Here is a 72089-nt window from a genome sequence, read left to right as displayed (position 1 = left end):
CAGGCTGCGCTCAGCGAAGCATTTTATTTTTCTTTAAAATTTTCCATTTTAAATTGGTTATTTCTGATTTATATATAAAAGCAAATAATAATGATATGGTTTGAATAGGTAAATTAAAATTTTTTAAGTTCTTAGACCACATTCATTCTGTGTCAGAAACCTATGCTGTGTTAAATATTTAATTACAATCCAAATTCAGTGCTGTATCCAGCTTGAATGTTGTGTCCATACTTGCCCCAACTGTTCAGGGTTCGACCTCTGCGGTCGTATCAAGCTGCGCACAGCGGAGCATTTTATTGTCATCATGCTTGAAGATATTGACTTGATATTTGTTATATAGTTTACACCATGACAAGTTATAGATCAAGTTAGCATACTGTTCCAGTACAATTAATTTTTAACTGGTAGGGGACTATGTATTGCCATGCAATACTCTCAGAATGCTTGTTTATGATCAAAAGACAGTATCCAGGGCAAATTTCGAAAAAATTTGTTTTCATTTTTCCATATTTTGTTGATAAAGAGACTTATTTTTTTTTGCAGTTAACATTTAGATACAGTCTGAGGTCAAAGATTTTAAGACATCAATAGCTTTATCAAAACTTCATTGAATTTTATGAAACTTTGCCAGAAGCTTTTTTATTAGTAATAGATAATGTCTGATGCAAAATTTTGAAAGTACTGTTTTTTTATTTTCCTGTGTTTTACTGATAAAATTAGATACAGTCTTGGATTATATGTGAAACTTGAAGCACATGCTTAAATCAGCAATGTCTCGGACAAGTTCGAAAATTAGAGCAGATCAATTATTCTTTAAAGAGTTACGCCCCTTTGAAATATTAATCATACTGAAAATTGCATTGTAAGTGCTCTCATGTGTACAATTCTTGACAGATTATTATGAAATTTATATCAAAGGTTTAAATCAGCAATATCTCAGACATTTTTTAAAATCAGTTCCGATTAATTTTTTGATTCAGCCATGCTGGATCTATTTGATCACTCTGGATTTGGAGATGGTGCAGAATTAGAAGTTGAAGACATCATGAAACTAATTATGTGTTTTAATGACTTGCAGAAACTTTTGACATGTTATTTATCCTTAAATTAAGAAAAGATTGGTCGAATAGCTCCTTTATTTTAGATATACACTTGCATATAGTTCTTTTGTAAATCAAAATTTGTAATAGATTACTATTTACTGAGACTACTATAACATATAGTAGTCTCAGCTATTTATTAATTAATGTGAAAAAGTAATATATCAAATTTCAGCAGTTGATGAGAATTATGAAAGTATTTTATCAGTATCTAAGTCTTGTGTAAGTAATGGAATAGATAGATCGTTTATTCTCATAAAACCATGAAGTACATAGGTTACATAGAAGTTAAAAACATGCATAAAAAATATTAGATGAGATAACATAATATTTAAAAAAATAAATAATACATAAATACATAAATAAATAAATAAATAAATAAATAAATACATAAATATAGTTAAATAAATAAATAAATAAATATAGTTAAATAAATAAAAATATGAGAACACAAAAAAATGAAATAAACATGTTTAAAGAAATAATGTTAGTGTTTAAATATGTTGAAGTTATGGTTGAGAAGAAGGAGTAATTTTACTGTTGGTACATCTTATGAAATTTCAAAGCTGTCTGAGTGTCTTTGGTTTTTTGGAGTTAAACAGTGTCTTGAATTTTAAAAACAGTATGTCTGCTTATTAGTTCGTTTGGTATCAATCTTTTCCTTTCATCTTCTAAAGCTGGGCAAACATAAATAGAGTGATATTCGTCTCCAATATCTCCATTCTGGCATATAGAACACTTTCTTTCACTTCTGTCAATATGATACCATTTCCCCTTTTCTATTGGGAGTGGATGATTTGAAGTTCGGAATTTGCAAAGTGTATATATATCTCGGTCATTGATAATATTAAAATAATTTTCTAATTCTAAATTTTCCTTGAAAAGTATATATGTAGGAGTGTTCTGGATAGACGAGTTCCAAATATGTTTAAACTGGTCAATCAGTAGAAGTTTGAGACTTTTTGGTAATCATTTTGTTAGGTCGGTATTTTGCACATGAAATAGGTTTGAGAATCCAGCATTGTCCAATATAGTTTTGATGTACTTTATCCATACAATATCATCCTTGCATGTATGATATCGAAAATATGCAAATTTGTATAAAATGGATGATAACTTATTTTCAACTACCAGCAACCACCTGCACCAATATGATATTCTACAATTAATGCTAATTTCTAATGGATATCGTCCGGTTTCCCCGTACACCATCATGCTTTTGGTAGATCTTTTAAGATGTAATAAATGCTTCAGGAATTTAAGGTGAACTTGTTCGATAATTTTATTGTTTCCAAATCCTCAAACTTCACGTCCGTAAAGAAGAATTGGTTTCACCAGTTTATCAAATAAATCTATCTGACATTCTATAGATAAATTGCAATGTCTTCCATTTTTAAGTACACTGTATACAGCTTTCGTTGCTTTTTCTGATTGCTTTTTCTTTGCTTTATTGAAAGATCCAGATCTGGTTAGCAACAGTCCAAGGTAGTTGAATTCTTTCACAATTTCAATTTCCTTATAAATGAAGTGTATATTATTAGGCTGTCTTCCTTTTGAGAAAATTAAAACTTTAGTTTTAGATGCATTCACTTTTAGTTTCCATGTATCACAATATTCACTGAAGCAATTCAGTTGCATTTGAAGGTCCTCCCGTGTTTCTGACATAAGAACAGTATCATCTGCGTATATTAGGATGAAAAGCTTTAAGTAAATATTAAGATCATTTTCAAAGCAATTTGATATCGATGACAAACCTTTCACATTCATTGATAATAAAAAATCTGTAAGGTCATTTATACACAAAGAGAACAATAGAGGGGAAAGATTTTCACCTTGTCTTACTCGAGTGTTACACGGAAAAAAATCAGACTTTTGATTATTATAGATAACTCGTGATTTAATATTGTTGTACATACTATGTATAACTTTGTGCATTTTTCCATTGATATTATTCAACTCCATCTTAAACCATAGTCCGTTTCTCCATACTGTGTCGAAAGCCTTTGCAAAATCAATAAAAACGCAGAACCGCTTTTTCTGTTGGGATCTGGCTACATCGAAAAGACATTGTAATATAAATATGTTATCTGCTGTTGAATATTTTTTTCTAAAACCGCTTTGATTTTTGTGGATTATTGAAAAGTTCTCGAAGTATTTTGTTAATCGTTCATTCAGTACGGAAGTAAACAGTTTTCCAAAGCAGCTCAGGATAGTTATAGGTCTATAATTTTGCAGATCTTGATTATTTCCTTTGTTTTTAAATATCGGATGTACATTTTCAGATAACCAATTATCTGGTATGATTCCTGTGTCAAAGATTAAATTAAATTATTTGACATAGATGTTTATAATTTCGGTTTTGAAGAATTCATTTATAACATGTGGTACAAGATGTGTCTGCTGGAATGATTGAATGATGCGTACAGTGTGTGTGTTGTGGTGTTTGTGCTTGCCACTTTCGCTTTCTGCCTCACCACTGGATAGCAGCTGCTTTGAAAAGGAAACCGAGTGTGTAAGTCTTCCCTGCCAGTTATAGCCTCTCATGCAGTAAGACCAATGTGGCCAGATATGGAATCCTTCTCGAGGTGGCAGATGTAAACTGGGTATCATACGATCCCAGGCAGAACCATAATGTCTCGGAGACTAGGCCCCTAGATGCACGGCATTCAGGCCCACCGGTGTGTGGACACGCCCTGATGCCTGCAAACCTAGCCCCAGCTATGGGATAAATAGCTTCACTGCCTTGTGGATGACTTAGTAAAAGTCAAAGGCTACGGAAATAGATCCAGACAGAAAATCCGGGTAGATGGAGCTCGTTAGCTCAGTTACAGCAATCGTCTAAAGGAAGCAACATCCTGACAGGATAGTTTCAGGATAATAACTTGTGTATAAGTATTTCGATTGCTCTGAAATTGTACCACAATGTTTAATACCACAAGTTAAAGGTTTTTGATTCATTTTAGGGGTTATGGAGCCAACAGTTTAGGAATTAAGGGCCAAAAAGGGGCCAAAAACAAGCATTTTTCTAGTTTCCAGACAATAACTTGTGTGTAAGTGTATGGATCTCTCTGACATTGTACCACAAGGTTCCATATAACAAAGGAAAGGCTGTGATTAAGTTTGGGGTTAATTGCCCCAAACATGTAGGAATTAGGAGCCAAAAAAGGGCCAAAAACAAGCATTTTTCTAGTTTCCAGACAATAACTTGTGTGTAAGTGTATGGATCTCTCTGACATTGTACCACAAGGTTCCATATAACAAAGGGAAGGCTGTGATTGAGTTTGGGGTTAATTGCCCCAAACATGTAGGAATTAGGAGCCAAAAAAGGGCCAAAAACAAGCATTTTTCTAGTTTTCAGACAATAACTTGTGTGTAAGTGTATGGATCTCTCTGAAATTGTACAAATTGTTCCATACTACAAAGGAAAGGCTGGGATTGAGTTTTGGGGTTATTGCTCCAAGGGGGGTTTCAAAAAGTGGGGGGAGGGGGGATTTTTTTTTCTAATTTTAAGGGATTCATATTTTTTTTTCAAAATTTTTCAAATTTCGAATTTTTGAAAAGTTTCAAGAAGAAATCTTCAATTGCACAGTATTGCGCAATAGATTTGTAAGATCTTTGACCACATTTATTTTGTGTCAGAAACCTATATTATGTCAAAAATTTGATCACAATCCAAATTCAGACAGTATCAAAATTGAATATTGTGTCCAAATTTGCCCAAACTGTTCAGGGTTCGACCTCTGCGGTCGTATCAGGCTGCGCTCAGCGAAGCATTTTATTTTTCTTTAAAATTTTCCATTTTAAATTGGTTATTTCTGATTTATATATAAAAGCAAATAATAATGATATGGTTTGAATAGGTAAATTAAAATTTTTTAAGTTCTTAGACCACATTCATTCTGTGTCAGAAACCTATGCTGTGTTAAATATTTAATTACAATCCAAATTCAGTGCTGTATCCAGCTTGAATGTTGTGTCCATACTTGCCCCAACTGTTCAGGGTTCGACCTCTGCGGTCGTATCAAGCTGCGCACAGCGGAGCATTTTATTGTCATCATGCTTGAAGATATTGACTTGATATTTGTTATATAGTTTACACCATGACAAGTTATAGATCAAGTTAGCATACTGTTCCAGTACAATTAATTTTTAACTGGTAGGGGACTATGTATTGCCATGCAATACTCTCAGAATGCTTGTTTATGATCAAAAGACAGTATCCAGGGCAAATTTCGAAAAAATTTGTTTTCATTTTTCCATATTTTGTTGATAAAGAGACTTATTTTTTTTTTGCAGTTAACATTTAGATACAGTCTGAGGTCAAAGATTTTAAGACATCAATAGCTTTATCAAAACTTCATTGAATTTTATGAAACTTTGCCAGAAGCTTTTTTATTAGTAATAGATAATGTCTGATGCAAAATTTTGAAAGTACTGTTTTTTTATTTTCCTGTGTTTTACTGATAAAATTAGATACAGTCTTGGATTATATGTGAAACTTGAAGCACATGCTTAAATCAGCAATGTCTCGGACAAGTTCGAAAATTAGAGCAGATCAATTATTCTTTAAAGAGTTACGCCCCTTTGAAATATTAATCATACTGAAAATTGCATTGTAAGTGCTCTCATGTGTACAATTCTTGACAGATTATTATGAAATTTATATCAAAGGTTTAAATCAGCAATATCTCAGACATTTTCTAAAATCAGTTCCGATTAATTTTTTGATTCAGCCATGCTGGATCTATTTGATCACTCTGGATTTGGAGATGGTGCAGAATTAGAAGTTGAAGACATCATGAAACTAATTATGTGTTTTAATGACTTGCAGAAACTTTTGACATGTTATTTATCCTTAAATTAAGAAAAGATTGGTCGAATAGCTCCTTTATTTTAGATATACACTTGCATATAGTTCTTTTGTAAATCAAAATTTGTAATAGATTACTATTTACTGAGACTACTATAACATATAGTAGTCTCAGCTATTTATTAATTAATGTGAAAAAGTAATATATCAAATTTCAGCAGTTGATGAGAATTATGAAAGTATTTTATCAGTATCTAAGTCTTGTGTAAGTAATGGAATAGATAGATCGTTTATTCTCATAAAACCATGAAGTACATAGGTTACATAGAAGTTAAAAACATGCATAAAAAATATTAGATGAGATAACATAATATTTAAAAAAATAAATAATACATAAATACATAAATAAATAAATAAATAAATAAATACATAAATATAGTTAAATAAATAAATAAATAAATATAGTTAAATAAATAAAAATATGAGAACACAAAAAAATGAAATAAACATGTTTAAAGAAATAATGTTAGTGTTTAAATATGTTGAAGTTATGGTTGAGAAGAAGGAGTAATTTTACTGTTGGTACATCTTATGAAATTTCAAAGCTGTCTGAGTGTCTTTGGTTTTTTGGAGTTAAACAGTGTCTTGAATTTTAAAAACAGTATGTCTGCTTATTAGTTCGTTTGGTATCAATCTTTTCCTTTCATCTTCTAAAGCTGGGCAAACATAAATAGAGTGATATTCGTCTCCAATATCTCCATTCTGGCATATAGAACACTTTCTTTCACTTCTGTCAATATGATACCATTTCCCCTTTTCTATTGGGAGTGGATGATTTGAAGTTCGGAATTTGCAAAGTGTATATATATCTCGGTCATTGATAATATTAAAATAATTTTCTAATTCTAAATTTTCCTTGAAAAGTATATATGTAGGAGTGTTCTGGATAGACGAGTTCCAAATATGTTTAAACTGGTCAATCAGTAGAAGTTTGAGACTTTTTGGTAATCATTTTGTTAGGTCGGTATTTTGCACATGAAATAGGTTTGAGAATCCAGCATTGTCCAATATAGTTTTGATGTACTTTATCCATACAATATCATCCTTGCATGTATGATATCGAAAATATGCAAATTTGTATAAAATGGATGATAACTTATTTTCAACTACCAGCAACCACCTGCACCAATATGATATTCTACAATTAATGCTAATTTCTAATGGATATCGTCCGGTTTCCCCGTACACCATCATGCTTTTGGTAGATCTTTTAAGATGTAATAAATGCTTCAGGAATTTAAGGTGAACTTGTTCGATAATGTTATTGTTTCCAAATCCTCAAACTTCACGTCCGTAAAGAAGAATTGGTTTCACCAGTTTATCAAATAAATCTATCTGACATTCTATAGATAAATTGCAATGTCTTCCATTTTTAAGTACACTGTATACAGCTTTCGTTGCTTTTTCTGATTGCTTTTTCTTTGCTTTATTGAAAGATCCAGATCTGGTTAGCAACAGTCCAAGGTAGTTGAATTCTTTCACAATTTCAATTTCCTTATAAATGAAGTGTATATTATTAGGCTGTCTTCCTTTTGAGAAAATTAAAACTTTAGTTTTAGATGCATTCACTTTTAGTTTCCATGTATCACAATATTCACTGAAGCATTTCAGTTGCATTTGAAGGTCCTCCCGTGTTTCTGACATAAGAACAGTATCATCTGCGTATATTAGGATGAAAAGCTTTAAGTAAATATTAAGATCATTTTCAAAGCAATTTGATATCGATGACAAACCTTTCACATTCATTGATAATAAAAAATCTGTAAGGTCATTTATACACAAAGAGAACAATAGAGGGGAAAGATTTTCACCTTGTCTTACTCGAGTGTTACACGGAAAAAAATCAGACTTTTGATTATTATAGATAACTCGTGATTTAATATTGTTGTACATACTATGTATAACTTTGTGCATTTTTCCATTGATATTATTCAACTCCATCTTAAACCATAGTCCGTTTCTCCATACTGTGTCGAAAGCCTTTGCAAAATCAATAAAAACGCAGAACCGCTTTTTCTGTTGGGATCTGGCTACATCGAAAAGACATTGTAATATAAATATGTTATCTGCTGTTGAATATTTTTTTCTAAAACCGCTTTGATTTTTGTGGATTATTGAAAAGTTCTCGAAGTATTTTGTTAATCGTTCATTCAGTACGGAAGTAAACAGTTTTCCAAAGCAGCTCAGGATAGTTATAGGTCTATAATTTTGCAGATCTTGATTATTTCCTTTGTTTTTAAATATCGGATGTACATTTTCAGATAACCAATTATCTGGTATGATTCCTGTGTCAAAGATTAAATTAAATTATTTGACATAGATGTTTATAATTTCGGTTTTGAAGAATTCATTTATAACATGTGGTACAAGATGTGTCTGCTGGAATGATTGAATGATGCGTACAGTGTGTGTGTTGTGGTGTTTGTGCTTGCCACTTTCGCTTTCTGCCTCACCACTGGATAGCAGCTGCTTTGAAAAGGAAACCGAGTGTGTAAGTCTTCCCTGCCAGTTATAGCCTCTCATGCAGTAAGACCAATGTGGCCAGATATGGAATCCTTCTCGAGGTGGCAGATGTAAACTGGGTATCATACGATCCCAGGCAGAACCATAATGTCTCGGAGACTAGGCCCCTAGATGCACGGCATTCAGGCCCACCGGTGTGTGGACACGCCCTGATGCCTGCAAACCTAGCCCCAGCTATGGGATAAATAGCTTCACTGCCTTGTGGATGACTTAGTAAAAGTCAAAGGCTACGGAAATAGATCCAGACAGAAAATCCGGGTAGATGGAGCTCGTTAGCTCAGTTACAGCAATCGTCTAAAGGAAGCAACATCCTGACAGGATAGTTTCAGGATAATAACTTGTGTATAAGTATTTCGATTGCTCTGAAATTGTACCACAATGTTTAATACCACAAGTTAAAGGTTTTTGATTCATTTTAGGGGTTATGGAGCCAACAGTTTAGGAATTAAGGGCCAAAAAGGGGCCAAAAACAAGCATTTTTCTAGTTTCCAGACAATAACTTGTTTGTAAGTGTATGGATCTCTCTGACATTGTACCACAAGGTTCCATATAACAAAGGAAAGGCTGTGATTAAGTTTGGGGTTAATTGCCCCAAACATGTAGGAATTAGGAGCCAAAAAAGGGCCAAAAACAAGCATTTTTCTAGTTTCCAGACAATAACTTGTGTGTAAGTGTATGGATCTCTCTGACATTGTACCACAAGGTTCCATATAACAAAGGGAAGGCTGTGATTGAGTTTGGGGTTAATTGCCCCAAACATGTAGGAATTAGGAGCCAAAAAAGGGCCAAAAACAAGCATTTTTCTAGTTTTCAGACAATAACTTGTGTGTAAGTGTATGGATCTCTCTGAAATTGTACAAATTGTTCCATACTACAAAGGAAAGGCTGGGATTGAGTTTTGGGGTTATTGCTCCAAGGGGGGTTTCAAAAAGTGGGGGGAGGGGGGATTTTTTTTTCTAATTTTAAGGGATTCATATTTTTTTTTCAAAATTTTTCAAATTTCGAATTTTTGAAAAGTTTCAAGAAGAAATCTTCAATTGCACAGTATTGCGCAATAGATTTGTAAGATCTTTGACCACATTTATTTTGTGTCAGAAACCTATATTATGTCAAAAATTTGATCACAATCCAAATTCAGACAGTATCAAAATTGAATATTGTGTCCAAATTTGCCCAAACTGTTCAGGGTTCGACCTCTGCGGTCGTATCAGGCTGCGCTCAGCGAAGCATTTTATTTTTCTTTAAAATTTTCCATTTTAAATTGGTTATTTCTGATTTATATATAAAAGCAAATAATAATGATATGGTTTGAATAGGTAAATTAAAATTTTTTAAGTTCTTAGACCACATTCATTCTGTGTCAGAAACCTATGCTGTGTTAAATATTTAATTACAATCCAAATTCAGTGCTGTATCCAGCTTGAATGTTGTGTCCATACTTGCCCCAACTGTTCAGGGTTCGACCTCTGCGGTCGTATCAAGCTGCGCACAGCGGAGCATTTTATTGTCATCATGCTTGAAGATATTGACTTGATATTTGTTATATAGTTTACACCATGACAAGTTATAGATCAAGTTAGCATACTGTTCCAGTACAATTAATTTTTAACTGGTAGGGGACTATGTATTGCCATGCAATACTCTCAGAATGCTTGTTTATGATCAAAAGACAGTATCCAGGGCAAATTTCGAAAAAATTTGTTTTCATTTTTCCATATTTTGTTGATAAAGAGACTTATTTTTTTTTTGCAGTTAACATTTAGATACAGTCTGAGGTCAAAGATTTTAAGACATCAATAGCTTTATCAAAACTTCATTGAATTTTATGAAACTTTGCCAGAAGCTTTTTTATTAGTAATAGATAATGTCTGATGCAAAATTTTGAAAGTACTGTTTTTTTATTTTCCTGTGTTTTACTGATAAAATTAGATACAGTCTTGGATTATATGTGAAACTTGAAGCACATGCTTAAATCAGCAATGTCTCGGACAAGTTCGAAAATTAGAGCAGATCAATTATTCTTTAAAGAGTTACGCCCCTTTGAAATATTAATCATACTGAAAATTGCATTGTAAGTGCTCTCATGTGTACAATTCTTGACAGATTATTATGAAATTTATATCAAAGGTTTAAATCAGCAATATCTCAGACATTTTCTAAAATCAGTTCCGATTAATTTTTTGATTCAGCCATGCTGGATCTATTTGATCACTCTGGATTTGGAGATGGTGCAGAATTAGAAGTTGAAGACATCATGAAACTAATTATGTGTTTTAATGACTTGCAGAAACTTTTGACATGTTATTTATCCTTAAATTAAGAAAAGATTGGTCGAATAGCTCCTTTATTTTAGATATACACTTGCATATAGTTCTTTTGTAAATCAAAATTTGTAATAGATTACTATTTACTGAGACTACTATAACATATAGTAGTCTCAGCTATTTATTAATTAATGTGAAAAAGTAATATATCAAATTTCAGCAGTTGATGAGAATTATGAAAGTATTTTATCAGTATCTAAGTCTTGTGTAAGTAATGGAATAGATAGATCGTTTATTCTCATAAAACCATGAAGTACATAGGTTACATAGAAGTTAAAAACATGCATAAAAAATATTAGATGAGATAACATAATATTTAAAAAAATAAATAATACATAAATACATAAATAAATAAATAAATAAATAAATACATAAATATAGTTAAATAAATAAATAAATAAATATAGTTAAATAAATAAAAATATGAGAACACAAAAAAATGAAATAAACATGTTTAAAGAAATAATGTTAGTGTTTAAATATGTTGAAGTTATGGTTGAGAAGAAGGAGTAATTTTACTGTTGGTACATCTTATGAAATTTCAAAGCTGTCTGAGTGTCTTTGGTTTTTTGGAGTTAAACAGTGTCTTGAATTTTAAAAACAGTATGTCTGCTTATTAGTTCGTTTGGTATCAATCTTTTCCTTTCATCTTCTAAAGCTGGGCAAACATAAATAGAGTGATATTCGTCTCCAATATCTCCATTCTGGCATATAGAACACTTTCTTTCACTTCTGTCAATATGATACCATTTCCCCTTTTCTATTGGGAGTGGATGATTTGAAGTTCGGAATTTGCAAAGTGTATATATATCTCGGTCATTGATAATATTAAAATAATTTTCTAATTCTAAATTTTCCTTGAAAAGTATATATGTAGGAGTGTTCTGGATAGACGAGTTCCAAATATGTTTAAACTGGTCAATCAGTAGAAGTTTGAGACTTTTTGGTAATCATTTTGTTAGGTCGGTATTTTGCACATGAAATAGGTTTGAGAATCCAGCATTGTCCAATATAGTTTTGATGTACTTTATCCATACAATATCATCCTTGCATGTATGATATCGAAAATATGCAAATTTGTATAAAATGGATGATAACTTATTTTCAACTACCAGCAACCACCTGCACCAATATGATATTCTACAATTAATGCTAATTTCTAATGGATATCGTCCGGTTTCCCCGTACACCATCATGCTTTTGGTAGATCTTTTAAGATGTAATAAATGCTTCAGGAATTTAAGGTGAACTTGTTCGATAATGTTATTGTTTCCAAATCCTCAAACTTCACGTCCGTAAAGAAGAATTGGTTTCACCAGTTTATCAAATAAATCTATCTGACATTCTATAGATAAATTGCAATGTCTTCCATTTTTAAGTACACTGTATACAGCTTTCGTTGCTTTTTCTGATTGCTTTTTCTTTGCTTTATTGAAAGATCCAGATCTGGTTAGCAACAGTCCAAGGTAGTTGAATTCTTTCACAATTTCAATTTCCTTATAAATGAAGTGTATATTATTAGGCTGTCTTCCTTTTGAGAAAATTAAAACTTTAGTTTTAGATGCATTCACTTTTAGTTTCCATGTATCACAATATTCACTGAAGCAATTCAGTTGCATTTGAAGGTCCTCCCGTGTTTCTGACATAAGAACAGTATCATCTGCGTATATTAGGATGAAAAGCTTTAAGTAAATATTAAGATCATTTTCAAAGCAATTTGATATCGATGACAAACCTTTCACATTCATTGATAATAAAAAATCTGTAAGGTCATTTATACACAAAGAGAACAATAGAGGGGAAAGATTTTCACCTTGTCTTACTCGAGTGTTACACGGAAAAAAATCAGACTTTTGATTATTATAGATAACTCGTGATTTAATATTGTTGTACATACTATGTATAACTTTGTGCATTTTTCCATTGATATTATTCAACTCCATCTTAAACCATAGTCCGTTTCTCCATACTGTGTCGAAAGCCTTTGCAAAATCAATAAAAACGCAGAACCGCTTTTTCTGTTGGGATCTGGCTACATCGAAAAGACATTGTAATATAAATATGTTATCTGCTGTTGAATATTTTTTTCTAAAACCGCTTTGATTTTTGTGGATTATTGAAAAGTTCTCGAAGTATTTTGTTAATCGTTCATTCAGTACGGAAGTAAACAGTTTTCCAAAGCAGCTCAGGATAGTTATAGGTCTATAATTTTGCAGGTCTTGATTATTTCCTTTGTTTTTAAATATCGGATGTACATTTTCAGATAACCAATTATCTGGTATGATTCCTGTGTCAAAGATTAAATTAAATTATTTGACATAGATGTTTATAATTTCGGTTTTGAAGAATTCATTTATAACATGTGGTACAAGATGTGTCTGCTGGAATGATTGAATGATGCGTACAGTGTGTGTGTTGTGGTGTTTGTGCTTGCCACTTTCGCTTTCTGCCTCACCACTGGATAGCAGCTGCTTTGAAAAGGAAACCGAGTGTGTAAGTCTTCCCTGCCAGTTATAGCCTCTCATGCAGTAAGACCAATGTGGCCAGATATGGAATCCTTCTCGAGGTGGCAGATGTAAACTGGGTATCATACGATCCCAGGCAGAACCATAATGTCTCGGAGACTAGGCCCCTAGATGCACGGCATTCAGGCCCACCGGTGTGTGGACACGCCCTGATGCCTGCAAACCTAGCCCCAGCTATGGGATAAATAGCTTCACTGCCTTGTGGATGACTTAGTAAAAGTCAAAGGCTACGGAAATAGATCCAGACAGAAAATCCGGGTAGATGGAGCTCGTTAGCTCAGTTACAGCAATCGTCTAAAGGAAGCAACATCCTGACAGGATAGTTTCAGGATAATAACTTGTGTATAAGTATTTCGATTGCTCTGAAATTGTACCACAATGTTTAATACCACAAGTTAAAGGTTTTTGATTCATTTTAGGGGTTATGGAGCCAACAGTTTAGGAATTAAGGGCCAAAAAGGGGCCAAAAACAAGCATTTTTCTAGTTTCCAGACAATAACTTGTGTGTAAGTGTATGGATCTCTCTGACATTGTACCACAAGGTTCCATATAACAAAGGAAAGGCTGTGATTAAGTTTGGGGTTAATTGCCCCAAACATGTAGGAATTAGGAGCCAAAAAAGGGCCAAAAACAAGCATTTTTCTAGTTTCCAGACAATAACTTGTGTGTAAGTGTATGGATCTCTCTGACATTGTACCACAAGGTTCCATATAACAAAGGGAAGGCTGTGATTGAGTTTGGGGTTAATTGCCCCAAACATGTAGGAATTAGGAGCCAAAAAAGGGCCAAAAACAAGCATTTTTCTAGTTTTCAGACAATAACTTGTGTGTAAGTGTATGGATCTCTCTGAAATTGTACAAATTGTTCCATACTACAAAGGAAAGGCTGGGATTGAGTTTTGGGGTTATTGCTCCAAGGGGGGTTTCAAAAAGTGGGGGGAGGGGGGATTTTTTTTTCTAATTTTAAGGGATTCATATTTTTTTTTCAAAATTTTTCAAATTTCGAATTTTTGAAAAGTTTCAAGAAGAAATCTTCAATTGCACAGTATTGCGCAATAGATTTGTAAGATCTTTGACCACATTTATTTTGTGTCAGAAACCTATATTATGTCAAAAATTTGATCACAATCCAAATTCAGACAGTATCAAAATTGAATATTGTGTCCAAATTTGCCCAAACTGTTCAGGGTTCGACCTCTGCGGTCGTATCAGGCTGCGCTCAGCGAAGCATTTTATTTTTCTTTAAAATTTTCCATTTTAAATTGGTTATTTCTGATTTATATATAAAAGCAAATAATAATGATATGGTTTGAATAGGTAAATTAAAATTTTTTAAGTTCTTAGACCACATTCATTCTGTGTCAGAAACCTATGCTGTGTTAAATATTTAATTACAATCCAAATTCAGTGCTGTATCCAGCTTGAATGTTGTGTCCATACTTGCCCCAACTGTTCAGGGTTCGACCTCTGCGGTCGTATCAAGCTGCGCACAGCGGAGCATTTTATTGTCATCATGCTTGAAGATATTGACTTGATATTTGTTATATAGTTTACACCATGACAAGTTATAGATCAAGTTAGCATACTGTTCCAGTACAATTAATTTTTAACTGGTAGGGGACTATGTATTGCCATGCAATACTCTCAGAATGCTTGTTTATGATCAAAAGACAGTATCCAGGGCAAATTTCGAAAAAATTTGTTTTCATTTTTCCATATTTTGTTGATAAAGAGACTTATTTTTTTTTTGCAGTTAACATTTAGATACAGTCTGAGGTCAAAGATTTTAAGACATCAATAGCTTTATCAAAACTTCATTGAATTTTATGAAACTTTGCCAGAAGCTTTTTTATTAGTAATAGATAATGTCTGATGCAAAATTTTGAAAGTACTGTTTTTTTATTTTCCTGTGTTTTACTGATAAAATTAGATACAGTCTTGGATTATATGTGAAACTTGAAGCACATGCTTAAATCAGCAATGTCTCGGACAAGTTCGAAAATTAGAGCAGATCAATTATTCTTTAAAGAGTTACGCCCCTTTGAAATATTAATCATACTGAAAATTGCATTGTAAGTGCTCTCATGTGTACAATTCTTGACAGATTATTATGAAATTTATATCAAAGGTTTAAATCAGCAATATCTCAGACATTTTCTAAAATCAGTTCCGATTAATTTTTTGATTCAGCCATGCTGGATCTATTTGATCACTCTGGATTTGGAGATGGTGCAGAATTAGAAGTTGAAGACATCATGAAACTAATTATGTGTTTTAATGACTTGCAGAAACTTTTGACATGTTATTTATCCTTAAATTAAGAAAAGATTGGTCGAATAGCTCCTTTATTTTAGATATACACTTGCATATAGTTCTTTTGTAAATCAAAATTTGTAATAGATTACTATTTACTGAGACTACTATAACATATAGTAGTCTCAGCTATTTATTAATTAATGTGAAAAAGTAATATATCAAATTTCAGCAGTTGATGAGAATTATGAAAGTATTTTATCAGTATCTAAGTCTTGTGTAAGTAATGGAATAGATAGATCGTTTATTCTCATAAAACCATGAAGTACATAGGTTACATAGAAGTTAAAAACATGCATAAAAAATATTAGATGAGATAACATAATATTTAAAAAAATAAATAATACATAAATACATAAATAAATAAATAAATAAATAAATACATAAATATAGTTAAATAAATAAATAAATAAATATAGTTAAATAAATAAAAATATGAGAACACAAAAAAATGAAATAAACATGTTTAAAGAAATAATGTTAGTGTTTAAATATGTTGAAGTTATGGTTGAGAAGAAGGAGTAATTTTACTGTTGGTACATCTTATGAAATTTCAAAGCTGTCTGAGTGTCTTTGGTTTTTTGGAGTTAAACAGTGTCTTGAATTTTAAAAACAGTATGTCTGCTTATTAGTTCGTTTGGTATCAATCTTTTCCTTTCATCTTCTAAAGCTGGGCAAACATAAATAGAGTGATATTCGTCTCCAATATCTCCATTCTGGCATATAGAACACTTTCTTTCACTTCTGTCAATATGATACCATTTCCCCTTTTCTATTGGGAGTGGATGATTTGAAGTTCGGAATTTGCAAAGTGTATATATATCTCGGTCATTGATAATATTAAAATAATTTTCTAATTCTAAATTTTCCTTGAAAAGTATATATGTAGGAGTGTTCTGGATAGACGAGTTCCAAATATGTTTAAACTGGTCAATCAGTAGAAGTTTGAGACTTTTTGGTAATCATTTTGTTAGGTCGGTATTTTGCACATGAAATAGGTTTGAGAATCCAGCATTGTCCAATATAGTTTTGATGTACTTTATCCATACAATATCATCCTTGCATGTATGATATCGAAAATATGCAAATTTGTATAAAATGGATGATAACTTATTTTCAACTACCAGCAACCACCTGCACCAATATGATATTCTACAATTAATGCTAATTTCTAATGGATATCGTCCGGTTTCCCCGTACACCATCATGCTTTTGGTAGATCTTTTAAGATGTAATAAATGCTTCAGGAATTTAAGGTGAACTTGTTCGATAATTTTATTGTTTCCAAATCCTCAAACTTCACGTCCGTAAAGAAGAATTGGTTTCACCAGTTTATCAAATAAATCTATCTGACATTCTATAGATAAATTGCAATGTCTTCCATTTTTAAGTACACTGTATACAGCTTTCGTTGCTTTTTCTGATTGCTTTTTCTTTGCTTTATTGAAAGATCCAGATCTGGTTAGCAACAGTCCAAGGTAGTTGAATTCTTTCACAATTTCAATTTCCTTATAAATGAAGTGTATATTATTAGGCTGTCTTCCTTTTGAGAAAATTAAAACTTTAGTTTTAGATGCATTCACTTTTAGTTTCCATGTATCACAATATTCACTGAAGCAATTCAGTTGCATTTGAAGGTCCTCCCGTGTTTCTGACATAAGAACAGTATCATCTGCGTATATTAGGATGAAAAGCTTTAAGTAAATATTAAGATCATTTTCAAAGCAATTTGATATCGATGACAAACCTTTCACATTCATTGATAATAAAAAATCTGTAAGGTCATTTATACACAAAGAGAACAATAGAGGGGAAAGATTTTCACCTTGTCTTACTCGAGTGTTACACGGAAAAAAATCAGACTTTTGATTATTATAGATAACTCGTGATTTAATATTGTTGTACATACTATGTATAACTTTGTGCATTTTTCCATTGATATTATTCAACTCCATCTTAAACCATAGTCCGTTTCTCCATACTGTGTCGAAAGCCTTTGCAAAATCAATAAAAACGCAGAACCGCTTTTTCTGTTGGGATCTGGCTACATCGAAAAGACATTGTAATATAAATATGTTATCTGCTGTTGAATATTTTTTTCTAAAACCGCTTTGATTTTTGTGGATTATTGAAAAGTTCTCGAAGTATTTTGTTAATCGTTCATTCAGTACGGAAGTAAACAGTTTTCCAAAGCAGCTCAGGATAGTTATAGGTCTATAATTTTGCAGATCTTGATTATTTCCTTTGTTTTTAAATATCGGATGTACATTTTCAGATAACCAATTATCTGGTATGATTCCTGTGTCAAAGATTAAATTAAATTATTTGACATAGATGTTTATAATTTCGGTTTTGAAGAATTCATTTATAACATGTGGTACAAGATGTGTCTGCTGGAATGATTGAATGATGCGTACAGTGTGTGTGTTGTGGTGTTTGTGCTTGCCACTTTCGCTTTCTGCCTCACCACTGGATAGCAGCTGCTTTGAAAAGGAAACCGAGTGTGTAAGTCTTCCCTGCCAGTTATAGCCTCTCATGCAGTAAGACCAATGTGGCCAGATATGGAATCCTTCTCGAGGTGGCAGATGTAAACTGGGTATCATACGATCCCAGGCAGAACCATAATGTCTCGGAGACTAGGCCCCTAGATGCACGGCATTCAGGCCCACCGGTGTGTGGACACGCCCTGATGCCTGCAAACCTAGCCCCAGCTATGGGATAAATAGCTTCACTGCCTTGTGGATGACTTAGTAAAAGTCAAAGGCTACGGAAATAGATCCAGACAGAAAATCCGGGTAGATGGAGCTCGTTAGCTCAGTTACAGCAATCGTCTAAAGGAAGCAACATCCTGACAGGATAGTTTCAGGATAATAACTTGTGTATAAGTATTTCGATTGCTCTGAAATTGTACCACAATGTTTAATACCACAAGTTAAAGGTTTTTGATTCATTTTAGGGGTTATGGAGCCAACAGTTTAGGAATTAAGGGCCAAAAAGAAGCATTTTTCTAGTTTCCAGACAATAACTTGTGTGTAAGTGTATGGATCTCTCTGACATTGTACCACAAGGTTCCATATAACAAAGGAAAGGCTGTGATTAAGTTTGGGGTTAATTGCCCCAAACATGTAGGAATTAGGAGCCAAAAAAGGGCCAAAAACAAGCATTTTTCTAGTTTCCAGACAATAACTTGTGTGTAAGTGTATGGATCTCTCTGACATTGTACCACAAGGTTCCATATAACAAAGGGAAGGCTGTGATTGAGTTTGGGGTTAATTGCCCCAAACATGTAGGAATTAGGAGCCAAAAAAGGGCCAAAAACAAGCATTTTTCTAGTTTTCAGACAATAACTTGTGTGTAAGTGTATGGATCTCTCTGAAATTGTACAAATTGTTCCATACTACAAAGGAAAGGCTGGGATTGAGTTTTGGGGTTATTGCTCCAAGGGGGGTTTCAAAAAGTGGGGGGAGGGGGGATTTTTTTTTCTAATTTTAAGGGATTCATATTTTTTTTTCAAAATTTTTCAAATTTCGAATTTTTGAAAAGTTTCAAGAAGAAATCTTCAATTGCACAGTATTGCGCAATAGATTTGTAAGATCTTTGACCACATTTATTTTGTGTCAGAAACCTATATTATGTCAAAAATTTGATCACAATCCAAATTCAGACAGTATCAAAATTGAATATTGTGTCCAAATTTGCCCAAACTGTTCAGGGTTCGACCTCTGCGGTCGTATCAGGCTGCGCTCAGCGAAGCATTTTATTTTTCTTTAAAATTTTCCATTTTAAATTGGTTATTTCTGATTTATATATATAAAAGCAAATAATAATGATATGGTTTGAATAGGTAAATTAAAATTTTTTAAGTTCTTAGACCACATTCATTCTGTGTCAGAAACCTATGCTGTGTTAAATATTTAATTACAATCCAAATTCAGTGCTGTATCCAGCTTGAATGTTGTGTCCATACTTGCCCCAACTGTTCAGGGTTCGACCTCTGCGGTCGTATCAAGCTGCGCACAGCGGAGCATTTTATTGTCATCATGCTTGAAGATATTGACTTGATATTTGTTATATAGTTTACACCATGACAAGTTATAGATCAAGTTAGCATACTGTTCCAGTACAATTAATTTTTAACTGGTAGGGGACTATGTATTGCCATGCAATACTCTCAGAATGCTTGTTTATGATCAAAAGACAGTATCCAGGGCAAATTTCGAAAAAATTTGTTTTCATTTTTCCATATTTTGTTGATAAAGAGACTTATTTTTTTTTTGCAGTTAACATTTAGATACAGTCTGAGGTCAAAGATTTTAAGACATCAATAGCTTTATCAAAACTTCATTGAATTTTATGAAACTTTGCCAGAAGCTTTTTTATTAGTAATAGATAATGTCTGATGCAAAATTTTGAAAGTACTGTTTTTTTATTTTCCTGTGTTTTACTGATAAAATTAGATACAGTCTTGGATTATATGTGAAACTTGAAGCACATGCTTAAATCAGCAATGTCTCGGACAAGTTCGAAAATTAGAGCAGATCAATTATTCTTTAAAGAGTTACGCCCCTTTGAAATATTAATCATACTGAAAATTGCATTGTAAGTGCTCTCATGTGTACAATTCTTGACAGATTATTATGAAATTTATATCAAAGGTTTAAATCAGCAATATCTCAGACATTTTCTAAAATCAGTTCCGATTAATTTTTTGATTCAGCCATGCTGGATCTATTTGATCACTCTGGATTTGGAGATGGTGCAGAATTAGAAGTTGAAGACATCATGAAACTAATTATGTGTTTTAATGACTTGCAGAAACTTTTGACATGTTATTTATCCTTAAATTAAGAAAAGATTGGTCGAATAGCTCCTTTATTTTAGATATACACTTGCATATAGTTCTTTTGTAAATCAAAATTTGTAATAGATTACTATTTACTGAGACTACTATAACATATAGTAGTCTCAGCTATTTATTAATTAATGTGAAAAAGTAATATATCAAATTTCAGCAGTTGATGAGAATTATGAAAGTATTTTATCAGTATCTAAGTCTTGTGTAAGTAATGGAATAGATAGATCGTTTATTCTCATAAAACCATGAAGTACATAGGTTACATAGAAGTTAAAAACATGCATAAAAAATATTAGATGAGATAACATAATATTTAAAAAAATAAATAATACATAAATACATAAATAAATAAATAAATAAATAAATACATAAATATAGTTAAATAAATAAATAAATAAATATAGTTAAATAAATAAAAATATGAGAACACAAAAAAATGAAATAAACATGTTTAAAGAAATAATGTTAGTGTTTAAATATGTTGAAGTTATGGTTGAGAAGAAGGAGTAATTTTACTGTTGGTACATCTTATGAAATTTCAAAGCTGTCTGAGTGTCTTTGGTTTTTTGGAGTTAAACAGTGTCTTGAATTTTAAAAACAGTATGTCTGCTTATTAGTTCGTTTGGTATCAATCTTTTCCTTTCATCTTCTAAAGCTGGGCAAACATAAATAGAGTGATATTCGTCTCCAATATCTCCATTCTGGCATATAGAACACTTTCTTTCACTTCTGTCAATATGATACCATTTCCCCTTTTCTATTGGGAGTGGATGATTTGAAGTTCGGAATTTGCAAAGTGTATATATATCTCGGTCATTGATAATATTAAAATAATTTTCTAATTCTAAATTTTCCTTGAAAAGTATATATGTAGGAGTGTTCTGGATAGACGAGTTCCAAATATGTTTAAACTGGTCAATCAGTAGAAGTTTGAGACTTTTTGGTAATCATTTTGTTAGGTCGGTATTTTGCACATGAAATAGGTTTGAGAATCCAGCATTGTCCAATATAGTTTTGATGTACTTTATCCATACAATATCATCCTTGCATGTATGATATCGAAAATATGCAAATTTGTATAAAATGGATGATAACTTATTTTCAACTACCAGCAACCACCTGCACCAATATGATATTCTACAATTAATGCTAATTTCTAATGGATATCGTCCGGTTTCCCCGTACACCATCATGCTTTTGGTAGATCTTTTAAGATGTAATAAATGCTTCAGGAATTTAAGGTGAACTTGTTCGATAATGTTATTGTTTCCAAATCCTCAAACTTCACGTCCGTAAAGAAGAATTGGTTTCACCAGTTTATCAAATAAATCTATCTGACATTCTATAGATAAATTGCAATGTCTTCCATTTTTAAGTACACTGTATACAGCTTTCGTTGCTTTTTCTGATTGCTTTTTCTTTGCTTTATTGAAAGATCCAGATCTGGTTAGCAACAGTCCAAGGTAGTTGAATTCTTTCACAATTTCAATTTCCTTATAAATGAAGTGTATATTATTAGGCTGTCTTCCTTTTGAGAAAATTAAAACTTTAGTTTTAGATGCATTCACTTTTAGTTTCCATGTATCACAATATTCACTGAAGCAATTCAGTTGCATTTGAAGGTCCTCCCGTGTTTCTGACATAAGAACAGTATCATCTGCGTATATTAGGATGAAAAGCTTTAAGTAAATATTAAGATCATTTTCAAAGCAATTTGATATCGATGACAAACCTTTCACATTCATTGATAATAAAAAATCTGTAAGGTCATTTATACACAAAGAGAACAATAGAGGGGAAAGATTTTCACCTTGTCTTACTCGAGTGTTACACGGAAAAAAATCAGACTTTTGATTATTATAGATAACTCGTGATTTAATATTGTTGTACATACTATGTATAACTTTGTGCATTTTTCCATTGATATTATTCAACTCCATCTTAAACCATAGTCCGTTTCTCCATACTGTGTCGAAAGCCTTTGCAAAATCAATAAAAACGCAGAACCGCTTTTTCTGTTGGGATCTGGCTACATCGAAAAGACATTGTAATATAAATATGTTATCTGCTGTTGAATATTTTTTTCTAAAACCGCTTTGATTTTTGTGGATTATTGAAAAGTTCTCGAAGTATTTTGTTAATCGTTCATTCAGTACGGAAGTAAACAGTTTTCCAAAGCAGCTCAGGATAGTTATAGGTCTATAATTTTGCAGATCTTGATTATTTCCTTTGTTTTTAAATATCGGATGTACATTTTCAGATAACCAATTATCTGGTATGATTCCTGTGTCAAAGATTAAATTAAATTATTTGACATAGATGTTTATAATTTCGGTTTTGAAGAATTCATTTATAACATGTGGTACAAGATGTGTCTGCTGGAATGATTGAATGATGCGTACAGTGTGTGTGTTGTGGTGTTTGTGCTTGCCACTTTCGCTTTCTGCCTCACCACTGGATAGCAGCTGCTTTGAAAAGGAAACCGAGTGTGTAAGTCTTCCCTGCCAGTTATAGCCTCTCATGCAGTAAGACCAATGTGGCCAGATATGGAATCCTTCTCGAGGTGGCAGATGTAAACTGGGTATCATACGATCCCAGGCAGAACCATAATGTCTCGGAGACTAGGCCCCTAGATGCACGGCATTCAGGCCCACCGGTGTGTGGACACGCCCTGATGCCTGCAAACCTAGCCCCAGCTATGGGATAAATAGCTTCACTGCCTTGTGGATGACTTAGTAAAAGTCAAAGGCTACGGAAATAGATCCAGACAGAAAATCCGGGTAGATGGAGCTCGTTAGCTCAGTTACAGCAATCGTCTAAAGGAAGCAACATCCTGACAGGATAGTTTCAGGATAATAACTTGTGTATAAGTATTTCGATTGCTCTGAAATTGTACCACAATGTTTAATACCACAAGTTAAAGGTTTTTGATTCATTTTAGGGGTTATGGAGCCAACAGTTTAGGAATTAAGGGCCAAAAAGGGGCCAAAAACAAGCATTTTTCTAGTTTCCAGACAATAACTTGTGTGTAAGTGTATGGATCTCTCTGACATTGTACCACAAGGTTCCATATAACAAAGGGAAGGCTGTGATTAAGTTTGGGGTTAATTGCCCCAAACATGTAGGAATTAGGAGCCAAAAAAGGGCCAAAAACAAGCATTTTTCTAGTTTCCAGACAATAACTTGTGTGTAAGTGTATGGATCTCTCTGACATTGTACCACAAGGTTCCATATAACAAAGGGAAGGCTGTGATTGAGTTTGGGGTTAATTGCCCCAAACATGTAGGAATTAGGAGCCAAAAAAGGGCCAAAAACAAGCATTTTTCTAGTTTTCAGACAATAACTTGTGTGTAAGTGTATGGATCTCTCTGAAATTGTACAAATTGTTCCATACTACAAAGGAAAGGCTGGGATTGAGTTTTGGGGTTATTGCTCCAAGGGGGGTTTCAAAAAGTGGGGGGAGGGGGGATTTTTTTTTCTAATTTTAAGGGATTCATATTTTTTTTTCAAAATTTTTCAAATTTCGAATTTTTGAAAAGTTTCAAGAAGAAATCTTCAATTGCACAGTATTGCGCAATAGATTTGTAAGATCTTTGACCACATTTATTTTGTGTCAGAAACCTATAGGTTGCATTTCTGTAAATATTGACAATGCAATTTCCCATAGGAACTCCTTTTACGGCTAAAACTGTACCACTTTTACTATGAAGTTTTGAACAAAATCTTATCCTAGAATTGAAAGTTCATATGCACTACAATTTTTTTCAAAGGTCAAAATATAGGGCTGTGCGGCATATTTTCAACGTTTATATGCCCTGAACTTTTCAGAGTTTAAACTTACACTAATTTTCTTAACTACCCCTACCTCGAATGAAGGGTTACCACAGATTTCAATGTAAACAATATGCACATGTATATTTACTGGTAACATTCCCAAGTTATGTCTCTATGAGATGGAACACAGAGAGCATAACTGGGAACCAGTATGTAAACAAAATTAATTTTCTATGAATATTCTAAATCTCCCCAAAAGAGGCGTGGTTTGAGAAACAGCTGTATTTACAAAGTGCAACCTATACAAACATTTATTCAAATAGAAAACTCTCTAAAATCAGTTTTTCTCACATTGATACTCATTTATCAGAATTATAGCCTGAAAGAAATCACTGTGTATACTCTAAGTTTTTTTTTACTGAACATTTTATACCCCTCCCCTGTTTCAATTTTTAAAAGAATTTGAAAACAAGACTTTAATTATTGCCAGCTTACCCTATTTGCATATTTTCTGATATAAAATGCCTAGAACCTGTTTAAAACTGTTTTGATAACATATTGAAAGCATATCAGAATACTATAAATGTTATGTTTAGCAGTCAATCATTACAACATTCAAGATTATATAAAATATCTAATCCTGCCTCTGTCTCCAGTCCACATCTTACTGTATGCCTATTTGTCAATTAAAGTTCACATTTTCTACCTCAAATGGTCAATTTAGAATTCTTGTCACAACAGTATCATCTGTAACCATATATCTGACACAATTTACCTAATAAATATACTAGAAGTGTTCAAACAAAGCCATATTTGCAATAGTTGTATGTATGCAGATACCAGTCTGAGATATAAATTCACTTAAAATGTTATAGAGATGACTGCTAACATCTAATTTTTGCATAACTTCCAAGCATAGTTATTGTTTTCTATATCAAGAACTTAAAAATCATAAAATCATAGCATTTACAAGTTAAATTATCTGTTTTATGACCCAGGGGGTAGGCAATTTTCTCTGTTTTTTGCCCCTGGGGCCTCAAATTTCCTAAATTATTCTGCTGTTTCTAGCAATTTGGAATATTTAGTACATATTCAGGATAGAACACACTATTGTAAGTTTTGTTGAGATATTTTTGTATTTCTAGCTTGTATTTTTTATGCCGTGGTGACAAAAAAGCAGATTTAGGTGTTACGGCTTACTTTTGGGTTAATGACAGGACACAAACATCCCATAAATAATATTCAGGAAGGATCGATGAGTTTCAATGACTGCGAAGAGTAAATATAAGCACTTCTTAACAATTTAATTTACAAACATGCAAATATTATGAATTAATTTTGTATTCAGGACTTTAAGTAAACTATGCATACTGTAAACTGTGAATTTATGCTGAGTCATCATATCTAAGGCCCAGGATTCTATCAATCTTCATGAAATATTTATAAAACTTCATATTTGAGTTAATTTCTTTAAAATCTGTGAGATAAAGCAAATTTGGTTAAATTCTGGATGTTTTCTTTTTTCACCCTATATAGGTTGCATTTCTGTAAATATTGACAATGCAGTTTCCCATAGGAACTCCTTTTACGGCTAAAACTGTACCACTTTTACTATGAAGTTTTGAACAAAATCTTATCCTAGAATTGAAAGTTCATATGCACTACAATTTTTTTCAAAGGTCAAAATATAGGGCTGTGCGGCATATTTTCAACGTTTATATGCCCTGAACTTTTCAGAGTTTAAACTTACACTAATTTTCTTAACTACCCCTACCTCGAATGAAGGGTTACCACAGATTTCAATGTAAACAATATGCACATGTATATTTACTGGTAACATTCCCAAGTTATGTCTCTATGAGATGGAACACAGAGAGCATAACTGGGAACCAGTATGTAAACAAAATTAATTTTCTATGAATATTCTAAATCTCCCCAAAAGAGGCGTGGTTTGAGAAACAGCTGTATTTACAAAGTGCAACCTATATTATGTCAAAAATTTGATCACAATCCAAATTCAGACAGTATCAAAATTGAATATTGTGTCCAAATTTGCCCAAACTGTTCAGGGTTCGACCTCTGCGGTCGTATCAGGCTGCGCTCAGCGAAGCATTTTATTTTTCTTTAAAATTTTCCATTTTAAATTGGTTATTTCTGATTTATATATAAAAGCAAATAATAATGATATGGTTTGAATAGGTAAATTAAAATTTTTTAAGTTCTTAGACCACATTCATTCTGTGTCAGAAACCTATGCTGTGTTAAATATTTAATTACAATCCAAATTCAGTGCTGTATCCAGCTTGAATGTTGTGTCCATACTTGCCCCAACTGTTCAGGGTTCGACCTCTGCGGTCGTATCAAGCTGCGCCCAGCTCAGCATTTTATTGTCATCATGCTTGAAGATATTGACTTGATATTTGTTATATAGTTTACACCATGACAAGTTATAGATCAAGTTAGCATACTGTTCCAGTACAATTAATTTTTAACTGGTAGGGGACTATGTATTGCCATGCAATACTCTCAGAATGCTTGTTTATGATCAAAAGACAGTATCCAGGGCAAATTTCGAAAAAATTTGTTTTCATTTTTCCATATTTTGTTGATAAAGAGACTTATTTTTTTTGCAGTTAACATTTAGATACAGTCTGAGGTCAAAGATTTTAAGACATCAATAGCTTTATCAAAACTTCATTGAATTTTATGAAACTTTGCCAGAAGCTTTTTTATTAGTAATAGATAATGTCTGATGCAAAATTTTGAAAGTACTGTTTTTTTATTTTCCTGTGTTTTACTGATAAAATTAGATACAATCTTGGATTATATGTGAAACTTGAAGCACATGCTTAAATCAGCAATGTCTCGGACAAGTTCGAAAATTAGAGCAGATCAATTATTCTTTAAAGAGTTACGCCCCTTTGAAATATTAATCATACTGAAAATTGCATTGTAAGTGCTCTCATGTGTACAATTCTTGACAGATTATTATGAAATTTATATCAAAGGCTTAAATCAGCAATATCTCAGACATTTTCTAAAATCAGTTCCGATTAATTTTTTGATTCAGCCATGCTGGATCTATTTGATCACTCTGGATTTGGAGATGGTGCAGAATTAGAAGTTGAAGACATCATGAAACTAATTATGTGTTTTAATGACTTGCAGAAACTTTTGACATGTTATTTATCCTTAAATTAAGAAAAGATTGGTCGAATAGCTCCTTTATTTTAGATATACACTTGCATATAGTTCTTTTGTAAATCAAAATTTGTAATAGATTACTATTTACTGAGACTACTATAACATATAGTAGTCTCAGCTATTTATTAATTAATGTGAAAAAGTAATATATCAAATTTCAGCAGTTGATGAGAATTATGAAAGTATTTTATCAGTATCTAAGTCTTGTGTAAGTAATGGAATAGATAGATCGTTTATTCTCATAAAACCATGAAGTACATAGGTTACATAGAAGTTAAAAACATGCATAAAAAATATTAGATGAGATAACATAATATTTAAAAAAATAAATAATACATAAATACATAAATAAATAAATAAATAAATAAATAAATAAATAAATATAGTTAAATAAATAAATAAATAAATATAGTTAAATAAATAAAAATATGAGAACACAAAAAAATGAAATAAACATGTTTAAAGAAATAATGTTAGTGTTTAAATATGTTGAAGTTATGGTTGAGAAGAAGGAGTAATTTTACTGTTGGTACATCTTATGAAATTTCAAAGCTGTCTGAGTGTCTTTGGTTTTTTGGAGTTAAACAGTGTCTTGAATTTTAAAAACAGTATGTCTGCTTATTAGTTCGTTTGGTATCAATCTTTTCCTTTCATCTTCTAAAGCTGGGCAAACATAAATAGAGTGATATTCGTCTCCAATATCTCCATTCTGGCATATAGAACACTTTCTTTCACTTCTGTCAATATGATACCATTTCCCCTTTTCTATTGGGAGTGGATGATTTGAAGTTCGGAATTTGCAAAGTGTATATATATCTCGGTCATTGATAATATTAAAATAATTTTCTAATTCTAAATTTTCCTTGAAAAGTATATATGTAGGAGTGTTCTGGATAGACGAGTTCCAAATATGTTTAAACTGGTCAATCAGTAGAAGTTTGAGACTTTTTGGTAACCATTTTGTTAGGTCGGTATTTTGCACATGAAATAGGTTTGAGAATCCAGCATTGTCCAATATAGTTTTGATGTACTTTATCCATACAATATCATCCTTGCATGTATGATATCGAAAATATGCAAATTTGTATAAAATGGATGATAACTTATTTTCAACTACCAGCAACCACCTGCACCAATATGATATTCTACAATTAATGCTAATTTCTAATGGATATCGTCCGGTTTCCCCGTACACCATCATGCTTTTGGTAGATCTTTTAAGATGTAATAAATGCTTCAGGAATTTAAGGTGAACTTGTTCGATAATGTTATTGTTTCCAAATCCTCAAACTTCACGTCCGTAAAGAAGAATTGGTTTCACCAGTTTATCAAATAAATCTATCTGACATTCTATAGATAAATTGCAATGTCTTCCATTTTTAAGTACACTGTATACAGCTTTCGTTGCTTTTTCTGATTGCTTTTTCTTTGCTTTATTGAAAGATCCAGATCTGGTTAGCAACAGTCCAAGGTAGTTGAATTCTTTCACAATTTCAATTTCCTTATAAATGAAGTGTATATTATTAGGCTGTCTTCCTTTTGAGAAAATTAAAACTTTAGTTTTAGATGCATTCACTTTTAGTTTCCATGTATCACAATATTCACTGAAGCAATTCAGTTGCATTTGAAGGTCCTCCCGTGTTTCTGACATAAGAACAGTATCATCTGCGTATATTAGGATGAAAAGCTTTAAGTAAATATTAAGATCATTTTCAAAGCAATTTGATATCGATGACAAACCTTTCACATTCATTGATAATAAAAAATCTGTAAGGTCATTTATACACAAAGAGAACAATAGAGGGGAAAGATTTTCACCTTGTCTTACTCGAGTGTTACACGGGAAAAAATCAGACTTTTGATTATTATATATAACTCGTGATTTAATATTGTTGTACATACTATGTATAACTTTGTGCATTTTTCCATTGATATTATTCAACTCCATCTTAAACCATAGTCCGTTTCTCCATACTGTGTCGAAAGCCTTTGCAAGTTCAATAAAAACGCAGAACCGCTTTTTCTGTTGGGATCTGGCTACATCGAAAAGACATTGTAATATAAATATGTTATCTGCTGTTGAATATTTTTTTCTAAAACCGCTTTGATTTTTGTGGATTATTGAAAAGTTCTCGAAGTATTTTGTTAATCGTTCATTCAGTACGGAAGTAAACAGTTTTCCAAAGCAGCTCAGGATAGTTATAGGTCTATAATTTTGCAGATCTTGATTATTTCCTTTGTTTTTAGATATCGGATGTACATTTTCAGATAACCAATTATCTGGTATGATTCCTGTGTCAAAGATTAAATTAAATTATTTGACATAGATGTTTATAATTTCGGTTTTGAAGAATTCATTTATAACATGTGGTACAAGATGTGTCTGCTGGAATGATTGAATGATGCGTACAGTGTGTGTGTTGTGGTGTTTGTGCTTGCCACTTTCGCTTTCTGCCTCACTACTGGATAGCAGCTGCTTTGAAAAGGAAACCGAGTGTGTAAGTCTTCCCTGCCAGTTATAGCCTCTCATGCAGTAAGACCAATGTGGCCAGATATGGAATCCTTCTCGAGGTGGCAGATGTAAACTGGGTATCATACGATCCCAGGCAGAACCATAATGTCTCGGAGACTAGGCCCCTAGATGCACGGCATTCAGGCCCACCGGTGTGTGGACACGCCCTGATGCCTGCAAACCTAGCCCCCAGCTATGGGATAAATAGCTTCACTACCTTGTGGATGACTTAGTAAAAGTCAAAGGCTACGGAAATAGATCCAGACAGAAAATCCGGGTAGATGGAGCTCGTTAGCTCAGTTACAGCAATCGTCTAAAGGAAGCAACATCCTGACAGGAAAACCCGACCCTTCACGTAAGAGGTTGAGCTTAGGGCTAACAACCCTTACTTGTAAAAAAAGTTATGTTGCAGAAACAGTAACGAAGAATTTTTCTACAACTGTGGAAAAGAGCCTCCAAAGCAACAGTGGAGCAAGTATGACTGTTGGCAGTGAAAGCCGAAAGGAAACTACCAACAAGAATCTGGAGGCCCTTAACACGGCCAAGACTAAAACTAGAATTGGGTTCTGGAATGTCCGTACAATGTACTCTGCTGGGACACTTGCAGAAATTGCATCTGAAATGCGACGTTACAGACTACATATTTTAGGCATAAGTGAAAGCAGATGGACAGACTCAGGGAGAATAACAACAAGAACTGGAGAAACTACACTCTACTCTGGAAGAGTTGATGGGCAACATCATGAAGGGTTAGCAATTATCTTGAAGAAAGGAATGGCGAAATATCTAATGGAATGGAAACCAATAAGTAGTGGGCTGATTATGGCAAGGCTAAAAGGGAAACAAGTCAATATGACTATACTGCAATGTTACGCTCCAACAAATGATTCCAGCGAGGAGACCAAGGGCGCATTTTATGAACAACTTCAACAAGAAATAGACAAAACCCCAAAACATGACATCAAAATCATCATGGAAGATATGAATGCCAAAGTTGGATCAAGTAACACCCACTTTGAAAGAGCTATGGGAAATCATGGATGCGGTAATATGAATGAGAATGGTGAAAGACTAGCAGAACTATGTACCACTAACAACTATGTACAAGGGACAATTTTTCCTCATCGAAACATTCATAAATTGACATGGTGCTCTCCTAACCAACGAGACAAGAACAAAATAGATCACATCATGATAAATGGAATGTTGAAACGATCCCTGTTGGATGTTAAAGTCAAGAGAGGAGCTGATGTTGGAAGTGATCACCATTTGGTAACAGCTGACATTAAACTCAAACTCAGGGCTTTTGGAAAGAACACAAGATCTTGGAAGCAGTTTGACATTGAAAGAAAGCAACGTAAGAATGGAATATACAACCTTGATAAGAAATAGATACAGACTTTTAGAAAATGATGAAGAAGACACAGAAACAATTGATGATAAATGGGGAAAAATCTTTGAAATATTTACTAAAAGTGCAAAAGAATCTATTGGATTTAAACAAAAACAGCAAAACGGCCATTTAAGGTCAATTGAATCAGTTTTTGAGGTCATTGTAACATCTGAACTGCCATTTCTGCTTTTTAATGTCATGGCTATATCGTCTTTTGTCTGTAGAACTATATAAAAATAAAAAGATGTGGTATGATTGTCAATAAGACAATTATCTAACAGAGTCCTAATTACATCGATACTTTTGGAAAGGTTGAAGACCTTTGTTTACTTTTTAGTAATTTCAGTGGCCAAATAAAATGTAAGGCTCTTGTCATACATCCTCCTTCCGTACTACTTCAGTATCATAGCTATGTTGATGGTTATGTTTCAATAATATTCAGGAAGACTAGGAAACTCAATCTGAAAAGGAGAGCGAAGAACAAATTTCGTTGCTGAACTTTCCTGTTTGAAAACTACTCAAATACGCACATGCTTATTAGGCTTCAGAAAAATTGTAATGCAATTGTCAATCTTTCAATTTTACGGTCAGAATTCTTTTTTCCCTACAAAAGCAGATATATTTTCTGTCCTCGACGGCCTTATTATACTGATTTCAATACGTTAAGTTCTATATTTTCTGTTGAAAACGACCTGTATGTTCCAGTGACAAGACATATGATATCTTTTACACAGCTGTTATGCAGAATTAAACAAAATCGAAGAAATAAATGTTGTTCTTCTATCTGATTTGGTCTCTTGTTGATATTTGTCTCATTGGCAATCATACCACATCTTATTTTTATATAGCTCACTATGCGGTTATGCACATTGATTTCAGTTTAATGCTTTGCCAAAATTTTAGATTACCAGTTATGGTGTCATTTGGTGAACGGTTTTATATGATAAAATTCTCACTAGTTTGGAAATAAGTATAGATTATAAGTTACGGTTATACTTGTGTTTTTTTTTTGTGATCTGTTAAACCGTTATTTGAGAGTTAAGTGCTTTATTGTATGTGCTTTGATATTCCTTTTGTTTTTTTTTCCATTAATCGGAATTAAAATATGAACTTTAGAACTAAAAACAAGAATAGCTCCACTACTTAAGCATGTCCTTTTCCAAGTCCGAAACCTCAGACAATATATTGTTGTCTTGTTATTACATCCTAATATTTTAATCATTTGGGGAATAAACTCATCATATATGCCATGATTAAAATTTTGTACGCCATACGCGCGTATCGTCTCATCAGTCAGTGACGCTCGAATTAAAGTTATATTCCGAAAGGTTTGCCAAATACAGCTAAGGTAATCTATTCCTGGGGTAGAACATCCTTAGTTATTCGAAAAACTAAAGTTTTATAATCAGTTAATTTCTAATTATGACCATATCAATGATAATCCACGTCATTTGATTTATGTTGACACTAGTGTTTGATTAAAAGAATGGTGTCTCTATACATCTGATAGTCGCAAAATGCGCATGATTACCGCAACATTCTCTCGATAGTATGTATATTTTTATGTTATTGTTACATTCTTCACAAAAGCTGTGTTTAAGTTAATTTCTGACAGCAAATAACGACGTCAGAGGGTTTTATAATTAATTAGGTCATCGATAACAGAAAATATATCTTTTTTTTTTGTTTTGTTTTGGAAAAAACTCATTCTCACCGTAAAAGTGACAGGTTGCATTACAAGCGTTTTCAAATCGCGTTTAGTCAAATTAGCATAGCATGTTATTCTCAGATTTTTCAGACTTTTTGATTTGAAATAAAGGGTTAACAAACCCTACCTTGATCCTACCGCAGGATTTTCGTAAACTCAGCATTTAATAGAAATAAAGGAGATTCCAAGTCGTGCTTTAATTTTTTCGAAAGATTATACCTTTGCAACAATTAGAAAACAAAATTATCCAACATGGTAGGAAAACTGAATTTTCGTAATTTCCCAAATTGAAATTTATATTTGTACAAAATCTCATCATAGGTACTATAGGAACTATAAGTAAAATAATAATACAAAGGAGCCGATATAAATCGGTCATTGTCCTTAAAATTATCAACTGTAATTTTTGTTATGGCACGTTAAATGGAGAAACAATACCGTTACTCGAGTAAAATATTTACCGCCAGAAGTTCAACAAAAAAAAACCATTAACTACCCTATAATTTGTTTTAGTTTTATAAACATTACTATCATTAACTAGGAATGCTAATTGTGTGATATTAACCAATTATAACAATTTGTTTCGTCTACGTGTACGTTACGTGACATTTTAACAAAATAAAAGTTAACTGTAAGTAGAAAGTGGAGATATGTATGTTTACATTTATGTATATTTTATTTAAAAATATTCAAGCTAAAGCAGAGATTGAAATTAATCTTTTATAAGAAAAATATGGATGGGTTGACAGGGTTTGGGACGATTGATTCAACGATATTGCGACCTAAAATAATAATGTTAAAACTTTCAACAGATATCCTTTTTTGTAAATATATTATCCTTCTGTGAAAAAAAGTGTTATTATAATCGACAATTATTTCCTGGTATTCACTCAACACCATAATATTCAACAATTATAAATATGATGTATAAACAATTATAAATATGATGTATAAGAGAAGTAATTAGTAAGTCGACCGAAACGGTGTATGCACAAATGCACTGTATTTTACATTTGAAGTTTCCGTAACTGTGAGTAGACTAACTTGCTAGAAGACTTGAAATACATAAACGACAATGGAAATATAGGGGAAATGAACAATGCTTCAAAAGGACCTTCAGTTACACTGTAAAAAACGTTGAATGGTAAGAACTTTAAGATCTGTACATATTTTTTTTCAATTTTTCATCGGTATGCAGCAATGATAACATCTTTATTATTGATATCGATTCAACTGTGACATCCTTCAAATGATTTTTTCTAGAAGAATATTGAGAGTAAGACAACATTTTTGCATATTATACTTCTAATGATTCAACATAATTTAAAAAATAGTCCGTTTACAGAAGTATACAAATAATTTATTCTTTTATATTCAATCATCAGAAGTGTTACGTTACCCCCAATTACCAAGGCCCTTGCCAACTGTCAAACGTAGACAGACAGACAGGACAAGACAAGACAATATTTTATTTAAGTCTCACCTCTTCATTTTATAAAACATACAAATAGTTAATAAAAAAATATCATAAAACATACAAGAGCCCCTCTAAAAAGAGTTATGAGAGACTATCTAAAATGTATATACATTATTTACACTAAAATTAGCTATATAAAATACATCTTCGTTTCAATAAAATGTCATTGCAGATTTTGGCAGTATAAAAGTACATATTTTCATCTCTGAATAAAAATATAAATTCATCGTCATCAGACAAATGCATAAAATTAACATTAAATAGAGATGCTCGATAAAACAAATAACAACGCAAATCTTCATATATGAATAAGAAACAACAGGTAAAAGACAACAGTTGTTTATCGATGTTAAATTTTATAACTTAAAGATACAATTAAAAAAAAAACCCACGCGTATGCTAGTTGTTTATAGTACTGTTATATTGACAAAACTGGGTGAGCAACCCAAACAGGCATAATAGGTTAAAGTGACAATAATTGGGATCCAGCAGCCAAAACTGTGCAAACATACATCACATACATAAAACCTAACTGACTGAAAACTTAAAACAAACATTCAAATCAATCTAACAAAGACGCCAACAAAAAAGGTGCACATTTGACAATGACGTAAACAAAAAAAAAATTGCTGTCGTTGACAGTACATACCGTATATAGTATACACTTTCTCGATAAAGTAAAAATTAATTAGAAATAAATATATAATGGTAACCAAGAAAGAAACAACACGATAAAAACATGCGTGTCCGAATACACATTTAGTCAAACTGACACAATCGACAAGAAGACACAATTGGTAAAATTTACAGATCTAAAACAAAGAATTTGTATATATTTCCGATTTTGTAGAAAAATAAAAAGTTTGATGTATCAATTGCAAAATTACGAAGAATGTGAGTGAATATTTCAAAGAAGTCATTTTGAATTTTCTAGAATCCAGATCTGATTTAAACGAATATACCTCATGAGGTATACTAGTTTTGTGAGGACTCAATTTTCTCCCCTCTATTTCAGGAGTAAAAAACAATACATTAGTTAAACTAAAAATAAACCAAACCAAAGTAGGGTAATCTAAATAATATCGATACTATTGAAAAATAAACTCAGCAATGTAAACTGTATACTGTATATAATTTTGTATCACTGAATGTTCGCAAATACTGAAATCAAGGATAACGTAGTTAATTTGTACATCCATAATAATTCCATGATCCATTGCTGTACATTATCTAATAATTAGATGTTATCTCGAAAACTATATAATTGTACAACCTTGTCCAGTTGGTTGCTGTGGAAACAGTTGTTGTCCTGAAGACGAATGATGCGTAGGATATAGAATAATTGGTGGGAGAAGAGACAATGTTAAGTCGGTTTCTTCATGTTTTAACTGAACCAATAACAAAACGTCTTCATTTATCAGCTTCACAATATGTGAGAATAAGGTCTAGTATAGAAAGAGGCCAAACGTGTTTTACTCTCAAAAATTATCCTATAAATTGCATATACAAACACAAATGTTTTTAAATAATTGTCAAAAACATGGAAACAAGACAACCAGGAACCGATGACAAAACCTTTTTTTTTTAAACTGAAGAAATCTTCCTCGTGTATCTTAATTCTAGATGAAATGACTATTTGTAAAAAAAAAACATTTATAAATTAGTACGTTTGATATGAATTTGAATTTATATATCATTTCACCAGATTTGAACGAATGAAGTAAATATATTTTATCATGCCACATTTGAAATCGTGTGTGTGTGTCTATCGATAGCACAGTAGGGAGTTATTGTGGTTTTTTTTAAAAGGTTTCGAAAATTTGAAGAAGAATTCATATTTATACAAAATATAGCCATAGACCATCAATGAACATACTTAAATACAAATGCCAAGCAACTATAATTATTTCATTTCCCGATAAATTTCTGAATTTTTCGTTTCCGTTCTCTCACTTTAGTTTGCCTCAACCAAAAATAATCAAAATACCATAAAAAGGGAGCACTTAATGATTGTAACAATTGGCGTGGCATTACACTACTTTCCATCCCAAGTAAGATCATGGCAAAAATTATTATAAGACGAATTGCAGACTCCATTGATGATCTACTGCGAAAAGAAGAAGCAGGTTTAAGCCCAGGGAGAGGTTGCATCGACCAAATATTTACATTAAGAAATGTTATAGAACAATGCACAGAATGGCAACGGCAGCTATATATAAACTTTGTCGACTTTGAGAAAGCGTTTGACAGCATCCACAGGGATAGTATTTGGAAAATATTGCGATCATATGGCATTCTACAACATCTTATAAACCTCTTAAAAGCATTCTACAACAGATTCCGGTGCAAGGTTGGATACAGTGATATATACTTCCAAGTAAAAATAGGAGTAAGACAAGGGTGTGTCATGTCATCCTCACCTCTTCATCATAGTCATAGACTGGACAATGAGAGAAACAACTGCTGATACACCAAGAGGCATTAGATGGGGCACCTTCACCACTTTGGAAGACCTAGATTTTTCTGACGACCTAGCATTAATGTCTCACACACACCAACATATCCAAGATAAGACCTTAGAAATACAAAAATATTCAGGACAGATGGGGCTGAAAATCAACATTAAGAAAACTGAAATCATGACGCTAAACGTAAACAAGCAAGGGTTAGTTTTACTGGATGGAAAAACATTACCACATGTTGATACCTTTACATACCTTGGCAGCACTGTTCCTTCCAATGGCGGAGCAGAATATGACATCAAAAGACGACTATCAAAGGCAAGGTCAGTTCTTAAAAACCTACAGGCTGTATGGAGATCTGGTCAATATACCATCCTGACCAAACTCAAACTTTACAGCAGCTGTGTCTTGCCTGTACTTTTGTATGGTTCAGAATGTTAGAGGATGACAGAGCACGACCAAAACAAGCTGTCTGTATTCCATACCAAAAGTCTCAGAAGGATTCTGCGAATCTTTTGGTCACAAAAAAATTTCAAACGAGAACCTTCTTATCAGATGCCAACAACAAGATATAGCCACAACTATAATGAGAAGACGCTGGAGGTGGATTGGACATGTCCTACGGAAAGACCAGGAGGATATCACAAAGACAGCACTTCACTGATCCCCAGAAGGTAAAAGAAAGAGAGGAAGACCCAAAATGACTTGGAGGAAAACTGTAGAGGCAGAGGCTAGTAAAAATCAACAGACATGGGGCAAACTACAGAAAACTGCCAACGACCGACAAAAGTGGAAAATCTTCGTTACTGCACCGACACGCCAATGGCGTACAAGGACAGTAAGTAAGTAAGTAAGTGAGTACAAGATGTGTATTGATATCAAAGTTGATTCCCACACTTTTTTGAAATGCTATTATTCCAATTCTTTTCTTAGGCAAACAAGAGAACTGTCATTGTTAACAAATAATTTCACCAAAAAAGGTGGAGTATTAATTGGAATTCCCTCCACTTAAATGCCAATCTTAATCGACCACAGTTGATATATCTTGTATTACATGACTGAATACACAATAATATTGACCTCAATAGCATACCTATAATCACTTTTGATCTACACTACATAAAGTTATTTAGCAAATTATCTCTCTGAGATGAATAATTAAGGATAAAAAAGATGCATTTTTTGGCAAAGAAAAGACAAAAAAAATATGTATGAAAAAATCCAAGCAGGGTCTATCTTACTTGTAAAATCAGTGTTATTATCATCTGATATTAGTCAATAATTTTAGTAATTTTACGTTACAATTATCACTCCTGAGCTTGAAACAATAAACAAAATTGCATAACTCTAACCCGAAAATTTTCTGCAATAAAATTTATTTGTTTATTCCTTATGCATTATTTTGCTGTCTAACAGTGTAAGGTATCTGTATATGTATATTTGAATACAGGAAATATTTTTTCTCAATGAAGAATGAAAACCAATTTAAATAAATTCTCAATGCCTCTTTTCTGAAATTATTCAGTCAAACTTCAATAAAAAATATACTACACATTGCTTTGAAGAGATTTCTATTTCCAATCATGCAAAAAAAAAAATTCAATTGAATAAAAAGAAAATATTAGAAATCAGAACACCTTCTAAAAATTGAAATATCAAAAGAATTTGTATGAAAATTGAGACGTTCTCCACCTTTGGGCAATTGAACACAATTTTTTGAGTAAGATTATGGAAATGAAATAAAACCATTCATCTTCAGTGTCATAATTGTTATAAAAAATCAATAAATGATCATAAGATTAGGTAGAAAAAATGCATACCTCTGTTTAAAAAATAAAAATAATAATGAAAATGATGAAGTGCTACATTCAATCCTTGTTTTGTCTGGTTTTTTTTTTTAAACATCATATTAGATTGTCCCTTGGTTTTGGTTTTTTTCTATTGAACACAAATTAACAATTTGGGCCAAAATCACTTATCCAAAGTTGTGATGGTTGTCTCTAGATGCCTTACAGGAGCAAGTATAAATATTTTTATATTGAAAATTAGATCAGAAAAATGGCTGGATCACAGCAGAGACGATGCTTTGATTTTAAAAGAGTTACGCCCCTTGGAAATATTAATAATACTGAAAATTCCATTGTAAGTGCTCTCATGTGTACAGTTCTTGCCAGATTATTATGAAATTTATATCAGAGGTTTAAATCAGCAATGTCTCAGACCTTTTCTAAAATCAGTGCCGATCATTTTTTTTAGAGAGTTACACACCTTGGAAATATTAATTATATGGAGAATTTCATTTTAAGTGCTCTCATGTATACAATTCTTGCCAGATATATATTAAATTTACATCGAAGGGTTATAACAGAAATGTCTGACAAGTTCAAAAATCAGTGCCCATCAACAATAGCAATAACATTAACACTGGTGTCAACCTATGCATGTCTTGTGTCTATTATTAACACCAACTTTAACGCACCTGGTTCCAGGGAGTAAACTCAATTTTATTCATACAAATTTTAATGATGCAGTAATGAAATAAAACTGTACAATGTCATGGCTTTATCGTCTTTTGTCAGTAGAACTATACAAAAATAAAAAGATGTGGTATGATTGTCAATAAGACAATTATCTAACAGAGTCCTAACTACATCGATACTTTTGGAAGGGTTGAAGACTTTTTTTTTCATTTTAAGTAACTTCATTGCCAAATAAAATGTAAGGATCTTATCATACATCCTCCTTCCGTACTACTTCAGTATCATAGCTATGTTGATGGTTATGTTTCAATAATATTCAGGAAGACTAGGAAACTCAATCTGAAAAGAAGAGCGAAGAACAAATTTCGTTGCTGAACTTTACTGTTTGAAAACTACTCATCAAAGCACATGCTTAGTAGGCTTCAGAAAAATTGTAAAGCGATTGTCAATCTTTCAATTTTACGTTCAGAATTCTTTTTTTCCTACAAAAGCAGATATATTTTTTGTCATCGACGACCTTATTATTCTAATTTCAATACGGTAAGTTCTTTATTTTCTATTGAAAACGACCTATATGTTCCAGTGACAAGACATATGATATCTTTTACACAGCTGTTATGCAGAATTAAACAAAATCGAAGAAATAAATGTTGTTCTTCTGTCTGATTTGGTCTCTTGTTGATATTTGTCTCATTGGCAATCATACCACATCTTATTTTTATATATCTCACTATGCGGCTATGCACATTGTTTTCAGTTTAATGCTTTACCAAAATTTTAGAGTACCACTTATCATTTGGTGAACGGTTTTATATAATAAAATTCTCACTAGTTTGGGAATAAGTATAGATTATAAGTTACAGTTATACTTGTGGGTTTTTTGTGATCTGTTATACCGTTATTTGAGAGTTAAGAGCTTTATTGTATGTGCTTTGATATTCCTTTTGTTTTTCCATTGATCGGAATTAAAATATGAACTTTAGAACTAAAAACAAGGTTAGCTCCACCACTTTAGCATGTCCTGTTCCAAGTCCAAAACCTCAGACGATTGTTGTCTTTTTATTACATCCTAATATTTTTATCATTTGGGGAATAAACTCATCATAGATGCCATGATTTAAATTTTGTACGCCATACGCGCGTATAGTCTCATCAGTCAGTGAAGCTCGAATTAAAGTTATATTCCGAAAGGTTTTGCCAAATACAGCTAAGGTAATCTATTCCTGGGGTAGAAAATCCTTAGTAATTCGAAAACTAAAGTTCTATCATCAGTTAATTTCTAGTTATGACCATATCAATGATAATCCACGTCAATTGATTTATGTTGACACTAGTGTTTGATTAAAAGAATGGTGTCTCTTTACGACATATGACTTTCGCAAAATGCGCATGATTATCGCAACATTCTCTCGATAGTTTGTATATTTTTTATGTTATTGTTACATTCTTCACAAAAGCTGTGTATAAGTTAATTTCTGACAGCAAATAACGACATCAGAGGGTTTCATAAACAAAATATATCTTTTTTTTTTTTTTTTGGGAAAAAACTCATTCTCACCGTAAAAGTGACAGATTGCATTACAAGCGTTTTCAAATCGCGTTTAGTCAAATTAGCATAGCGTGTTATTCTCAGATTTTTCAGACTTTTTGATTTGAAATAAAGGATTAACAACCCCTACCTTGATCCTACCGCAGGATTTTCGTAAATTCAGCATTTAATAGAAATTAAGGAGATTCCAAGTCGTGCTTTAATTTTTTCGAAAGATTATACCTTTGCAACAATTAGAAAACAAAATTATCCAACATGGTAGGAAAACTGAATTTTCGTAATTTCCCAAATTGAAATTTGTATTTGTACAAAATCTCATCATAGGTACTAAAGGAACTATAAGTAAAATAATAATACAAAGGAGCAGATATAAATCGGTCATTGTCCTTAAAATTATCAACTGTAATTTTTGTTATATGGCATGTTAAATAGCAACAATACCGTTACTAAAATATTTACAGCCAGAAGTTTAACAAAAAAAAAAAACCATTAAGTACCCTTTAATTTGTTTTAGTTTTTAAACATTACAATCATTTACTAGGAATGCTAATTGTGTGATTTTAACTAATTATAACAATTTGTCTCGTCTACGTGTACGTTACGTGACATTTTAACAAAATAAAAGTTAACTATAAGTAGATTATTTTAGAAAGTGGAGATATGTAAGTTTACATTTATGTACATTTTATTTAAAAATATTCAAGCTAAAGCAGAGATTGAAATTAATCTTTTATAAGAAAAATCCTGGATGAGGTGACAGGGTTTGGAACGATTGATTCAACGATATTGCGACCTAAAATTATAATGTGAAAACTTTCAACAGATATCCTTTTTTGTAAATATATTATTCTTCCGTGAAAAAAGGAAAAGTGTTATTATAATCGACAATTATTTCCTGGTATTCACTCAACACCATAATATTCAACAATTATAAATATGGTGTATAAACAATTATGAATATGATGTATAAGAGAAGTAATAAGTAAGTTGACCGAAACTGTGTATGCACAAATGCACTGTATTTTACATTTGAAGTTTCCGTAACTGGGAGTAGACTAACTTGCTAGAAGACTTGAAATACATAAACGACAATGGAAATATAGGGGAAATGAACAATGCTTCCAAAAGACCTTTAGTTACACTGTAAAAAATATTGAATGGTAAGAACTTTAAGATCTGTACATATTTTTTTTTTCAATTTTTCATCGGTATGCAGCAATGATAACATCTTTATTATTGATATCGATTCAACTGTGACATCCTTCAAATGATTTTTTTCTAGAAGAATATTGAAAGTAAGACAACATAACAGTATTTGCATATTATACTTCTAATGATTCAAAATAATTAAAAAAATTGTCCGTTTACAGAAGTATACAAATAATTTACTCTTTTATATTCAATCACAAGAAGTGTTACGTTACCCCCAATTACCAAGGCCCTTGCCAACTGTCAAACATATATGAATAAGAAACAACAGGTAAAAGACAACAGACGTTTATTGATGTTAAATTTTATAACGAAAAGATACAATTCAAAAAAACCCACGCGTATGCTAGTTGTTTATAGTTCTGTTATATTGACAAAACTGGGTGAGCAACCCAAACAGGCATAATAGGTTAAAGTGACAATAATTGGGATCCAGCAGCCAAAACTGTGCAAACATACATCACATACATAAAACCTAACTGACTGAAAACTTAAAACAAACATTCAAATCAATCTAACAAAGACGCCAACAAAAAAGGTGCACATTTGACCATGACGTAAACAAAAATAAATTGTTGTCGTTGACAGTACATACCGTATATAGTATACACTTTCTCGATAAAGTACAAATTAATTAGAAATAAATATATAATGGTAACCAAAATAGAAACAACACTACAAAAATATGTGTGTCCGAATACACACTTAGTCAAACTGACACAATCGGCAAGAAGACACAATTGGTAAATTTACAGATCTAAATACTTCCGATTTTGTAGAAAAATAAAAAGTTTGATGTATCAACTGCAAAATTACGAAGAATGTGAATGAATATTTCAAAGAAGACATTTTGAATTTTCTAGAATCCAGATCTGATTTAAACGGATATACCTCATCAGGTATACTAGTTTTGTGAGGACTCAATTTTCTCCCCTCTATTTCAGGAGTAAACAAAATACATAGGTTAAACTAAAAACAAACCAAACCAAAGTAGGTTAATCTTAATAATATCGATACTATTGAAAAATAAACTCAGCAATGTAAACTGTATACTGTATATAATTTTGTATCACTGAATGTTCGCAAATACTGAAAACAAGGATAACGTAGTTAATTGTACATCCATAATAATTCCATGATCCATTGCTGTACATTATCTAATAATTAGATGCTATCTCGAAAACTATATAATTGTACAACCTTGTCCAGTTGGTTGCTGTGGAAACAGTTGTTGTCCTGAAGACGAATGATGCGTAGGATATAGAATAATTGGTGGGAGAAGAGACAATGTTAAGTCGGTTTCTTCATGTTTTAACTGAACCAATAACAAAACGTCTTCATTTATCAGCTTCACAATATGTGAGAATAGGCCAAACGTGTTTTACTCTCAAAAATTATCCTATAAATTTCATATACAAACACAAATGTTTTTAAATAATTGTCAAAAACATGGAAACAAGACAACCAGGAACCTATGACAAAACCACTTTTTTTTTAAACTGAAGAAATCTTCCTCGTGTTTCTTAATTCTAGATGAAATGACTATTTGAAAAAAACATTTATAAATTAGTACGTTTGATATGAATTTGAATTTATATATCATGTGAACGAATGAAGTATATATATTTTATCATGCCACATTTGAAATCGTGTGTGTGTGTCTATCGATAGTACAGTAGGGAGTTATTGTGGTTTTTTTTTAAAGGTTTCGAAAATTTAAAGAAGAATTCATATTTATACAAAATATAGCCATAGACCATCAATGAACATACTTAAATACAAATGCCAAGCAACTATAAATATTTCATTTCCCGATAAATTTCTGAATTTTTCGTTTCCGTTCTCTAACTTTAGTTTGCCTCAACCAAAAATAATCAAAATACCAAAAAAAGGGAGCACTTAATGATTGTAACAATTGGCGTGGCATTACACTACTTTCCATCCCAAGTATGATCATGGCAAAAATTATTATAAGACGAATTGCAGACTCCATTGATGATCTACTGCGAAAAGAAAAAGCAGGTTTTAGCCCTGGAAGAGGTTGCATCGACCAAATATTTACATTAAGAAATATTATAGAACAATGCATAGAATGGCAACGGCAGCTATATATAAACTTTGTCGACTTTGAGAAAGCGTTTGACAGCATCCACAGGGATAGTCTTTGGAAAATATTGCGATCATATGGCATTCCACAACATCTTATAAACCTCATAAAAGCATTCTACAACAGATTCCGGTGCAAGGTTGGATACAGTGATATATACTTCCAAGTAAAAATAGGAGTAAGACAAGGGTTTGTCATGTCATCCACACTCTTCATCATAGTCATAGACTGGATAATGAGACAAACAACTGCTGATACACCAAGAGGCATTAGATGGGGCACCTTCACCACTTTGGAAGACCTAGATTTTGCTGACGACCTAGCATTAATGTCTCACACACACCAACATATCAAAGATAAGACCTTAGATATACAAAAATATTCAGGACAGATGGGGCTGAAAATCAACATTAAGAAAACTGAAATCATGACGCTAAACGTAAACAAGCAAGGGTCAGTTTTACTGGATGGAAAAACATTACCACATGTTGATACCTTTACATACCTTGGCAGCACTGTTACTTTCAATGGCGGAGCAGAATATGACATCAAAAGACGACTATCAAAGACAAGGTCAGCTCTTAACATCCTGCAGGCTGTATGGAGATCTGGTCAATATACCATCCTGACCAAACTCAAACTTTACAGCAGCTGTGTCTTGCCTGTACTTTTGTATGGTTCAGAATGTTGGAGGATGACAGAGCACGACCAAAACAAGCTGTCTGTATTCCATACCAAAAGTCTCAGAAGGATTCTGCGAATCTTTTGGCCACAAACAAATTCAAACGAGAACCTTCTTATCAGATGCCAACAACAAGATATAGCCACAACTATAATGAGAAGACGCTGGAGGTGGATTGGACATGTCCTACGGAAAGACCAGGAGGATATCACAAAGACAGCACTCCACTGGACCCCAGAAGGTAAAAGAAAGAGAGGAAGACCCAAAATGACTTGGAGGAAAACTGTAGAGGCAGAGGCTAGTAAAAATCAACAGACATGGGGCAAACTACAGAAAACTGCCAACGACCGACAAAAGTGGAAAATCTTCGTTACTGCCCTACACGCCAATGGCGTACAAGGACAGTAAGTAAGTATGTGAGTACAAGATGTGTACTGATATCAAAGTTGATTCCCACACTTTTTTGAAATGCTATTATTCCAATTCTTTTCTTAGGCAAACAAGAGAACTGATTGACAACTGTCATTGTTAACAAATAATTTCACCAAAAAAGGTGGAGTATTAATTGGAATCCCCTCCACTTTAATGCCAATCTAAATTGACATCACAGTTGATATATCTTGTATTACATAATTGAATACACAATAATATTGACCTCAATAGTATACCTATAATCACTTTTGTTCTACACTACATAAAGTTATTTAGCAAATTATCTCTCAGAGAGAATAATTAAGGATAAAAAAGATGCATTTTTTTGCAAAGAAAAGACAAAAAACAAAATATGTATGAAAAAAATGAAAGCAGGGTCTATCTTACTTGTAAAATCAGTGTTATTATCATCTGATATTAGTCAATAATTTTAGTAATTTTACGTTACAATTATTACTACTGAGCTAGAAACAATAAACAAAATTGCTTAACTCTAACCCGGAGATTTTCTGCAATAAAATTTATTTGTTTATTCCTCATGCATTATATTGCTGTTTAACAGTGTAAGGTATTTGTATATGTATATTTGAATACAGGAAATATTTTTTCTCAAAGAAGAATGAAAACCAATTTAAATAAATTCCCAATGCCTCTTTTCTGAAATTATTAAGTTAAACTTCAATAACAAATATACTACACCTTCCTTTGAAGATTTCTATTTCCAATCATGCAAAAAAAAATCAATTGAATAAAAAGAAAATATTAGAAATCAGTACACCTTCTAAAAATTGAAATAGCAAAAGAATTTGTATGACAATTGAGACGTTCTCCACCTTTGGGCAATTGAACACAATTTTTTGAGTAAGATTATGGAAATGAAATAAAACCATTCATCTTCAGTGTCATAATTGTTATAAAAAATCAATAAATGATCATAAGATCAGGTAGAAAAATGCATACCTCTGTTTAAAAAAATAAAAATAATGATGAAAATGATGAAGTGCTACATTCAATCCTTGTGTTGTCTTTTTTTTTAAACATCATATTAGATTGTTCCTTGGTTTTTTTTCTATTGAACACAAATTAACAATTAGGGCCAAAATCACTTATCCAAAGTTGTGATGGTTGTCTCTAGATGTCTTACAGGAGCATGTATAAATATTTTTATATTGAAAATGAGATCAGAAAAAATGGCTGGATCACAGCAGAGACGATGCTTTGATTTTAAAAGAGTTACGCCCCTTGGAAATATTAATAATACTGAAAATTCCATTGTAAGTGCTCTCATGTGTACAGTTCTTGCCAGATTATTATGAAATTTATATCAGAAGTTTAAATCAGCAATGTCTCAGACCTTTTCTAAAATCAGTTCCGATCATTTTTCTTAGAGAGTTACACACCTTGGAAATATTAATTATATGGAGAATTTCATTTTAAGTGCTCTCATGTGTACAATTCTTGCCAGATATATATTAAATTTACATCGAAGGGTTATAACAGAAATGTCTGACAAGTTCAAAAATCAGTGCCCATCAACAATAGCAATAACATTAACACTGGTGTCAACCTATGCATGTCTTGTGTCTATTATTAACACCAACCTTAACGCACCTGCTTCCAGGGAGTAAACTCAATTTTATTCATACAAATTTTAATGATGCAGTAATGAAATAAAACTGTACAATAGTGGTGGTGTCAGTACTAAAGTTTGCTAAATTATTGTGCAAAACGGCCATTTAAGGTCAATTGAATCATTTTTGAGGTCATTTGTAACATCTCAACTGACATTTCTGTTTTTTAATGTCATGGCTATATCGTCTTTTGTCAGTAGAACTATATAAAAATAAAAAGATGTGGTATGATTGTCAATAAGACAATTATCTAACAGAGTCCTAAGTACATGGATACTTTTGGAAGGGTTGAAGACCTTTTTTTACTTTTAAGTAGCTTCATTGCCAAATAAAATGTAAGGATCTTATCATACATCCTCCTTCCGTACTTCTTCAGTATCATAGCTGTGTTGATGGTTATGTTTCAATAATATTCAGGAAGACTAAGAACCTCAATCTGAAAAGAAGAGCGAAGAACAAATTTCGTTGCTGAACTTTACTGTTTGAAAACTACTCCTCAACGCACATGCTTAGTAGGCTTCAGAAAAAATTGTAAAGCGATTGTCAATCTTTCAATTTTACGGTCAGAATTCTTTTTTCCCTACAAAAGCAGATATATTTTCTGTCCTCGACGACCTTATTATACTGATTTCAATACGTTAAGTTCTATATTTTCTGTTGAAAACGACCTGTATGTTCCAGTGACAAGACATATGATATCTTTTACACAGCTTTTATGCAGAATTAAACAAAATCGAAGAAATAAATGTTGTTCTTCTATCTGATTTGGTCTCTTGTTGATATTTGTCTCATTGGCAATCATACCACATCTTATTTTTATATAGCTCACTATGCGGTTATGCACATTGTTGTCAGTTTAATGCTTTGCCAAAATTTTAGAATACCACTTATCATTTGGTGAACGGTTTTATATAATAAAATTCTCACTAGTTTGGAAATAAGTATAGATTATAAGTTACGGTTATACTTGTGGTTTTTTTTTTGGTGATCTGTTATACTTTTATTTGAGAGTTTAGAGCTTTATTGTATGTGCTTTGATATTCCTTTTGTTTTTCAATTGATCGGAATTAAAATATGAACTTTACAACTAAAAACAAGGTTAGCTCCACCACTTTAGCATGTCCTGTTCCAAGTCCGAAACCTCAGACAATTGTTGTCTTTTTATTACATCCTAATATTTTTATCATTTGGGGAATAAACTCATCATAGATGCCATGATTTAAATTTTGTACGCCATACGCGCGTATAGTCTCATCAGTCAGTGAAGCTCGAATTAAAGTTATATTCCGAAAGGTTTTGCCAAATACAGCTAAGGTAGTCTATTCCTGGGGTAGATTATCCTTAGTAATTCGAAAAACTAAAGTTTTATAATCAGTTAATTTCTAATTATGACCATATCAATGATATTATCCACGTCATTCGATTTATGTTCAAACTAGTGTTTGATTAAAAGAACACTGAACTCTTAACGACATCTGATAGTCGCAAAATGCGCATGATTATCGCAACATTCTCTCGATAGTATGTATATTTTTATGTTATTGTTACATTCTTCACAAAAGCTGTGTTTAAGTTAATTTCTGACAGCAAATAACGACATCAGTGGATTTCATAATTAATTAGGTCATCAATAACAGAAAATATATCTTTTTTTTTTGTTTTGTTTTGGAAAAAACTCATTCTCACCGTAAAAGTGACAGATTGCATTACAAGCGTTTTCAAATCGCGTTTAGTCAAATTAGCATAGCGTGTTATTCTCAGATTTTTCACTTTTTGATTTGAAATAAAGGGTTAAAAACCCTACCTTGATCCTACCTCAGGATTTTCGTAAACTCAGCATTTAATAGAAATTAAGGAGATTCCAAGTCGTGCTTTAATTTTTTCGAAAGATTATACCTTTGCAACAATTAGAAAACTAAATTTTCCAACATGGTAGGAAAACTGAATTTTCGTAATTTCCCAAATTGAAATTTATATTTGTACAAAATCTCATCATAGGTACTATATGAACTATAAGTGAAATAATAATACAAAGGAGCCGATATAAATCGGTCATTGTCCTTAAAATTATCAACTGTAATTTTTGTTATATGGCATGTTAAATGGAGAAACAATACCGTTACTCGAGTAAAATATTTACCGCCAGAAGTTTAACAAAAAAAAACCCCATTAACTACTCTTTAATTTGTTTTAGTTTTTAAACATTACAATCATTAAGTAGGAATGCTAAATGTGTGATTTTAACTAATTATAACAATTTGTTTCGTCTACGTGTACGTTACGTGACATTTTAACAAAATAAAAGTTAACTGTAAGTAGATTATTTTAGAAAGTGGAGATATGTAAGTTTACATTTATGTACATTGGTTTTCCCGTTTGAATGGTTTCACACTAGTAATTTTTGGGGGCCCTTTATAGCTTGCTGTTCGGTGTGAGCCAATGCTCCGTGTTGAAGGCCGTACCTTGACCTATAATGGTTTACTTTCATAAATTGTTACTTGGATGGAGAGTTGTCTCATTGGCACTCATACCACATCTTCCTATATATATTTTATTTAAAAATATTCAAGCTAAAATAGAGATTGAAATTAATCTTTTAGAAGAAAAATCCTGAATGAGGTGACAGGGTTTGGAACGATTGATTCAACGATATTGCGACCTAAAATAATAATGTTAAAACTTTCAACAGATATCCTTTTTTTGTAAGTATATTATTCTTCCGTGAAAAAAGGAAAAGTGTTATTATAATCGACAATTATTTCCTGGTATTCACTCAACACCATAATATTCAACAATTATAAATATGGTGTATAAACAATTATAAATATGATGTATAAGAGAAGTAATAAGTAAGTCGACCGAAACTGTGTATGCACAAATGCACTGTATTTTACATTTGAAGTTTCCGTAACTGTGAGTAGACTAACTTGCTAGAAGACTTGAAATACATAAACGACAATGGAAATATAGGGGAAATGAATAATGCTTCTAAAGGACCTTCAGTTACACTGTAAAAAATGTTGAATGGTAAGAACTTTAAGATCTGTACATATTTTGTTTTTCAATTTTTCATCGGTATGCAGCAATGATAACATCTTTATTATTGATATCGATTCAACTGTGACATCCTTCAAATGATTTTTCTAGAAGAATATTGAGAGTAAGGGAGCGTTCAATATTTATCAGATGAATGGTCCGGTGCAAAATGGGGCGAGGCAAGCACTTTTTTGTGGAAATATTTGGATGGGCGAGAACTTTTTTTTACATGTATGGTGGATGGGCCAGAACTTATTTTACAGGGAAAATTTTGCTATCAATTTTATCAGTGTGTAGGACATTTCTTTTGCAGATATAAATATAAAAGACATGGTCTCAACAAACTGGTAGCTTGGTTCATTTCTGTCAATTTTAAGGATTTAATTAAAGAATACAAAAGCTAGAATTTTTTATTCGGACTAATTTCAGATAGTCACTTTTAAAAGTTTATATAAATTTTCAAAACCACTTGGATTTTCATATCAATTGTATTTTGACCTTAAAGAATACCAGGTTGATTGATAGTTTGGTGTATTGCTGTCAAATTTATGGATTTTATTAATAAGTAAGAAAAAAAAGCTAAATTTTTCAGTTTAGGCAAAATTCAGATAGTCACCTTTAAACTTTTTTATAACTTTTTCAATTCAACTTGGATTTTCATAAAACTCTAAACCTATCTCATTCATATATTGATCTTACAGAATGCCAGGTTGTTTGGGAGTTTAGTGTATTGCTGTCATTTTTATAGATTTAATAAATAGGTTAAAAAAAAGCTTAAATTTTCAGTTTAGGTTAATTCCAGATAGTCAGCTTTAAAAAAATTTATAACATTTTCAAATCAACTTGGATTTTTATATTACTCTACAACTATCTCATTAACATATTGATCTTACAGAATGCCAGGTTGTTTGGTACTTTGGTGTATTGCTGTCATTTTTATGGATTTAGTTAATAGGTTAAAAAAGCTACAATTTTCAGTTTAGGCTAAATTCAGATAGTCATCTTTCAAAATTGGTGTAACGTTTCCAAATCAACTTGATTTTCGTAAAACTCTACAGCCATCTCATTTATATTTTGATCTTACAGAATGCCAGGTTGTTTGGTAGTTCGGTGTACATGTATTGCTGACAAATTTAGGGATTCAGTGGCGGATCCAGAAATTTTCATAAGAGGGGGGCCCATTGACTGCCTAAGAGGGGGCCCGCTCCAGTCGTGATTTCCTATATAAGCAACTAAATTTTTCCCACAAAAAGTGGGGCCCGGGCCCCCTGCACCCCCCTAAATTTGCCTTTGGGATTTAATTAATAGGTAAAAAAAAGCTGCATCAAAGTCAAAAACATGTCTGCCTAAATTGCTTTAAAAAGACCATAATTTCTTTCTTGAAAAGTAGAAAAGATAAAAGGACATTGTATATTTGAAATATAAGCATGCTCTATTATTAAGACAATAATTGTTAATTCAGCATATGGTAAAATGTTTACTAGTCTAAGAGTTATTGTCCCTTAATTTGAATTATTCCTTTATTTTAAATTAATATGGTATTTTGAAAATTGTATACAAATTGGAGAGTTAGTTAATATTTTTTTGATTGTTAACAATAGTTTGAATAAATAGTTATGCATATGGTCACAAAAGAGAAAAAAAGTGGTCACCCTCAATTATTTAATAGAACAAAGACGTAAAAAGAGATACATTAAACTGTTTCAAATTTAAGATGACCTCAGATTTCAGAAAAATATAAACTAAGTTCATTTAATAATAATAATAAGTATGGTTAATATTTCTTCATATGTTTTATGACTTGCATGAATATTGTTAGCACTTCTTAAGCCTCTATGAAAGGCTGGCTGATATAGTATGCTATTACTTATGTCTTGAAATTTAATTGTGATATTGTATCTGAGGCTGCACATATAAAATCAAATCTATACATGTATATTCAAACTGGTTTTAAAATTAATAAAATGTATATTTCTGATACACACATAAATATATATATATGTGGAATAAACTAGCACATTTTGAATTTTGTATTTATACACCAAAGTCTATTCTTTGATTTCCAGACATAAACATGCAAATATTAAAATAGAAAAATTTTAGATGGGCAAGGACTTTTTTGCAGAATTTAAAAGGATGGGCATTAATTTTTTTAATATAATAATATTAAGAATGCACCGGCCCATCCATTTGGTAAATATTGAACGGTCCCTAAGACAACATAACAGTATTTGCATATTATACTTCTAATGATTCAAAATAATTAAAAAAATTGTCCGTTTACAGAAGTATACAAATAATTTACTCTTTTATATTCAATCACAAGAAGTGTTACGTTACCCCCAATTACCAAGGCCCTTGCCAACTGAGAAGAAGCAAGACGGATCCAACGAGTAGTAGCTAGCTAAACCCTCCACGCGTATGCCAGTTGTTTATAGGTCTGTTATATTGACAAAACTGGCCGAGCAACCCAAACAGGCATAATATGTTAAAGTGACAATAATTGGGATCCAGCAGCAAAAACTGTGTAAACATACATCACATACATAAAACCTAACTGACTGAAAAATTCAAACAAACATTCAAATCAATCTAACAAAGACTCCAACAAAAAAGGTGCACATTTGAAAATGACGTACGCAAAAAGAAATTGTTGTCGTTGACAGTACATATACCGTATAGTATACACTTTCTCGATAAAGTAAAAATCGATAAAATAGAAACAACACTATAAAAATATTGGTGTCCGAATACACACTTAATCAAAATGACACAATCGGCAAGAAGACACAATTGGTAAATTTACAGATCTAAAACAAAGAATTTGTATACATACTTCCGATTTTGTAGAAAAATAAAAAGTTTGATGTAACTGCCAAATTACGAAGAATGTGAATGAATATTTCAAAGAAGACATTTTGAATTTTCTAGAATCCAGATCTGATTTAAACGGATATACCTCATCAGGTATACTAGTTTTGTGAGGACTCAATTTTCTCCCCTCCATCTCAGGAGTAAAAAAACAATACAAACGTAAAACTAAAAACAAACCAAACCAAAGTTGGGTAATCTAAATAATATCGATACTATTGAAAATAAACTCAGCAATGTAAACTGTATACTGTATTTAATTTTGTATCACTGAATGTTCGCAAATACTGAAAACAAGGATAACGTAGTTAATTTGTCCTTCCATAATAATTCCATGATCCATTGCTGTACATTATCTAATGATTAGATGCTATCTCGAAAACTATATAATTGTACAACCTTGTCCAGTTGGTTGCTGTGGAAACAGTTGTTGTCCTGAAGACGAATGATGCGTAGGATATAGAATAATTGGTGGGAGAAGAGATAATGTTAAGTCGGTTTCTTCATGTTTTAAACCAATAACAAATCGTCTTCATTTATCAGCTTCACAATAGGTTAGAATAGGCCTAGTATAGGAAGAGGCCAAAAGTGTTTTATTCTCAAAAAATTATCCTGTAAATTTCGCATACAAACACATTTTTTTTTTAGATAATTGCCAAAAACATTTCGGGTTCGATATTTATGAAATTGTTACTGTTGATTTAATAAATATTATGTGTACATTTTTTTGTGGTAAATATAAAATATTTTGTATATTATGTCAGAACTTAGAAATCATTATCTTAATACACATTTGAATACGTTCCCTACATATGCTATATACCCATATATCACTTTCTAGTAGAAAGTCAGATTTGTCTTAGAATAAATATTTCTTCAAGAGTGTAATTCAAATAAATATTTCGCAAATTATTGCAAGAAACCGCAGATGTTTCTGTATCTCATAGTAAAAATGTCATTCAAATTGAACAAGAAAGAACCTAAGGTTAATCTATCATCACTCATTTAAGGTTTCGCGGTGAGATAAAAGGAACCCTTACTGGATCGCTTACAATCTTGTTGTTTGTCATAGTAATTCTGACACTTTTTATTAGATGTAAGAAAGAGCGGTAGATATCAATGGTGTAACTGGAAACAAAACAACCGGGAACCGATGACAAAACCATTTTTTTTTAAACTGAAGAAATCTTCCTCTTGTCTCTTAATTCTAGATGAAATGACTATTGGAAAAAACATTTATAGATTAGTAAGTTTGATATGAATTTGAATTTATATATCATTTCACCAGTTTTCAACCAATGAAGTCTATATATTTTATCATGCTACATTGAAATCGTGTGTTTGTGTGTGTCTATCGATAGTACAGTAGGGAGTTATTGTGTTTTTTTTTTAAAAGGTTTCGAAAATTTAAAGAAGAATTCATATTTATACAAAATATAACCATAGACCATCAATGAACATACTTAAATACAAATGCGCAGAAGCAACTATAAATATTATATTTCCCGACAATTCCTCTACTGTTATTTTATTATGGTGCACGTCAAATGGAGAAAAGTTTCTCGTAATCGTTATTCGAGCGGAATGTGTACCGCAAATATCATGACAGATGCCTCCATTTTACTTCTAATGTGTTTAAATTGTTCAAAATGTACTGTAAAGCAATTAACCAGTACTGCACTATAAAATACAAATTTACGACTTATGATAACAATTTTCTACTTGTTGAATTACGTAATCTGACATTTAACAAAACTAAAGCTAGCAGTAACACGTTTTATGAAGAATTCATTTGAAAAAAAGAGAGGTGTAAGTTTACAATTTTTTTATAATATATTTGTGATTATTACAGCTTAAGCCGATATTGAAAATATTCTTTGAAAGAAAATAATTAGTGGGGTGAAAGGGTTAGATCAAACGATACCTTAACTTATAATGTTCAAGATGTAGGTCATAATGCAGTTCTGGTGCAATACAATTGGTGCCGTTTATGTAATTATTACCACTGGACTGTAAGTGTCTAAGGGTCACGCCAATCCCAGTAACCAGTATAATAGTGAACTTACGGATATATATGTTTTATTGAAATGTGTTGCATATAATGTATATCCCGTGTGCATAGCTCTGATTCTTAGCCCGGGTTTAGCTCTACTTTTGAATCTTTTTTTTTGTTTTATTGGCTCTGCATCGTTTGTATTAGGTTTTGAGTTTTTCATAAATATGGGGGGAAATACATTAATCGTCGAAATGCGTACCCGGTGCAGTGAAGTTGACATCGTTAATGGTATGTTATTTTTTAACGGATATTCATGATTGTAAATATATTTTGGTTACCGTTTCAACCAAAAAAAAAAAATAAATTTTTAATCGATATATATGCACATAGACACATAATTTCAATTATACAGTTCATGCAGTTGTTGTGAGCATGAGCGGACTAGCGTGCCGGGAAACTTAGATGTTAAACATCTAGGGAAATTATTAATGCTTCTAAACATGTATCAACGATTACCAGCATTAACTATTCAGCACTTCTGTTTGGACATGAATTAATGATCATTGATATGTTCATAATTATAAATTAACCGCTTACAAAACTTTGTTTTTTTTTCGAAATACTAAGGATTTTCTACCGTAGAAGTAGATTAACTTCTCTGTATTTGTCAAAAGCTTTCTGAATTTTGGGTCCTCAATGCTCTTCAATATTGTACTTTATTTTGCCTTTTTAACTTTTTTGATTCGAGCGTCACTGATGAGTCTTTTGTAGACTAAACGTGCGTCTGGCGTAAAAATTTTTAAGCCTGGTATCTATAATGAGTTTATTTATATAAATTTACATGTGACATGCTTCTATAATGCATTTTGTCATCGACATTATACACCAGTTACTCTCGTGATGTCTCTATTAATGAACTTCTGTCATTAATACAAAAGCCGTGAGGTATTCATTACATTCACAGGAAGCTTTATTCACTACCTCATTCAAGTCTTAGCACCATTAATGTTACGTAATGTTTGAACAGATATTCATTTTGTAAATATATTCTGATTTTCGATTCAACTGAGGAAAGAAACTTAATTTAGTCGATATATGCACATAGACATATTATTTTACATGTACAGTTTTCCGTGACCATGAGAGGACTGGCGTGCCCGGAAACTTAGGTGTTTAACATCTAGGGAAAATTAATAATGCTTCAAATGTACAATTAAACGCACCTTGAAACTGGTTGTATGGTAAGAACTGTATTTATATGTATATGTTTTCATTTTTCTCATCAACACGAATCAACGATTAACAGCTTTAATTGTTTACATAAATTTGATATGCTTGTAATGCATTTTGTCATCGTCATTTTACATCACCTACTCTCAGTCATATCTCTACTACACATTTCGAAAAGTCGCCTACACAGACACTTACACCGACATCGATACCTACACTGACTACAAAAATAATGGGATCGTATCAAAATGTTGATACATACTGAATGAATGATCTCGTAAAACTTGGCTGCAGAGATAAAATAAAGTATATTCTGTAATTTTTCTTATATAATTTTTTTATTCAGAAACGGAAAAAAAAATGCTAAAAGTAAAAAAGAAATGCCAAAATTACAAAAAATAAAATTTGCCAAAACTTAAGACAAAAATAAGGTTTTGACAAAATTTAAAAAAAATATATATATATACATATAAGGTTATATTTGACAACGCATCAACAACGGTGTTGAAATGTGAAGTGGAAGTTCTTCATTAGAATTTTTCAACTTTACACTCAGATATAAAAATTAGTGAAAGAACGTTTCATAAGAAATACATTCGTTTTATTGCTGTACTCAGGGGTGTACGGATTTTTACAATGCATTTTAACACCAATGTAAAATTCTGTAACCCCTGATTACAACAAGATAACTAATAATAGCATCTATATATTTATACGTTATGTTTCACGCTATAAAATTCTTTACACGTTCCTGTTTCTAATTAAAGTTTTACTAATTAACACACACCCTCCCTTTTTATAAAGTACAATATTAAGATCGTTCAATTATCAGCTACTAAACAGAGTCAATAAAGAAGCAAATCATTCAAAGTATATGTTTTATACAGTATTTGAAATGTAAATTCGAAAAAAAAACATAATATAAATGCCTGTGGTCGTTGTACACATTGAGATGACCATTTCTCAAAAAAGTTACCTGTAGGCATAGGCATAGGTGTAGCGTCGGTATCGAATAGTTTTTAAAAATGTCTATTAATGACCTTCTGCCGTTTGGTATTCATCACCTTCGCACGAAGCTTTATTCACTACCCCATTCAAAACTCCAAAGCTTCATTCTCTGTACAGCTTATGTTTGGAAGCTACTGTAACAAACCCACATTTAAACCAATACAAACACTTTACATCACTAAACACTAAATAATTCAAATTGTGGTGACTATGTTGAACAAGTCTGCCTTTTATCTTGACTTACGTCTAGAAATTGACAACAAGGGTCGGTTAAGAACAAAACTTTACGATAAAAGACGATTTCAGTTTCCCAATTGTGAACTTACCATTTCTATGTAGCAACATTCCAGCAGCTCCTGCATATCGAGTACATATCTTCTAGTTGATCATATATGCCAGACCTTGAATTTTTATCATGATTTCCTTCATAGAAAGTTGCTGCTACAAGGGTTGAGTGACCGTAGGTAACCACAATCCCGTCCTCTTTTCCTCAAATGTGACCTACCGAATTAGACGTATCACCGAGTTTGTACTTACATGAACAACACGAAAAATACCACATATGGAGCAGGATTTGCTTACCATTCAAGAGCACCCACAATTTTTTTCGGGGTTGGTGTTGCTCAGATTTTAGTTTTTTATGTTGTGTTTTGTATACTGATGTTTGTCGTTTTGTTTTTTGTTTTTTTTTTTGGCATGACGTTTTCATTTTATTTTCTACTTATGAGTTTGAATGTTCCTTTGGTATATGTTGTCTCTTTCATAGATGAATAACTAATGTAAGACATCGTGACATTACTTGCACACTATGTTTTTAATGGTTTAAACAGGCAATTTTACAAAGTTGTTTAATTTTGGTTTTATGGCAACCGTTAACTATGATGGTAACAGTTTTAAATTTGAATCATAGGAAGAGTTACATTTCAATTGCCCTCGACTCAATAGACTATTTTCATATTACTGACTTTTGACTCCGGATTATATAATTTTTCGACAGGTTACTTTTCTGTGGTAAGACATCCTGGTACTCGGTCAAGTAAGAGCAACCAAAATAAGTAAAATCAAGCATATAATCGGTGTAATTTAAGGGGAAAGTTTACTGTTTTCCGATGATTTTGTCGTGTAAAGAAAATATGAAGCAGTTATTTTTCCCCAAAAATTTTACAGATTGAAAGCTGGATTTTCTTCTTCTTTACGTTGCTCTTCAACTTGACTTTGTACCAGGATGTCCTATCACAGAGTAGGTAACTCTGGGGGAGGGGTCTAGTGTTTTGGATAGTACATAACACTTTTTACTACATCAAAATCAGTGAATTTACAAAAGTGTAATTTAGAGGACAATAAAAATACCAAAGAGTAGTAGTCAGCCGAGAACCAGCTTACAGAAACACTGAACTGCTACAAAAACAAACGCCAACATACATAGAAACAGCCTGACAAGTTGATAACAACTGCCATATTCCTGCATGACTTGGTACAGGACATTTTAAGAAAAAAAGGTGGGTTCAAGGCACAAGTTTAACATTTTTCTACAAATAGATTCCTCTCTGATAACGTTAAGAGACAAAATGCTTAAATAAATATTATGGCCGTAATGCACAAGAAGTATGTTAAGAAAATTTCACAGGATTGGACTTTTTTCTTAAAACATATTAAAGCAATGTATTATAATAGATGGTTAGTTATCTATGTTTTCAATTCAATTCCGTGCTTCATTGTAGTACCTCTTCTCTGATAGAGCTGCGTTTACTTACAGAACTTCCTCCAATGATTTCATGCTCCCTTGATAGGTATACATTTGTACAATCTTGTCCAGTTGGTTGCTGTGGAAACAGTTGTTGCCCTGAAGACGAATTGTAAGTAGAATAAAGAATAAAAGACTGGAGAAGAGAAAAAATTTAGTTGGTTTCTTCATGCTTTAAACCGATAATAATTTTTACATATGTATCTTTTTTTTTTAATCTGCTTCACAAGATGCGGTGGCAGGTATATGATCGTATATTAGTAGAAGCACCACGCCGTCCATCCGAATCACGTACAATACCTAGTTTGTGTCATTCGTAAATCAAAGAGTGTGTTATAGAAATGTGTTATAGAATTATTCAAACTTTCACACTAATTTCACACAGATTACAAATGTGCATCTCATATTTTAAACAACTTTGAGTTATTTTAATGTTTACAATGTATCCAAGTTAGTCATTTTTGTCATTCAATGCTTTAGAAATTTGTGTATAATCTATAACTCAAACAGTTTCCCTACTAGGTACTTCAGGCCCTAATATCCCAATTATAATTTTATTCAGATAACAATGAAAGACGAAGCCTCCACAACATACTTCTAGTGTTATGATAAGTTGTATCAGGCTTTAGTGCTTTAGAAGAGAAACAAGTTTTTAGTTTGAGAATACATTATTCAAGCCTCCATTGAGGCTCTGAATACCATATCCCAATCATATCTTTATTCCAATACTTACAAAAAAGACAAAACAAAGAGACAAACCCAACACAACATACAAATCCTGCTTTAATCCTGGCTTCAAGGTATCACCAGACCAGTAGTCAACACCATAAGTTATCATTGATATGGCAATATTTTTTCCCAAAAACTTTCTATTTATAACATTTTGGCTTGAATTAAACGAAACGCTAAGGTTTTTCTGCCCGCAGGCATAGGTGGCCTTAGTCGTATTTCGCACATTATTTTGGAATTTGTGGCTTGAAATGACCTTCAACTTCGTGTTTGATTTTGACCTTCCAACTTCGATTCGAGCGTCACTGGTGAGTCTTATGAAAACGAAACGCTCCTCTGGCGTCACAAATTATCAACCTGTTATCTTTGATGAGTTTTTTCAGTTCTATAAATATATGTGCCATTCTTTACTATGAGAATTTTCTTAACATCCATGGTAACCACAATACTCATCCATTTCACTGCTTGCGCTTTTGACAATAGCCGAAAGGATAGCACCTTATAAATGTTCCAATCTATTTCTCTACATTGAAGACTAATGAGCCAGACTGTCCTGCAAGACAACAACATGCACCGCAGTTTCAGAGACGGTGTTGGTCTTGTTTTTATAAAGCAATTAAAAAAAAAAAACAAGATACCAAAATGATAGTCAAACTCATAAGTCAAAAACGAACTAACAATGCCATGGCAAAAAAAACGAAAAACGACAAAAAGACAAACATTAATAAAATCATCAAAGATACCAGGAGTAAAATTTTGTATGCTAGACGCGCGTTTCCTCTACAAAACACAACATAGAAAACTAAAGATTGATCAACACGAACCCCACCAAAATTCGGGTGTTATCTCAGTTGCTACTGAAGGGTAAGCAGATCATTAACGCATCAAACGATAATGAAAAATAAGGAGATGTTATGATTTACAATGAGACAGCTATACACCAGAGACCAAAGGACGAGGGTGTAAACCTAGTTAAACTTTAATCCATCTATATACATGTACTCATTTCAGGTTTGGAGGTGAGTTAACAGGGATTATAACTGGATCGCTTACGTTCTTGTTGTTTATCATAATAACTCTGACACTAGTTTGGTATATATCAGATGCTAGGACCAGAGGTAGATGGAAAAATATTTCTATAGTGTGATTGAAACAAGGCGACCGACGACAAAATAGTTGAGCATTTTCTTCCGCCATAATGATGTTCACCACGAAACAAGGTGTCAGCTTATGATACTTGATAATTCTTTCAACAGTTATAAAGTCCAAAGTGTAAAAGTGTAATGAAATTAAGTGTATCATAGCACAGCTTTGATTGAAAATATCAGACAAACATTCTGGTTAGAGGATGAAAATATCATTAATCAAAAGTAATTAAATGACTAAGCAGAGAAATAATTTTCTTTTCATGACTAATATCCTTTCATGTACTTACTATGTAGCACGTAAAATTCAGAAAAAAACGATTTACTGGAAGATTTGCGCTTGCAAGATTTATGGTTAGGCGCAGGGAGAGATAAAAAAAAATATATAGACAGAAAGCAGGTTCATTAAAACAAATTCAAAGACAAAAGAACACAAAGTAATCGCAGTTACTGATAGCTATTTCCAGGCTCATTATAACTAGAAAATAAATAAATCAAGTTTGACTTTAATATCAATCAATACACATCATGCAAACAAAAGAAGTCTTAAACAGGCTGAGAGAAGCATGTGCTTTTGCGATGACAAATATAAGTACTAAGTATTGACGGGATGTAAGCCAATAGGCGTTCAAAACGATATGATAATGCATATTAAGGTAGATTCACTGTATACCGCCATCTTGGATTGTACAATATCAGTACACAATCGGTCTATAGTTCTTTGCCTAAATCTTCAAATTTTGAGACAGATTTGCAATTTATCTGTAAGACTGCTTATTTGTATAAAGAAAAATGTGTGATTCATTGCATTATTCAAAATTTGTATACAAAACCAAATATTTATGTTTTTACAATCAATTTTTCAACTGGCCATTTAAGGGGAGATAACTCTTATTGCAAAAAAAATTATACAAGTATAAAAAAAATTCTATCTGAGGAAATATATACCGATGATCCACCTTAAGTAATGATTTAATGTATCCAAAAACATCAATGTTGGTAAGTATAATTCGTTATTCTTATATAACATATTGAATCAGTCATGTTTATCTAAAGAATCTATATTTTCTAATCACAGAATTATTCCATTACATCATAATGAGATAAAACTTATGTTTTTCTCATCTTTTAATACATAAGTCACCTGAATTTTTGTCAGACAATACTTGTTTTGGATAAAATATTATAACTGTACGTCATAAATGGTATATCCTGTGTTTGATTGAGATCCTCCGCGTAATTTAAAATACGCGTATTTTAATAGCAAACAGGATCCATGTCAATAATGATGTAATAAAATGTTATTTGATAACTGATAGAGTTTTCTTCCAAAGAATTATTATTTTTCCCTCGTTTTAGAAACGGTTGGATTGAACAATATTTTCAAGAATTAAGTGCTTCTCTTTGTAACTTTTAAAGGTATGTTAAAGCGTTGCCGATGCACATTTTGTATGAAGCGCAGAGACTTTTAATCGCACAGTCATTTCTGTCACTAAAGTAAACATGTTTATTTTGGAAAAAGAATGTTGCTTCCCTGATAGAGTCTAGAGATGCAATTTGCAAAAATGTTACGAACATCTACAGAGTAACGCCCCCGCTAACTTTACGTCAACAGAATTCAGCTCTGGAGTTCCAAGTGAAGAAATCTCTGTATTACTGAAAAATTATTACACCAGGGTTTTCGATATCACAAACTAGTCAAAACATTTACTAAATTTTATCATCGGTACAAGGACATCATTCGTAAATATAAATCAACATGCAGATATCTTGTACGTACAGTTATTTCACATCCAATCTTTTATGGTAATATTCTATACAAAGCACAAAAATTTCGTCATTCACCTCAAAAGCTAACCAAACCTTTAAACAGACTTATTCAGAAGGGATATATTTACGATACTGTTGTCAGGTCATTAAAGATGGCATATTTTGGAGTTAATATTGATTCACTTATAGGGTTTTTGCATCGGAAATAAACACATTTATTTTAAAACCTGTTGTTGGAAGGATACGGGTTATGTTCTTCTCATATATTTTATGATGGGATGATACTAAACCCCTAACGGAAGGGATTTTGCAGGATTTTCATACGAAGACATAATCTTTCAATCAGTTTGATTGAGGTCGGGAGCTGGCATGTCAGTAACTGCTAGTAGTCCTTTGTTAATTTATGTATCATTGTCATTTTGCTTAGTTTCTTCTGTTACCTATTCTGACATCGGACTCGGACTTCTTTTAAACTGAGTTTTACTGTGCGTATTGCTGTGTGTTTGTTTATTCTACATTGGCTAGATGTATAAAGGGGGGGGGGGGGGGGTTGAGATCTCACAAAACATGTTTAACCCCGCCGCATTTGTACGCCTGTCCCAAGTCAGGAGCCTCTGGCCTTTGTTAGTCTTGTATGTTTTTTAATGTTAGTTCATTTATATGTTTCGGAGTTTAGTGTGACGTCCATTTTAATGAACTAGTACACATTTTTGTTTAGGGGCCAGCTGAAGCCCACCTCCGGGTGCGGGATTTTCTCGCTGTCTTGAATACCCATTGGTGGCCTTGGGCTGTTTTCTGCTCTTTGGTCGGATTGTTGTCTCTTTGACACATTCCCCATTTCCATTCTCAATTTTATTATGATTCTTACGTACAAACCTTTGAAGTACAAAGTTACAAAATGAAACAAAAATAAAAAATCTGAAGCACAGCTTGACATATTATAGCAGATATGTTCCTAATGTCGTAACTACAATCCCGTTCGCTTTTCACGAATTTGACCTACCGAATTAGACTATTTACCGGGTTTGTACTAACATGAGCAACACGAGGGGGTGCCACATGTGGAGCAGGATCTGCTTTCCCTTCCGGAGCACCTAAGATCACCCCCAGTTTTTGGTGGGGTTCGTGTTACTTAGTCTTTAGTTTTCTATGTTGTGCTTTGTGTACTATTGTTTGTCTGTTTGTCTTTTTCTTTTTTAGCCATGGTGTTGTCAGTTTATTTTCGATTTATGAGTTTGAATGTCCCTCTGGTATCTTTCGCCCCTCTTTTGACATTTATGCGGTTGTTTACTTATACTGAACTGCTAAGACATCAACTGAAGTCATTTGAAAAGCCGCACTTTTTGGCATACGATTTTATAGATTTTTTTTCTCAGAAGAATAAAATAAAGTTAAAATAGACCGTGAGTTGCCCTTTAAACATATTTGACACATACTTTTTGCAGTCCAACATTGGCACCTGAAAATATAAATATGGTTATATACTTCACTATAAAAAAAATTCCAAAAGACATATTTATACACGATTGACAGTAAAAAGAGATATGGGGGTTTGATGGCAATGTAACAAAACAGAGGATGCAGTTAGACACAGAATGTGAATTTGGTTGTCTTTTAGAAATTAAAATAAAAGTTAAGTTACATATAATATAGTTAATCCTTTTTACATCTCCGGCCGTGAGGCGTGAACACAGAATAATTGTGATGTCAGTAGATTCATATTACCTCTGCTCCACGGGGACCTCCAACAAAATTGTTAAAATTTAAGTACTTAGCTCTACTGTTTAAGTAAGGAGAAAAAAGTACACCACCCAGTTTCTTTTCCTTTATGAATTTAAATATAATGCTATTTTCTTAATTTTTAAGCAAAAAAAAAAACTAGCCAAAACTGTAATCTGTGCATTTTTGCCTTGGCTTTAAATACTGGACAAGAGCTTTTTTCTTTTCTTTTCATTCTTTTCTTTTGTCCAGTCCATACTTATAATTTTCATCACTAGTGATATTTGTATTAAGCGAAAAAATGAATGAATGAACTATGCACTTTGGACATTTCCTTTCTATTCTTTTTACACCATCTTGTTATCTTCATTTTACAGGATGGAAAAGAAAACCGCATATCGAAAGAAGAATAAGTCAAGTGAAAACAAGATAATTTCATTATTAGAATTATTGATTTATTTCAGACATTTGATACTCAGATGATAGATTTGTCAAACGATGACTCTATTTCTTTGAATTGACTATCGCGATGGAATTGAAGCATCATATAATGACTTTTTATTCGGAATACGACGAATATATTTCTGGACATGAAACAGCTTATACACATTCAATGTTTGAATGCCTTAAAGAATGGATAAATTGAAAGAATTTTACTTGGATATACTTTTAGTAATTACGTTCAGTTCCCAGTTATGACATTATGATTGATGTACAAAGTTACAAAATGAAACAAAAAGTTAAAATCTGAAGTACAGCTTGACCTTATGACATTAAATTAAGTCATTGGAAAAACGCACTTTTAAGCATACGTTTTTTTCTAGATTTTTTTCCAAAAGATATTACTGAGGTTGATAAATAGACAGAGTTGCCCGTCATACAACTTAAACAAATTTTTATAGTTCAACAATGCCACCTGAAATATAAACATCGGACTCTGACTTCTTTTAAACTGAGTTTTACTGTGCGTATTGCTGTGTGTTTGTTTAATCTACATTGGCTAGAGGTATAGCGGGAGGGTTGAGATCTCACTAAACATGTTTAACCCCGCCGCATTTTTGCGCCTGTCCCAAGTCAGGAGCCTCTGGCCTTTGTTAGTCTTGTATGTTTTTTAATTTTAATTCGTGTATATGTTTAAGAGTTTAGTATGACGTCCATTTTCACTGAACTAGTACACAATTTTGTTTAGGGGCCAGCTGAAGTCCGGCTCCGGGTGCGGGATTTTCTCGCTGTGTTGAAGACCCATTGGTGGCCTTCGGCTGTTTTTTACTCATTGGTCGGGTTGTTGTCTCTTTGACACATTCCTCATTTCCATTCTCTATTTTATTATATACTTCACTATAAGAGAAATGACGTATCTTATAATTTCAAAGAAGAAATCTTTTTATTCAAACGTTTAAATACTATTTATAGAGTTCTATTGCATATATTTCCGAAAATGGCAAGATAATACTTTGTTGATATCCTTTTGTAATTATCTCTAGAACTAAAACATTATTTTAATTAAATCCTTCAAAATCGCTCGAGTTGTCCGTATGATTGATGTCAACAGCAACTTGAGCCTGTGATCTTTGGCTGCTTGATAAATTGTCGCACATATTTGGATTTAAAGAGTATGACAGAGGTATGTTGGGTGACATAGCACACGGTGTGTCGTGAGATGGAGAACTGTAATATTTTGCAGTTTTTGTTTTTTGCTGACTTGCCACAGGAAGTTCACCACTGACTTCGCCATTTGAAATATCACAAATGCCACATGTAAGAAGAAGAAAAACGACTGCTATCACACAAAATAACGAAACCACCAATAATATAAATATGTCCGCTGTGGTGAAATTTTCAGATAAATCACCCTGATTGGCACTACCTGCAAAAAAAGTTAGGAAAAATGAAAAAAAGGTTAAGATTTAATACAGTTCATAGGTGCTGAGATTTTTTTTCATTGAAAATAAAACATGTTTAAAATCTCATAGGCTGGTGACCGTTGCTAAACATATGTCTCAAAATAGACATCTACACCTAAACGTCACTATACTACACTTAGAGTTCGACATACGACGAGCGATTAAAAAACATTGAACGCTGTTGGGATCTTTTTGTATAGTGTTGTATTCTTTGGTTGATATCCATCTGTGGTTAATAATTGACATCACCTTTTATATAGATTTTTAATCCCTTTTTTGTTCGTTCTTGTCCTGAGTGTCTTGGAAATTTGAATATTACGTTCATTTACGTAAATTGAGATTTATACATTGGCATTTGTGAAGCTATATATACTGCAATATTTTAATATCGGCTTTGCCCGAGACAATTGGTTTCTGGATTTGTGAAATCTTCATACTGAACGCGTTCGGATCTGTTTAACATGAATTTTTTAAAAATAAATTTTATATTTTCCGACAATGTTAATGTATTGTTTTTATCCTGCAGTTAACACTTGACACTTTTTAAAGGTGAAGTTGTTTAATCAAAATAGTTGTCTCAGATTTTTCAAACTCGGAAATCGACATAGTTTAAACGCGGACCGCGAAGAGGACCCCAAACTGAAAGAATTAACAGAATTTTAATTGTACAAGTACAAATTTATCAAAATTTTTGTTTGTGTACCAGTTATTTGTACAATAATTGACTGGTTGCAGGATAAAGCCAACAAAAAGTTGTCGAATGTTTCATTTTCATGTTATATGCATTACCTGCTGTAGACCAACACACCACATAACCAACTTTGATTAAATATGTCCATAAAGATATTGTTTTTCCAAACTGCATTATTGCATATTCATTTTAAACTTGCACTGAAATTAAACAAAAAATGAGACAATCAAAATAACACATACTATATAATGTTTATTTTGAGTCAATAACAGACTTAGAACATTCGTGAATGTCCGATGTTCAAACGCCCTCTTAAAAATCTTTCTAAAAAATTGGAAACAACGAGACATTTTAACAATTGATATATATATATATATTATCTCAGACGAAGCATTGCCTAAAACTTCTTTTCTGATTCTTTAAGATTTATCTTAGAAATACACTCGAGCTGTTCATTTATTCACAAATAATAGTGATGTAAACGGGGAAGGATAATTTGAACAAATGTACAAGTATGATATTACTGCACATTCATTTTTATCGATAAGTTTTTCTTGATTTTTCACCAAAGAACGTTTGTTGCCCTATTATATATTTATTAAATTACTGAAATGAAAATCCTATATTTCTCGAATATGAATGCGGATGGCAATAATTCCCCTCTCAGTTTAAATATATATACATGTATAATTAAACTTTCAGGAATAAATAAGAAAATTATTATTGTACGATTCATTTTTATTGTCTTTCTACCTTACATATAAAATACGTCTGGGTTTTTTGTTGTTTTTTTTTTTTTTGCACCAGTTACTAGTGATAATATTGAAATGATACAAGATTTAGTGCATTGTGGTAATGTTCAACATGACATTAGTTAATTGATTCATGTTGAATGAAGAACTGGCCTCATATAAGTACATTTGCACATAATATAAGTATATTTGCACATCATATAAGTATATTTGCACATCATATAAGGATATTTGCACATCATATAAGTACATTTGCACCTCATATAAGAATGGTTGCACATCATATAAGTACATTTGCACATCATATAAGTACATTTGCACATCATATAAGTATATTTGGACATCATATAAGTATGTTTGCACATCATATAAGGATATTTGCACATCATATAAGTACATTTGCACATCATATAAGAATGGTTGCACATCATATAAGTACATTTGCACATAATATAAGTATATTTGCACATCATATAAGTATATTTGCACATCATATAAGAATGGTTGCACATCATATAAGTACATTTGCACATCATATAAGTACATTTGCACATACTATAAGTATATTTGCACATCATATAAGTATGTTTTTGCACATCATATAAGTATGTTTGCACATCATATAAGGATATTTGCACATTATATAAGTACATTTGCACATCATATAAGAATGGTTGCACATCATATAAGTACATTTGCACATAATATAAGTATATTTGCACATCATATAAGTACATTTGCACATCATATAAGTATATATGCACATCATATAAGTATATATGCACATCATATAAGTATGTTTGCACATCATATAAGGATATTTGCACATCATATAAGTACATTTGCACATCATATAAGAATGGTTGCACATCATATAAGTACATTTGCACATCATATAAGTATATTTGCAAATCATATAAGTATATATGCACATCATATAAGTATGTTTGCAAATCATATAAGTATATATGCACATCATATAAGTATGTTTGCACATCACATATTGATGTTTGCACATCACATATTGATGTTTGCACATCATATAAGGATATTTGTACATAATATAAGGATATTTGCACATCATATAAAGGTGTTTGCACATCATATAATGACAAGTGCACATCATATAAAGGTAAATGCACATCATATAATGAAAATGGGCATAACAAGACAGTTTTGGCGTTCCATATTGTGACATTATGGAACGTTGTTACTTCCGTCATTGTGCACAATATACTAGTAGTGTCTGTTTTTCTAACTTATCTAGGAGAAAAGACAGATTGTTTCTGTTAATATGTTAAAAGTGACTATTCCTAAACTTGTTTTTGATAAATATTATCGACTGAAAATACCTGTAAAATAGTATTTTCTATTAAGATTCCTTCAAGTGAAATCATGCTTACATTGTAACCTTCCATTATTTGTGATACACACAATTTACGAAAAGGTTTGTCCAATGTATGACATCTTTATGTAAATGTTGATAACCTCATAGTACAGTTGGAAATTCCTTAATCCTTTATTGAATGAAAATTGCTTCTTTGTAGTTCAAATGGATATAATATCTCCCTATGATATCCGACAGCTTTATGTCGTGTGGCAAAACAAAATGTTTTTAAATATGTAAATAAACTTTTGTATCCAATTGCAATATTTTCAAATTTTATTTATAGATCTTATTTGTTAAATGATTAAATAATGATCAATGATGCAGATGTTAACAAACCTTATTGGTTATATATAACACTAACAAGATAGAACTACTAAAGTTTACTAAAAATGTTGAACAGTACAAAAGACCTTATCAAGAACATATCAACCACCGACATCCGACTTCTAAAAGAACCAACCACCAACATCCGACTTCTCAGAAGAATCAACCACCAAAACCCGACTTCTTAGAAGATTCAACCATCAACATCCGACTTCTCAGAAGTATCAACCATCAACATCCGACTTCTTAGAAGAATCAACCATCAACATCCGACTTCTCAGAAGAATCAACCACCAACATCCGACTTCTCAGAAAAATCAACCACCAACATCCGACTTCTCAAAAGAATCAATCATCGACATCCGGCTTTTCAAAACAATCAACCATCGACATCCGACTTCTCAGAAGAATCAACCATCAACATCCGACTTCTTAAAAGAATCAATCATCAACATCCGACTTCTCAGAAGAATCAACCACCAACATCCGACTTCTCAGAAGAATCAACCACCAACATCCGACTTCTCAGGGAATCAACCACCAACATCCGACTTCTTAGAAGAATCAACCATCAACATCCGACTTCTCAGGGAATCAACCACATACATTCGGCTTCTCAGAAGAATCAACCATCAACATCCGACTTCTAAGAAGAATTAACCATCAACATCCGACTTCTTAGAAGATCCTACAACCAACATTCGACTTCTCAGAAGATCCTACAACCAACAGTCGACGTCTCAGAAGAATCAACCATCAAAATCCGACTTCTTAGAAGAATCAACCATCAACATCCGACTTCTCAGAAGATCCTACAACCAACATTCGACTTCTCAGAAGATCCTACAACCAACATCCGACTTCTCAGAAGATCCTACAACCAACATTCGACTTTTCAGAAGAATCAACCACCAACATCCGACTTCTCAGAAAAATCAACCACCAACATCCGACTTCTCAGAAGAATCAACCATCAACATCCGACTTCTTAGAAGAATCAACAATCAACATCCGACTTTTTAGAAGAATTAACCATCAACATCCGACTTCTTAGAAGATCCTACAACCAACAATCGTCTTCTCAGAAGATCCTACAACCAACAGTCGACTTCTTAGAAGAATCAACCATCAACATCAGATTTCTCAGAAGATCCTACAACCAACATCCGACTTCTCAGAAGATCCTACAACCAACATCCGACTTCTCAGAAGATCCTACAACCAACATTCGACTTCTCAGAAGAATCAACCACCAACATCCGACTTCTCAGAAGAATCAACCATCAAAATCCGACTTCTTAGAAGAATCAACCATCAACATCCGACTTTTAGAAGATCCTACAACCAACATCCGACTTCTCAGAAGATCCTACAACCAACATCCGACTTCTCAGAAGAACCAACCACACATATTCGACTTCTTAGAAGAATCAAATATCAACATCCGTCTTCTCAGAAGAATCAACCACCAATATCCAACTTCTCAGAAGAATCAACCATCAACATCCGACTTATCAAAAGAATCAACCACCAATATCCAACTTCTCAGAAGAATCAACCACCAACATTCGACTTCTCAGAAGAATCAACCACCAACATCCGACTTCTCAGAAGAATCAACCACCAACATCCGACTTCTCAGAGGAACCAACCACCGATATTCGACTTCTCAGAAGAATCAACCACCGATATTCGACTTCTCAGAAGAATCAACCACGAAAATCAGACTTCTCAAAAGAATCAGCCACCGACATCCGACTTCTCAAAAGAATCAACCATCGACATCCGACTTTTTAAAAGAATCAACCATCGACATCCGACTTTCCAGAAGAACCAACCACCAATATCCAACTTCTCAAAAGAACCAACTACCAACATCCGACTTCTCAGAAGAAATAGACATGCAAATAAAGAAAAGCAACAACGAAAAACACATGTTCCAGATAATATAACCTGACAGAATACCCAAATTACATAAGTGTCCTTACAAAAAACTTTATAATACTTAGTCTGGCAAATTGTTTCCGAATCATCTTTCCGAATTTTTAACATCTATTGTATCAACAATTAAACCTGGGCTTCGAATTTTATGTGAAACTAGCTATACTCTAGGGACGGTGTGAATAAAATGTGGCTACTTGAGAATTCCAAATATCTGTTTCAGTACACACAATCTAAGTCTCTCGTAAAATAGTATAAAACATTTAAAAATTCCCTTTACACAAGTAGTTGTTTTCATTCTTAAGATAAATTGAAAGAATTAGTCCAACTTTGTTTCATAATAAAGGAATGGCCAACAAATATCTTGTTTTTTGAAGGGCAAATAATACTGTAAGATACATTTATCGACCCGGAGTTGTTAGATGCCTAATCACTGGATAAGAATCATCAATGAATTCAAAACGGAATTACACGGCGGTGTCACTAGGGAAGCAGAAACTTCTGACCCTTACGGGGCACATGAGTATTGCTCAGTCTTAAGTTTTGTGTGCGGACTTTTGTTTGTCCTTTCGTAGCTTTTTTAAACTATGGTATTGCCTGTCATCTGTTTTTATTTTAGTTATTGTCATTTTTATTTACCACTTGATATCCGATCCCTTTTCTTTTTTTTTTTCTTTATAAAGGCACATCATGTGACTGGGTAAAATCAG

At 32.3% G+C, this 72089-nt stretch overlaps 1 long non-coding RNA gene across 3 annotated transcripts; it reads left to right on the top strand.

Annotated features, from left to right (window-relative positions):
• Positions 1–33952: 33952 nt before the first annotated feature.
• On the top strand, positions 33953–62204 carry LOC127707853 (uncharacterized). Of its 3 annotated transcripts, none has more exons than XR_007985059.1 (3): positions 33953–34244; positions 58992–59126; positions 60755–62204. It is a non-coding gene; the product is annotated as an uncharacterized LOC127707853 (long non-coding RNA). The 3 variants fall into 3 exon arrangements; XR_007985053.1 differs by lacking the exon at positions 33953–34244 and adding an exon at positions 42114–42228; XR_007985047.1 differs by lacking the exon at positions 33953–34244 and adding an exon at positions 49405–50156.
• Positions 62205–72089: the final 9885 nt, after the last annotated feature.

This window comes from Mytilus californianus, unplaced genomic scaffold (genome assembly GCF_021869535.1).
Source record: "Mytilus californianus isolate M0D057914Y unplaced genomic scaffold, xbMytCali1.0.p SCAF_1, whole genome shotgun sequence".
NCBI lineage: Eukaryota > Metazoa > Mollusca > Bivalvia > Mytilida > Mytilidae > Mytilus > Mytilus californianus.
Note: the sequence above shows the minus strand (reverse complement) of the source record. Positions and strands in the feature narration are given on the sequence as shown.